Genomic DNA, 53,297 nt, shown 5'->3' with positions numbered 1-53,297 from the left:
TCCTCATTCTGCACCCATGGAAACTGAGGCCCACATAGGGAAACAATCTGTCCAAAGACGCTCACTGATTGAAGCTAATTTGTGATTTGAGCTCAGGTGTTCTCAAGCCATAGGAAGCTCAGAACTTGGGAGGGATCCAGACAGCTCAGAGCACAGAAGGCTGAATGAGGAGATGCTGCCAAATTTGGGAATGAGGATGCTGGTGCACATCCGTGGCTGGCAGGAGTGTGTGGAAGAACCAGCCTCAAAGCAAGAGCCTCTGGGGGATGTAGTCCAGAATAACACATTTAGCCTTAGCTAAATCGTGTGACTTCTCTGAACTGAAAAGACGTGAGGCATTTGCCCCATTTTCTGGATGAGGAAACCAAGTCTCAGTAAGGTGGTTTTGGGAACATCTCCTAGCTGGTCAGTGCTGGAACCAGAACCTGAGCCAGCTATTCCTGGTGTATGGGGTCATGATCCCTCACTTGGACTGCACTCAGGAGCCTTGAGAATTTCCCCACAGCAAAATACTCTTCAAAACGAAGCAAACATGGGATTCAGTGGACGCAGCACTGATCCTGGAGTCAAAGTAGATGGGTTTGGCCGGGCACGGTGGCTCATGCCTGTAATCCCAGCACTTTGGGAGGCGAAGGTGGGCTGCTCATGAGGTCAGGACATCGAGACCATCTTGGCTAATGCAGTGAAACCCCATCTCTACTGAAAATACAAAAAATTAGTCAGGTGTGGTGGCGGGCACCTGTAGTCCCAGCTACTCGGGAGGCTGAGACAGGAGAATGGTGTGAACCCGGGAGGTGGAGCTTGCAGTGAGCCGAGATCGCACCACTGCACTCCAGCCTGGGCGACAGAGCGAGACTCCATCTCAAAAAAAAAAAAAGTAAATGGGTTCAATTTCTGAAGTGTCCTCTTTGCTTTGATCACCATGGACAAGTTACCAGGAATCCCTGGATCTCAGTGTCCCCAGCTGTGGAGCAATGAATAATAACCCCTGTAATAATAACTCCTGTATTAATTAGATGCCATTTAAATGTCTGGTCCTTGAGTTTCTATGTAAGAGGTGTCAGGAGGGCTCCCCTGATGTTTGCCAACAGCTTCATCTATCCCTCTGCCAACACAACTCCAGAGGGAGGCTTACCTGCTTGCTGTGGTGCTCGTCATATCTGAGTGGCAAAGTGCTCACAATTTGAACAAAGAATGTTGTAGTGAAACTTTTTGTCAATCCTCTCCCTTGCCAAGTGAATGATCTCGTGGACAGGCCATGGTCTGCACTTGTTGTCCAAGTAGCTGTTGATCCGGTATGTGCTATTCTGGACCGCATCCCCCAGAGGCTCATATTTCACCACACCCTTTGAAGACCCACCTAAAATACAGACAGACACTCTAAGGTACTACAGTGCTCAGGGATGCAATGTTGGAAAAGGATGGGGAGAAGGAAGAACAAAAAGTTCCACTATTGACCTTTGAGTGTGACTATCTCTTCCTACTCTTCTCTTTTGTTCTTGTTAGATTTAACATGAGTGCAAATATTTGATAAGTATTTGTAATCTAAATACTTAACAGTGTGTTGAGATTATGCTCCCATTGCAACAAATGTGAAACTACTTCATGGCGACCATGGTATTCCACAAAATGGAGGCACTTTAATTTATTTGACAACTCTCTGACTGTTAAGTATTTAGATTGTTTAAACTGGTTCTCTACTACAGACAGTGGCATTATTATAAACACCTCTTATGTATCTTTGGGTATGTGTCTGACTCAGACAGGTTTTAAAGTTTTTTGAGTATCTACCAGAAAGAAGTAGGTCTCATTCAGTTTTCTTACAATTTCTTCCAGGTAAAAACACCTATCTCCATTTCACAGAACAAATCTTGTGTCAGAAAGGTTAAGTAACATACCCAAGAGCTGAAAGTTGTGGAGTAAAGTTTTGAAACAACTCCAAAAACCTGGCAATTTCTACCCTACTGTGTAGCAAGCAGGTGACTCAATGGCAAGACAGAACTTTCTGGAAACTTAGGAAAGGGTCACAATAGGCTTGTCAAAAGATGAAGTCCACATTCCACTCCTTTATGAATGAAAATTTGGGGTATTAAAATTCAAAAGGAAACAGAGCTAATAAGCACAGTAACGAATTGTGCTTTCATTCACTTTTCTCAACTCAAAGCTAGTGTTTAAACTGATCATTCGTTCTTACCTGAATTGATCAGAATGGACCACATAACCATCTCCCACATAGATGGCCCAGTGCTCATACAGAGTGTGACAAATCTCAATCAAGTCTCCAGGTTGTGGGTTTTGGCATGACTCCAACAGGAAAACCAGACAGGGTGTGGGAAAACTTCTAGGAAACATCAGAGACCTGGCTTGGGGAGCACCCAGTTCAGCTGCAGAACTGCTCACTGCCCAGCAGCATCAGATATTTACCCAGGAATGAGAGACTCTGATGACTGATGGGATCACCAGCTTTGCTGTCACTCTCAGAGGTCCCTTGTGAGGAACAGTAGGAACAGAGTTTCTTCTTGGTGTTTCTGTTCCAAAGCCTATGTGTATATTCAGGTGTACCCACATGATTGCATTTATACACATATATATAATGTGCATATATCCCTGCATGCAAGATCAGCACACTTGAATAAGCACATGGTATCACCTATGTTGGAGAACCTGGCCCAACCTGGGCAAAACTAGAAGGGTGGCTGCTGAACTTTCTTGTTAGACTGGGCCTCAGGGCCCTGAAACATTTGTGCTGCCCCATGGTGTGTATTACCATATATTTTATTTTCTACTCTGATGCTTTTGATATCTGGGGCATTGCTGACCCTGGAGAGTCAGCCCCTCCCAAAGCTAGCCAGTTCCTAGAGATGGCATGCAACTCACCCATAAACACACTCTTCAAGTGAAAACTAACTAAAACAAAGCTCACACCCCCAGCCACCTTCCCTATCCACCCTGGTAACTGAAGACAAAGGGCATATACTCTTGGGAGTTCTAGGGCCCCACCCACCACCGGTTCCTCTCCATACTACCATAGCTGATGCTCTCTGGAAAGTGCAACCTCCTGACAGGAGGCCAACCAGCACAAAAATAGTGCATTAAACCACCAAAGCTAAGAATCCTCACAGAGTACATTTCACCCTGCTGCCTCTACCAGAACGGGTGCTGGTAATCCATGGCTGAGAGACCTACAGACTGTTCACATCACAGGACTCTGTGCAGACAACCCCCAGTACTAGCTCAGACCCTGGTAGACTTGCTAGGTGGCTAGATCCAGAAGAGAGATAACAATCACTACAGTTCGGCTCTCAGGAAACCACATCCCTAGGAAAAGGGGGAGAGTAGTACATCAAGGGAACGTCCTGTGGGACAAAAGAATCTGAACAACAGCCTTCAGCCCTAGACCTTCCCTCTGACACAGCCTGCCCAAATGAGAAGGAACCAGAAAACCAACTCTGGTAATATGACAAAACAAGGTTCTTTAGCACCCCCAAAATATCACACTAGCTCACCAACAATGGATCCAAACCAAGAAGAAATTCCTGATTTATTCCTGAAAAATAATTCAGAAGATTAGTTGTTAAGCTAATCAGGGAAGCACCAGAGAAAGGTGAAGCACAATTTAAGGAGATTAAAAAAAAAAAAAAAAAAAGATACAAGAAGTGAAGGGAGAAATATTCAGTGAAATAGATAGCATAAGTAAAAAACAATCAAAACTTCAGGAAACAATGGACACACTTATACTGCTCTGAAAAGTCTCAGCAATAGAATCAAACAAACAGAAGAAAGAAATTCAGAGCTAGAAGACAAGGTTTTCAATTAACCCAGTCCAACAAAGACAAAGAAAAGAGAATAAGAAAATATGAACAAAGACTCCAAGAAGTCTAGGATTATGTTAAACAACCAAACCTAAGAATAATCAGCATTCCTGAGGAAGAAGAGAAATCTAAAATTTGGAGAACATATTTGGGGAAATAATCAAGGAAAACTTTTCCAGCCTTCCCGGAGACCTAGACATCCAAATCCAAGAAGCTCAAAGAAGAGAAATTCATCACAAAAACATCATCGCCTAGGCACATTGTCAACAGGCTATCTAAAGTTAAGACAAAGGAAAGAATCTTAAGAGCTCTGAGGCAAAAGCACCAGGTAACCTATAAGGGAAACCTATCAGATTAAAAGCAGATTTCTCAGCAGAAACTCTACAAGCTAGAAGGAATTGGGGCTCTATCTTCAGCCTCCTCAAACAAAACAATTATCAGCCAAGAATTTTGTATCCAGCAAAACTAAGCTTCATATATGAAGGGAAAATACAGTCTTTTTCAGACAAAGGCTGAGAAAATTCACCACTACCAAGCGACCACTACAAGAATAGCTAAAAGGAGCTCTAAATCTTGAAACAAATCCTGAAAACACATCGAAATGGAACCTCTTTAAAGCTTAAATCTCACAGGATGCATAAAACAAAGATACAATTTAAAAGAAAAAGAAAAAAACAAAAAACCAAGGTATACAGGTGACAAGTAGCATGGTAACTGGAACGATACCTCACATCTCAATACTAACATTGAATGTAAATGGCCTAAATGCTCCACTTAAAAGATAAAGAGTTGCAGAATGGATAAGAATTCACCAACCTGCTGCCTTCAAGGGACTCACCTAAAACATAAGGGCTCACATAAACTTAAGGTAAAGGGGGTAAAAAGACATTTCATCCAAATAGACACCAAAAGTGAGCAGGAGTAGCCGTTTTTTTGTTTTGTTTTGTTTTGAGACAGAGTCTTGCTCTGTCACCAGGCTGGAGTGCATTGGCACAATCTTGGCTCACTGCAACTCTGCCTCCCAGGTTCAGGCGATTCTTCTGCCTCAGCCTCCCAAGCAGCTGGGACTACAAGCACGTCACACTACACTCAGCTAATTTCTGTATTTTTAGGGGAGACAGGGTTTCACCATGTTGGCCAGGATGGTCTCAATCTCTTGACCTCATGATCCACCCACCTCGGCCTCCCAGAGTGCTGGGATTACAGATGTGAGCCACAGCGCCTGGCCAGAAGTGTTACAGGAAGTTAGGGACCCCGAATGGAGGGACTGGCTGAAGCCACAGCAGAAGAACATAATTTGTGAAGATTTCATTGACATTTATTAGTTCCCCAAATTAATACTTTTATAATTTCTTGTGCCTGTCTTTACTGCAATCTCTGAACATAAATTGTGAAGACTTCACGGACATTTATCACTTCCCCAATCAATACTCTTATAATTTCCTATGCGTCTTTACTTTAATCTCTTAATCCCATCATCTTCATAAACTGAGAATGTATGTCACCTCAGGACCCTGTTAACTACACAAATTGTTTGTAAAACATATGTGTTTGAATAATATGAAATCTAGGCATCCTAAAAAGGAACAGGATAACAGAGATTTTCAGAGAACAAGGGAGATAACCATAAGGTCTGACTTCCTGCTGGGCTGGGCAGAACAGAGTCATATTTCTCTTCTTGTGGAAGGCGAATAGGAGAAATATCGCTGAATTCTTTTCCCAGCAAGGAATAACCCTGGGAAAGGAATGCATTCCCACGGGGAGGTCTCTAAATGGCCACTCTGGGAGTGTCTGTCTTATGGGGTTGAAGATAAAGGACGAAATATGCCCTGGTCTCCTGCAGTGCCCTAAGGCTTGCTAGGATTAGGAAATTCCAGCCCGGCAAATTCTAGTCAGACCCGTTGTCTGCTCTTGAACCCTGTTTCCTGGTAAGATGTTTATCAATGACAATGCATGCCTAGCAGGATGTGGAACCTCATCAGTAATTCTAATTTCGCCCTGGCCTTGTGATCTTGCTCTCCTCTCTGCCCTTGTGATCTTTTCTTGCCCTTTCAAGCATGTGATCTTTGTGACTTACTCCCTGTTCATACCCCCATCCCCTTTTGAAATCTCTAATAAAAACTTGCTGGTTTTGCGGCTCAAGGGGCGTCATGGAACCTGCCAATATGTGATGTCACCCCCAGAGGCCCAGCTGTAAAGTTTCTCTCTTTGTAATCTTTCTCTTTATTTCTCAGACCGGCCGACACTTAGGGAAAAGAGAAATAACCTATGTTGAAATATTGGGGGCTGGTTCCTCTGATACAGAAGTAGCTATTCTTATATCAGATAAAACAAACTTTAAAGCAACAGCAGTTAAAAAAGACAAAGAGGGACATTATATAATGATAAAAGGCCTTATCCAACAGGAAAATATCACAATCCTAAACATGTATGCACCTAACACTGGAGCCCCCAGATTTGTAAAACAATTACTAATAGACCTAAGAAATGAGATAGACAGCAACACAATAATAGTGGGGGACTTCAATACTCCACCTACAGCACTAGACAGGTCATCAAGACAGAAAGTCAAGAAACAATGGATTTAAACTATACCCTGGAACAAATGGACTTAACAGATATATAAGAGAACATTCCACCCAACAACCACAGAATATACATTCTATTCAACAGTGCATGAAACTTTCTCCAAGATAGACCACACGAGAGGCCACAAAACAAGCCTCAAGAAATTTAAGAAAATTGAAATTATATAAAGCACTCTCTCAGACCACAGTGGAATAAAACTGGAAATCAACTCCAAGAGGAACCTTCAAAACCATGCAAATACATGGAAATTAAATAACCTGATCCTGAATGATCACTGGGTCAACAATGAAATCAAAATGAAAATTTTAAAATTCTTTGAACTGAACAACAGTAGTGACACAACCTCTTAAAACCTCTGGGATACAGCAAAGGTGATGATTAAGAGGAAAGTTTATAGCCCTAAACACTGACATCAAAAAGTCTGAAAGAACACAAACAGGCAATCTAAGGTCACACCTCAACAAACTAGAGAAACAAGAACAAACCACACCCAAACCCAGCAGAAGATAGGAAATAACCAAGATCAGAGCAGAACTAAATGAAATTGAAACAAAAAAAAATACAAAATATAAATGAAATAAAAAGCTGGTTCTTTCAAAAGATAAATAAAATTGATAGACCATTAGGAAGATTAATCAAGAAAAGAAGAGAAAAAATCCAAATAAGCTCAATTAGAAAAGAAATGGGAGATATTAAAACTGGTACCACAGAAATACAAAGATCTTTCAGGGCTACTATGAACACCTTTATGCACATAAACTAGACAACCTAGAGGAGATGGATAAATTCCTGGAAAGATACAACCTTCTTACCTTAAATCAGGAAGAACTGGATACCCTAAATAGACCAATAACAACAGTGAGACTGAAATGGTAATTTAAAAATTTAAAAATTACAAACAACAAAAAAGTCCAGGACCAATGGATTCACAGCAGAATTCTACCAGATGTTCAAAGAAGAATTGGTACCAATCCTATTGACACTATTCCACAAGATAGAGAAAGAGGGAACCCTCCCTAAATCATTCTATGAAGCCAGTATCACCCTAATACCAAAACCAGGAAAGGATGTAACTAGAAAAGAGAACTACAGACCTATATCCCTCATGAACATAGATGTTAAAATCCTTAACAAAATACTATCTAACTGAATCCAAAAACATATCATAAAGAGAATCCACCGTGATCAAGTGAGTTTGACACCAGGGATGCAGGGATGGTTTAACATACACACGTTAATAAATGTGATATACCACGTAAACAGAATTAAAAGCAAAAATCATATGATCATTTTAATAGATGCAGAAAAAGCAGTCGACAAAATCCAGCGTTCCTATATGATTAAAACTCTCAGCAAAATCGGCATACAAGGGACATATCTCAATGTAATAAAAGTCATCTACAACAAACCCACAGCCAACATAATGCTGAAAAATTGACAGCATCCGCTCTGAGAACTGGAGCAAGACAAGGATGCCCACTCTCACCACTCTTCTTCAACACAATGCTGAGAGTCCTAGCCACAGCAATCAGACAAGAGAAAGAAATAAAGGGCATCCAAATCGGTAAAGAGGAAGTCAAACTGTCACTGTTTGCTGATGATATGACTGTTTACCTAGTACATCCTAAAGACTCCTCTAGAAAGCTCCTAGAGCTGATAAAAGCATTCAGCAAAGTTTCTGGATCCAAAACTAATGGACACAAATCAGTAACTCTTCTACACACTAACAGTGACCAAGCTGAGAAGCAAATCAAGAACTCAATCCCTTTTACAATAGTTATTAAAAAAAAATAAAATAAAATACTAGGGATATACTTAACCAAGGAGGTGAAAGACCTCTACAAGGATAACTACAAAACACTGCTGGAAGAAATCACAGATGACACAAACAAATGGAAACACATCCTGTGCTCATGGATGGGTAGAATCAATATTGTCAAAATGACCATACTGCCAAAAGCAATCTACAAATTCAATGCAATTCCCATCAAAATACCATCATCATACTTCACAGAATTAGAAAAAACAATCCTAAAATTTATATGGAACCAAAAAAGAGCCTGCATAGCCAAAGCAAGACTATGCAAAAAGAACGAATCTGGGGGCATCATATTACCTGGTTTCAAACTATACTATAAGGCCATAGTCACCAAAACAGCATGGTATTGGTATAAAAATAAGCATATAGACTACCAACGAAACAGAATAGAGAATCCAGAAATAAAGTCAAATACTTTCAGCCAGCTGATCTTTGACAAAGCAAACAAAAATGTAAAGTGGGGAAAGCACACCCTTTTCAACAAATGGTGCTAGGATACTTGGCTAGCCACATGTAGGAGAATGAAACTGGATCCTCATCTCTCACCTTATACAAAAATCAACTCAACATGGATTAAGGACTTAAAGCTAAAACCTGAAACTATAAAAATTCTAGAAGATAACATTGGAAAAGCCCTTCTGGACATTGGCTTAAGCAAGGATTTCATGACCAAGAACCCAAAAGCAAATGCAATAAAAACAAAGATAAATTGCTGGGACTTAATTAAACTCAAGAGCTTTTGCATGACAAAAGGAACAGTCAGAAAAGCAGACAACACACAGAGTGGAGAAAATCTTCACAATCTATATATCTGACAAAACATTAATATACAGAATCTACAACAAACTCAAATCAACAAGGAAAAAACAATCAATCCCATCAAAAAGTGGGTTAAGGCTATGAATAGACAATTCCCAAAAGAAGATATATAAACAGCCAATAAACCTATGAAAAGAAATGCTCAATATCACTAATGATCAGGGAACTGCAAATCAAAACCACAATGTAATACCAACTTACTCCTGCAAGAATGGCCATAATTAAAAAAAAACAGTAGGTGTTGGCATGGATGCAGTGAACAGGGAACACTTGTACACTGTTGGTGGGAATGTAAACTAGTGCAACCACTATGGAAAACAGAGTGAAGATTGCTTAAAGAACTAAAAGTAGAACTAACATTTGATCCTACAATCCCTCTACTGGGTATCTACTCAGAGGAAAAAACGTCATTTTATGAAAAAGATACTTGCATGCACATGTTTATAGCATCACAATTCGCAATTGCAAAAACGTGGAACCACCCAAATGCCCATCAATCAACAAATGGATAAAGAAGCTGGCATATACATATGATGGAATACTACTCAGCCATAGAAAGGAATGAATTAATGGCATTCACAGTAATGCAGATGAGATTGGAGACTATTATTCTAAGTGAAGTAACCCAGGAATGGAAAACCAATCATCATATGTTCTTACTCATAAGTGGGAACTAAGCTATGAGGATGCAAAATCATAAGAATGGAACAATGGGCTTTGGGGACTTGGGGGAAAGGGTGGGAAGTGGGTGAGGGATAAAAGACTGCAAATAGGGTGCAGTGTATACTGCTCAGGTGATGGGTGCACCAAAATCTCACAAATCACCAGTAAAGAACTTACTCTTATAACCAAACACCACCTGTTCCCCCATAACGTATGGAAAATTTTTTTTTTTTTTTTTTTTTTTTTGAGATGGAGTCTCTCTCTGTCGCCCAGGCTGGAGTGCAGTGGCCGGATCTCGGCTCACTGCAAGCTCTGCCTCTCGGGTTCTCACCATTCTCCTGCCTCAGCCTCCCGAGTAGCTGGGACTACAGGCACCTGCCACTTCGCCCGGCTAGTTTTTTGTATTTTTTTTTTAGTAGAGATGGGGTTTCACCGTGTTAGCCAGGATGGTCTTGATCTCCTGACCTCGTGATCCACCCGTCTCGGCCTCCCAAAGTGCTGGGATTACAGGCTTGAGCCACCGTGCCCGGCGAAAATTTTTTTTTTAATTTTTCTTTTTGAGACAAAGTCTCACTGTGTCACCCAGGCTGGAATGCAGTGGCGTGCTCTTGGCCCACTGCAACCTCCGCCTCCCAGGTTCAAGCAATTGTCATGCCTCAGCCTCCCAAGTAGGTGAGATTACAGGTGGCCACCACCATGCCCGGCTAATTTTTGTATTTAAAAAAAATTATTTTTTAATTTTTTAATTTTTTTATTTTTTTTTGAGAAATAGTCTCACTCTGTCACCCAAACTGGACTACAGTGGCACAATCTTGGCTCACTGCAGCCTCTGCTTCCCGGGTTCCAGCTATTCTCCTGCCTCAGCCTCCTAAGTAGGTGAGATTACAAGCACACACCACCATGCCCAGCTAATTTTTGTATTTTTAGTAGAGACAGGGTTTCACCATGTTGGCCAGGCTGGTCTTGAACTCCTGACCTCAGATGATCCACCCTCCTCGGCCTCCCCAAAAAAATATCTTTTTTAAAGAATGCTATTAATGTTATGGTATGGATACTATAATATCAATGTGAGAAATACAGTGCAATCTCCACTGGTCATCTTTCAAAAATTTCACACATAATCTCACCCCAAGAACTCCAGAAGGAAGAGTTCACCCCAAAGGGGGCCTTACCAACTTGCAAAGGGGTTGGCCATATTTCAGATCAGTGACAAAGCCTTCACTGTTATTAAAAATAACTTTATGCATCTTCTGGTCACCAACCATCTCCTCTGCAGAACTGATGATCTCACCCACAGGCCGAGGTCTGTACCTGGGGTCCAAACAGTTGTGGACCCAGCAGAGGCAGCCCCATGCCACATGCTCCAGGGGCTCCTTTGTCACCAAGGCCTCGCCAGTCAGAAACATGAAGGCATTGGGGGAACCAATCTTGAAATACTTACCTGGGAATCACAGTGGACAAAAGGCAGGTAAGGTAAGGGCACAGAGGCAGGAGAAGAAAACAGAAGGTTGAAAAGTACCAATTACTGAGCTTTTGGTGTTACCCTTTCACCAAGAAGTTTGACAGAATCATAGACTTTGCTTTTTGTGTTTACCAAGATGTGTAATGAATATTTTACATGTCATAAATGTGATTGTCCATGGCTATACCATATGACAATGTCATCATGTTGCAATATAAGCATGTACATAATTTATCTAACCAATCCACTACTATTAGGCATTTAGGTTGTTCAAAATATTTAGCCATTATGCACAATGATGTTAGAAATACGCCTGAATATACTTGTTGATTTTAATATACTTGTGAAATTCAGAAGGGAATCAATTTTTATTACTATCTATGGTGCTTGGATGCACTACAAGGCTGTTTTTTATCCTACCCTTCAAGGAAAATATTATCATCTTCATTTTCAAGAACCAATATTGGGCCCAGAGGGACAATATCTGACTTTTCTATGCTGTGAAAAGTCCTAGAACCAAGATGTGAAACTGCTTCTCTCAAGCCTCAAAGGGCAGGCTCCTTCCATTGCACTGAGCTGACCCAGAGGGAACCCTTCGTTAGATGTCTTCCGTCCTATGACCTGGCAAAGTTCTAGGCACATATACAGATGCACAGAAGACCTATCCACCAAGGAAATTCCTTGTGGACAAAGGACAGACAGAACTCAGCCATCCCTCTGAGGCTCACATGAGACAAATACATAGTTGATTTCTTCCTCTGCCCTATTGTTTATGTAAAAATACATTGGTATATAAAAAAAAAAGAAAAGAAAAAAATACGGTGGTATGAAATTATACCAAAGTGGTTTGCTAGGGGCTCTCAGGCCTTCAGCCACAAACTGAAGGCTACACTATCGGCTTCCCTACTTTTGAGACTTTGGGACTTGGACTGAGCCACTACCGCCTTCCTTGCTCCTCGGTTTGCAGATGGACTATCGTGGGCTCCACCTTGTGACTGTGTGGTCAATTCTCCTTAATACACTCCCTTTCCTGTACACATATATCCTATTATTTCTGTCCCTCTGGAGAACCCTAACTAATACAGAGACCCTTCACTGCTAATTCACCTCAGATTACTAGAGCACCCCTTAATAGAAAGTCAACTATTAAACACTATGGTAAATACTTGGAACACATTTTTTTTTTTTTTTTTTTTTGAGACAGAGTTTCGCTCTTGTTGCCCAGGCTAGAGAGCAGGGGCGTGATCTTGGCTCACCATAATCTCCACCTCCTGGGTTCAAGCGATTCTCCTGCCTCAGCCTTCCTGAGTAGCTGGGATTACAGGCGTGCACCACCACACCCAGATAATTTTGTATTTTTAGTAGAGACAGGGTTTCTCCATGTTAGTCAGGCTGGTCTCGGACTCCCAACCTCAGATGATCCGCCTGCCTTGGCCTCTCAAAGTGCTGGCATTACAGGCGTGAGCCACTGCGCCCAACCAGGACAAATTCTTAACGTTTGCATAAGCTTGCTTCCGACAGGAGCATTGTGAACTTGGCAGAACCATGCCACTCCTTCCAGCCCAGTGATAATATATTGCTAAAGAATGGAGGGAAACAGGCTCAACTCAGCAGCCACAGGAGAAATGGAAAAGGGCCTAAGGTGTGCTCCTGACCACCAATTCGGCACTGAAACTGGTGGGCATCACGCCATGGAGCCACCACACACAGGTGAAGGCGTCCCTACCAGATGAAACATCCATGACAAAGGCCACCAAGGCCACAAGATGAGAGACAGAACCCCTAGAAGGCCTGATTTCCACTCAAAAGATGACAAGCTATTCTTTTATAATACGTTTCTAAACTTTTTTTTTTTTTTTTTTTTGAGACTGAGTCTGGCTCTGTCGCCCAGGCTGGAGTGCAGTGGCCAGATCTCAGCTCACTGCAAGCTCCGCCTCCCGGGTTTACGCCATTCTCCTGCCTCAGCCTCCCGAGTAGCTGGGACCACAGGCGCCCGCCACTTCGCCCGGCTAGTTTTTTGTATTTTTTAGTAGAGATGGGGTTTCACCGTGTTAGCCAGGATGGTCTCGATCTCCTGACCTCGTGATCCGCCCGTCTCGGCCTCCCAAAGTGCTGGGATTACAGGCTTGAGCCACCGAACATTTCTAAACTTTTTCTTTCATGGACACAAGATTATGCAGATATCTTACAGCAAGACTCTTGCTGGATCTGTGGTCTATTACTCCTCTCTAGCCCTATGTGACTGCTTTGGTGAGCCTCCCCTAAACAAGGAAAATTTGGGTTTCTTATAGAAAAATCTTAAACAATGGACAGGATTGCAAATGACCAGAATAACTTAAAAAAAAAAATTCAGTATGGCCTATTAAAAAAACTTTAAATGATGCAATGTCAGGTTCCTCCTTGAGCTGCAGTTAAAACTGAATATTGTATGTATGTTCCCAATAACTCGGGAAACATTTCTTTAGCTTTGAAGGATATGCACCAACAGACTGAGGCCATATCTAACCCTGCACTGTCCCTCAACGAAGTGATAGCCTCTTGGTTTGGTGGAGGACCTTCCTGATGGCAGAAATTCTTGTTGTCCTAACCACCCTCCTGGGCATAGGCATAACACTATGTTATGGCCTATATTGTTGTCATATGTTGTTCCAAAACATTCCTCAATCTCATAAGATTATGTTGCAACAGGCACTGCCTTTGAGTCCCCTAAGTCGGGTACATTACCAACGCCAAATAGATATCTTCCACTCCAGTGCCCCTCTCCAGCAGGAAGTAGCCAGAAAGAATACATCGCCCACTTCGTCTTAGTTCACCATATCATAGTTTGTACTCTTGTACTAACCTCTTAACAAATCAGTGCTTGGAAAAGTAACTAACATGATAGAAATCATGTACAAATTGACAGTGGGGACTGTGGCAGGCCGGGTCTCCATTAGCAACCAGCACACTCAGCCTTCACCAACACCTTGCTATAACTCTGATGAGTGTATAAGTTAAATATTAAGGAACCAGAGAAGCTAGTGCCTTAGTACAAAAGCTAGAAAGCAAAACAAGTTTATCAAGATCCCGCCTGGGCTTTCTCAGATCTTAGAGTTTAATTAAAATAATGAAAGTCCTCAGGCGGGGATCAGAAGCTGGTTGACACGTGAGAGGTTTTCTCGCCCTAGGGAGATTCCTCAAGCGGTCGCTATGTCAACAGACACAGATGTTTCTCTTTCTTCAAATGATGAAGATCAGGGATCCAAACTTATTCGAAAAGCTAAAGAGGCACTATTCGTACCCATTGGAATAGCAGGTTTTGCAGCACTTGTTACATATGGATTATACACATTGAAGAGCAGGGGAAATACTCAAATGTCCCTTCAACTGATCCACATGTGTGTGGCCGCCCAACGCTTTGTTGTAGGAGCAATGACCGTTGGTAAGGGCTGTTCCGTGTATTGGGAATTCTGGGCAAAACCTAAGTCTTAGAAGAAGAGATGCTGTCTCCATCTTGTTGGACGAGCTTGCTTTAGTTAGGCGTCTCATTATTGAAGTTATGTGTTATTGTGGAAAATAAACTATTTGAGTGGGTTTAGAAGGTAACACAGCATTTTGAATATTGGCTTCCTTTCTTGCAGGCTTGATTTGCCTGGTGACCAAATTACTAGTGACTAGTTTACTAACTAGGTCATTCAAGGAAATCAAGTTAGCATAAAAGAAACACGTCACCTAAATGCACTAGATTGTGTTGAAATGTCCACCTTCTTAAACTGTGAAGATGAACTTAGTTCTAAAGAAGATAATGGGCCAACCCTGAAGTACTCCCAGTTTGCTGCAGGATCTCACAGGTTTTGGATGTTATATAACAGTTCTATTTGCCCCAGTTAATTTAACTTTTTTCCTGCCTGTCTGGTGGACTGGCTGGCTCTTTTAGAACTCTGTCCAAAAAGTACATGACATATAAATTCTAAAGCTTTCCACAACTGATGTATCTATGTGTGTGTGTTTAAACCAAATCTAGAAAGCTTACAATAGAGCTGTATAGTACTGGTATTTATTAAAGAATCACAATTGTAAACATGAGAATAACTTGTGGATTCTAATTCTTTTGTAATTGTGAATTATATTTTTGCTGCTGTTATATTAGAATAAATTTTAAATGTCATCTTGAAATAGAAATATGTATTTTAAGCACTCATGCAAAGGTAAATGAACACTTTTTTTTTTTTTAGACAGAGTTTCGCTCTGTCACCAGGCTGGAGTGCAGTGGCGCAATCTCAGCTCACTGCAACCTCCGCCTCCTGGGTTCAAGCGATTCTCCTGCCTCCGCCTCCCGAGTAGCTGGGACTACAGATGTGTGCCACTACACCTGGCTAATTTTTTTTTTTTTTTGTATTTTCAGTAGAGATGGGGTTTTACCATGTTAACCAGGATGGTCTCAATCTTCTGACCTCGTGATCTGCCCACCTCAGCCTCCCAAAGTTCTGGGATTACAGGCATGAGCCACCGTGCCTGGCCAATGAACACTTTTTAAATGTGTGCATTGCTTATTTTTTCCATAAGAATTGTAAACACTAAACTAAACAAATTACCTATAATGGAATCAATTAATAACTTATGAGCAAGCTGGTTTGGCCACACAGTATACCCAAACTTTTATATACTACCGAATGTTGTCACACTTGTGAAATTCTCTTGTCTAATCTGAACTTACATTCCATGGTGATACTATGGTATATATATATTGTTATTAAAGTAAGTGACCCATGTCAAAAAATAAAAGTAAAAAAAAAAAATGGAGACGTTCTTGCATACCTTGTACTAGGACCCATTTTAGATTAAGTAATTTTTCCAAGACTCTAAAGTAACTGTCTAGACCCCGGATTGTAGTTAAAGATGAGATAGAGTGAAACACTGGCTTTTGGCTCGTAGGTACACTGAATGTATATAAGCACTTGGAAAAAACTTGTAAGTTGGAGTTGGTCTGGTGAGTTACTCTGACCTTCTCCCTGTAACTGGTTGCAGAGATAAATTCCCTTCTTTCCCAGCCTGTTTGCATCTCATTACTGGACCACGAAAACAAACAGCCAGACCTCGTTCTGTTTGGGAGCAATCTTACATATGCTGATTGATGTCTCACGTCTCCCTAAAATGTATAAGAGCCAGCTGTGGGCACGTGTTGTCAGGACCTCCTGAGGCTGTGTCACCGGTGCATCCTTAACCTTGGCAAAATAAACTTTCTAAATTGACTGAGACCTATCTCAGGTATTTTGGGTTAACATTTCTAAAGACAAGCTCTGCAGCTGTGCACCCAAAGCCAGGAATCCAGGCTGAAGCCGTTACAGAGGGAGCTACCCGCCTGCTGTAGAGTCAGTAATGCAAAGTTCCGGGGGATTTACTGAAGCCATCTGGAAGCCAGGGCGGAGCCTGGTGGTCTGCTGCTTGTGGATCAGCTTTCCCACAGACGTGGATAATTTTACTTTCAAAAACAGAAGGAAATGCTGACACTGCTCAGAATGACCACTGTTCAAAAAAGGAAACATTTCTCTAAGCAGAAAGTGTAATGATTTCCTGTAAAAGGACAGAATAATAATTACTCTCCTCAATAGCTGGAATCATTAGCGCAGAAAGTCACTTTGGAAACACCCAGGGTAGGAAGGCAGCCCTGAATTTCTGTCCCTGCTTGAAAAGGCAAGGTCTCTCCCAGTGAGAATCCTGGGCAACTCTTTCTGTACCAAGAAGAAGCAGCATTAGAGGCAGGGAGGTGTCAACCTTCAATACGGCCCTATATTATCTGGGCCAGGCTCGGTGGCTCACTCCAGTAATCCCAACACTTTGGGAGGCCAAGGTGGGCAGATCACGAGGTCAAGAGATCAAGACCATCCTGGCTAACATGGTGAAACCCCGTCTCTACTAAACATACAAAAATTAGCTGAGCACGGTGGCGCACGCCTGTAGTCCCAGCTACTCGTGAGGCTGAGGCAGGAGAATAGCTTGAACCCAGGAGGCAGAGACTGCAGCGAGCCGAGATCACACTACTGTACTCCAGCCTGGCGACAGAGCAAGACACCATGTCAAAAAAAAAAAAAAAAAATCTAATAACAACTTCCAGAAAATACTGGGATTACAGGTGTAAGCACCATGCCAGCCTTACTACTTTTTTATGCTTTTTTTGTACCAGTTTCTTTCTCCTCTCCTTCTGGAGATCCAGTCACACATACATTGGACCACTTGACATTGTCTCACAAATCACTGAGACTGTTCTCTCCTTTTTCTTCATTTAATCTGTCTATGCTTCAGTTTTTAGATTTGTATTGTCTTCTCTTTAAGATCACTTAACTTTTCCTCTGGAGTGTTTAATCTACTTTTAATATTATCCAGTAAACTTTTCATTTAAGATTTGTATTTTTCAGTTTTAAATTTTCCACTTGCTTCTCTTTTTTGGTTTCTATTTTTCAAATGAAATACACTATTTGTTCCCTAATCATGGTCCCTAATCATAGTCAAGAAACTCAGAAGGTGGAAAAAGCATATGAAAACCAAAACAAGCAAAGAAAGAAAATGTAATAAAGATAAAAGAACTAATAAATAAAGTAGAAAAAGAAAAAATCAATCAATCTAAAGCTGATTCTTTGAGAAGATCAATAAAATTGATAAACCTGTAGCCCAGGGGGTCAGCAGAGACCCAAGTAATAAATATGTTAGGCCTCACCTGCCAGGAGACCACACAATCTGCCACTGTGGCACAAAAGCAGCCACAGACAATACAAAAATAAATGAGAATAGCTGTATTCATGGGTCTTGTAAGACAGGCAGTGGGCCAATTTGGACTGATTTGGATCCGTGTCCCACGCCAAATCTGTGTCCCATGTTTGGGTCCCAAATTGGGGCTTAGCCCACAAAAGAATTCAAGGGTGAGCCTGTGGTGAGAGAAGGCAACTTTTTTGAACCAGTACTGCTTCTTGTAGAGCAGGACTTACCTATAGGCAGTGGGCTGAGTTGGCAGCATATGGGCTGTTGGCAGCTGTATTTATACCCACTTTTAATTACATGCTAATTAAGAGACAGGTTATTCAGAACTTTGTGGAAAAGGGTGGAGAGTTTCCAGAACCATCTAAGGTAACTTCCAGGCCATTACCATGGCTTGTTGCAATGGCATTTGTAAACTGTCATGGCACTGGTGGGAGTGTCTTATGCTAATGAGCAGTGAGGGCAAATAGAGGTCACTTCTATCACCATCTGCTAGTTTTGGCTGGCTTCTTCACTGCCTACTGTTCTGACCACATCCTGCTCCTATCAACAGGATCAACAGGGCTGCAAACAGAAAGCAAGCCTTGCCAGCCTCCTACCTCACTACTATAGTAAGTTAGTGGAGGAGGAACGTTTTCTTGTCTCAAATTCCAGCCAGAGTCTTTCCCAACATCTAAATACTGAATGCTGCCATGGCTTCACATAAATTTGCAATGGAAAAAATATATTTCTTTTTTTTTTTTTTGAGACGGAGTCTCGCTCTGTGCCCCAAGCTGGAGTGCAGTGGCACAATTTCAGCTCACTGAAAGCTCCGCCTCCCAGGTTCACGCCATTCTCCTGCCTCAGCCTCCTGAGTAGCTGGGACTACAGGCGCCCGCCACCGCGCCTGGCTAATTTTTTGTATTTTTAGTAGAGACGGGGTTTCACCGTGTTAGCCAGGATGGTCTCGATCTCCTGACCTTGTGATCCGCCCGCCTCGGCCTCCCAAAGTGCTGGGATTACAGGCGTGAGCCACCGCGCCCAGCCAAAAAAATATATTTCTAAATGGCTTTGTATTTTGCTGCAGGGAAGGAAAACAAAATCTCGGAACCCAAACTCACTAAGCCAAAGGGAAAATTCAAGCTAGGAACTGGGTCACCCAAACCTACCTCCCATTTTGTTCCTAAATAGATCACTACAAATATTAAAAGCTATATAACTCCCTCACAATTTGCTCACAAGAGAATTCTTTGTGAGCCCCAAGATCTTTACCCTAAAACGGTTCTGCTGAATGACACTCCGATGATGTAAATTGACAGCTTGTCATCACAGGTATGGGACAAAGGACAGAACTATAAGTCATCACTCGTTCACCTGAGACAAAGGCATATTTGACTGCTTATATAAAAATGCAGATTCACTAAGCACGAAATGAATGCATAATTAACTATTCCTCTACCCCCTCCTTTCACATGTAAAATGCAGATTCAGTGAATGCTGATCAAAGACTCAAAGGAATGCAACCACTTGCCTCTTTTATCTACCCTCCCTTTTTCTCCCTTTTCTCTTTCCCCTAATGCCCACACTTTTCCCTTTAAATAATGATGTCCCCAGACGCACTTTGGAAAAAGCACGAACCACAGATGTTTCCTATGGTTTTCTGTTCCTTTTTTCCTGGATGTGTCCTTAACCTTAGCTAAATAAATCTCTAAATTTTTTATTGAGCGCTGTTTCAAATATTTTCTTGGTTACAGCAGCTATTGCATCTAGATATACAATATAAATTAATGTAAAATATCATATTCTTGTAATATCATAAATGCTAGAGGGATCATCCCAATCGGGGAAAGCTACAAGAAGACAGTGTTGATGGTGAGGCACAACTTCCTAGATTTTTGCTGTCAGTGGGCTGGTTGGAATTTAAATTCTTTGAGTATTAAAAACCAATCAGTCTTCATAACTGATTATTTCTGCTATTATTGTTACCTATTGGAGCCTCTAGGAAAAAAAGAGGCAATAGAGAAAGAGAGGCAGTCTCCAGATAGAGATATGCTTCTGGAATTTTTCAAAGAAGGTTTTAGGTGGCTAATGAGCTCTAGTGGGACCAGATGTCTGATCCTTAGGAGCAGATCATCCAACCTGATGTGGGTCAGTTTGGACTCCAAGTCTGACACAGCAGAACAGGCTTCAGAAAGCCTTGCTTGTCACTCGGAATACAGCCGTCACTCCTGCCGCATCTAAGCTTTGGTGCTGCTGAAGAAAGGCCACTGGCTGTTTTGGAATCCTGAATTCACAGACCCCAACTGCCTGGAACTGACTCTAAGCTAAAACCTGACACTATCTACCACAAGCTGTTTCAACCTCAGCACAAGCTGTGATGAACTGGAAGTGTAAGCAGACAGGAAGGGTTGCCAGGGATTATAGGAATGTAATCAACGGAGCAATCAGCCTTTTACAGCCTACCGTCCTGCAGCCTGTTTCTTCCTAAAACTTGCATGGAATGCAGTCATGTGGTTGGTTAAAACCAGCTCCTAAGGGATCCCAGCAACTTACAGATGAACCTGAGTGAACTTTCCTCATTACCATGCTAAAGTCTCCACCCCGAGGAGCTACAACTTCATTACCATAACATGCAACCTATGTGTTGGCATGATGACTCACTGCATCTATGCAATGCGACTCCCTCCTCTGTATGTGCTGATGAACCCTCTCCCCTCTCCATCACCCATAAAACCCTCTAAGGGAGGAGACCACCCCTCATATTGTCTTATGCCCAATTTCTGCCTCCAAAGAAAGAAGAAATAAAAACTAAAAGGCAGAAATGAAATCCACAGGCAGACGGCCCAGCACTGCACCCTGGGCCTGGTAGTTAAAGATCGACCCCTGATCTAATCGGTTCTGTTATCTATAGATTACAGACATTGTATAGAAATGCACTGTGAAAATCCCTATCTTGTTTTGTTCCGGTCTAATTATCGATGCGTGCAGCCCCCAGTCACATACCCCCTGCTTGCTCAATCAATCACGACCCTCTCACATGCACCCCCTTAGAGTTGTGAGCCCTTGAAAGGGACAGGAATTGCTCACTTGGGGAGCTCGGCTCTTGAGACAGAAGTCTTGCCGATGCTCCTGGCCGAATAAACCCCTTCCTTCTTTATTTTGGTGTCTGAGGAGTTTTGTCTGTGACTCGTCCTGCGACACCTCTTATCACTTTTCCTAGGGAAGAATGCTTTGGAGAATCCTCCCAGTGTCCTCCTTACTTGTGCCAAGTAATAAAACTCCTATTGATCAATACCTGTGTTCTCATGAAAAGTTGTTTGTTACCAGATGAATGATCCCCAGTTTTTTTCAAGTAACAGAAGCAGGCATGTATAGTTTCTTCTGATAGCAACCAAATACATGTCATTTGTCCACATCAATCAGTCCTGCAATTCTCCAACATTGACTGCGTGTTCAACAATCCAACTCAATTCCGATGCTAACTATCCAGAGTTAGGCTCAGCCTCCACAGGTACAGGCTCCAGGCTCAGCAACAAATGGAGTTCCTTGGCTACTCACATTTCTACGTGGCTGACTACAAATGGTGGAGACCCCCTGAAGCAACTTTAAATTTGATAATTCCCTAGAACAACTTCCAAAATTTAGAAAACTGCTTTACTTATGATTGTCAGTTTATTATAAAGGATACAACTCAGGAATGGCAACATGGAAGAAACTAATAAGAAACTAAAATGGGGGGCAATGATTGTGCAGGGCTTCCATTGTTAAAGAAAAAATTATCTAATGATACAATCTTGATACCCACTGCACTGGGATTTTGCAGCAGGAGAGAGATGAGGCTTAAACTTGAACACAGCATGGGCAAGTGGGAATTTATAGGCAAGGAGAAGCATACAGGTCAGTGGATGGAAAATTATGAAGAGGAAACCTCGGGGCCACGAGGGATTCTGGTTAAACCACACTAACGGGATTCTTGCTGAAGACAGGCTAGGGTGATCAGACATCACCTGGAGAATAGTGAGGATGACCCCGGTCAGATACCGAAGGTGGGAAGTTCCTGCTAAACTGACTTGACAGGGTCCTTTGCTAAAATTAGATTTTACAAGGAAGTACAGATGTGCCTAGGAAGAGGTTTGGGAACCTGACTAAAATGTGGTCATGCAGAGAATCTTTGCCCCCATGACCTCTCCAGCCAGGCCAGTCTCCCACCACATCTGTGTTCACCTGCCCCAAAGCTTTCCCAACCCCATCATGTAGGGGTTTCTAGGGAGAATTCATGATGTAGACATTATTGATTAAATAATGGTGATCAGTCCCCATCCTGAAGTTATCCAGCTCCCCCTCCTTAACAAAGAGCCCCCTCTTTAGCATAAACTCAGGTTTATTTGACAGAGACTCCTTTTGAATAACAAGACATCCTATCACTCCGGAAATTCCAAGGGTCTTAGGACCTCTGTGTCTGGAACTGGAGTCAAAGACCAAAAATATATATTTTTATTATGCCACATAAGTCATAAATAAACTTTTCTTATGCTACAAGGCATAAATTCATTTAAAAATAAAATTTTTTATTATGCCACAAGGCAAAAGCCTAGACTCTGGGATTGTTGAATCCAGACTCTTGTTGGGCGCCCCCCCCCACCTTAAAGAGTTTTGTGATCCTAAATATTTCAAAATGGAGTCACTTATGACAAGTGACTCAGCCTACAGTGAAACTGCTGAACCCTCAAAATGATAAACACAGGTATGATGGACTGAGGTAATAAGATAACATCTGTGTGGCCAGACACCCCCAAGACGTGACAAGAGACTGAAACCAAAAGGTGGCTGACAAATGACCATGGACACTCCTGCAGAGGGCCACAAAACAGCAAAGAAACTGACCATGGCAAGGCACCTGCAGAAGCTCTGCCCAAGAAAGCTCTGAGGCCTCCTCAGGATATCCACAGTGGTCCCTGGAGGCTCTGCTCAAGAACAGCAACTTCGCTCAGCAGTGTTTTGAGGGAAATCCAGAGGCGTGCTAACCTAAACAACAGAAATGGGGTTTTTCTGTTCTGTTTTGCTTTGAGACAGGGTCACACTCCAGTTGCCCAGGTTAGACTGCATTACAGCAATCTCAGCTCACTGCAGCCCTACTTCCCGGGCTCAGGCGATCCTCTCATCTCAGCCTCCCAAGTAGCTGAGAGTACAGGCACGTGCCACCATGCCCGACTGATTTTTTTTTTTCTATATTTTTAGTAGAGACAGGTCTTGCCATATTGGCCAGGCTGGTCTTGAACTCCCGGGCTCAAGTGATCCACCTATCTAGGCCTCTGGTTGGGTGTGAAAATATGGCCCAGTTCTGGCCAGTGGAGAAGGGAACGGGTCATCTGGGGGACTACTCCCTGAAAAAAAGACTAATGATGAGAATCACCTTTCCCTCCATCTTTTGGGCATAGCCAGGTGAAAATGGGTCACTCAAGGCTGCTACAGCCATGGGAGTCCCTGCAGGACAACAGTGCAGACCCAGGACCAGTGCAATGGAGACAGCCTGTGGAGTCCTTGGTGACCGTGGTGAGTCACTAGACCCAACCTGAGGCACCCTCTTCCTGCCTTTCTGTTACCGAGACAATGGGTGTCCAGGCTGTTGAAGCCCCTTTGAGTTTAGTTCTGCTTCTTGCACCCAAATGCATTTTAATGGGGCTATGAGCTCCTGGGCTCCACATGGTCTAAGGTAGCCCTCACCTCCAGGGCATCCCCATGGCATGAAGCACCCCCTCTGGCCTTTCCCCAAGACTTCTCCCAAGACTTCTGGTCCAATATTTTCTGGGTGTCATTACAAGACAACATCCTATAGGGTGCACTGGGGATTGACATCTCCCTGCCTCCAAATGCCTCCCCTTCCTGGAGTAGGAAGAGCTGCCCAGGATTCTTGTTAGAAGAGACCTTTATTTTGGCTCACACCTCTAATCTCAGCACTTTGGGAGACCGATGGGGGCCAGATCACAAGGTCAAGAGATTGAGACCATCCTGGCCAACATGGTGAAACCCCGTCCCTACTAAAAATGGAAAATTTAGCTGGGGATGGTGGCGGGTGCCTTTAATCCCAGCTACCCAGGAAGCTGAGGCAGGAGAATCACTTGAAACCAGGAGGCAGAGGTTGCAATGAGCCGAGATCGCACCATTGCACTCCAGCCTGGGCGACAAGAGCAAAACTCTGTCTCAGAAAAATAAAAAAATAAAAAAAACAAAGAAGAGACCTTTATTTCTCAAGGAGGGGCAGAAATTCAGGGCTCCCCTTCGACTCTGGCTGCTCCCAAGGTGGCTTTAAAGCACCAATGAGTCCGTGACTTGTGTAAGAAATGATTAGTCCTTTCATCTAGAGAAATAGCTCCCTTTTCAACAGTTGTCTCTCTTCAACAGTATTTAGTATTTGAGTGAGGTTGAAACAGTGTCAAAAGGAAAGTAAAAGTGAAATTCTGTCTTTCAGCATAAAAGCTGATCCACAAACAGCGGAGCACCAGACCTCACCTTGGCTTGGAGATGGCTTCGGTAAGTTTCTCGGGACTTTGCATTACTGACTCTATAGCAGTTGGGCAGCTCCGCCCAGGAAAGGCCCCAGTCCGGGCTCCTGGCCTTGGGCACACAGCTCCAGAGCTCGTCTTTAGAAGGCTGTCATGGAAAACTGTATTTGTCTTTTAAAAGTGCATCTGCCTGGCTGGACAGGGAGTCCTCTGGGCAGAATCCACCTCCTCTGTGTACCTGGCACAGTGCGGGGAGCCCAGGACTCACATGTATTAGAGGGTTGTGGGGTGCCGGATGTCAAGTCTACCTCAGCCCGAGGAGAAGCCAGAGTGTGGGCAGGTGGGGGACTCTGGGTTGTGGGAAGCAAACAAATCCCAACATCATCTGCTTCTGCCGCGACGGGGGCTTAGTCCCTTCTCAACCCCAAACAATGCTTTCTCTCTCCTCGTTCCTCTGTGGCATCATCTGGCCTTATAAGGTGCATTCTAATCTCAGCAGCGTTCTGAATACTGAAATTTCTCCTCCTATCAGCCCAGATGTACCGACTGGCAGAAGCTCTAGGGAGAGCAGGCTGAGCTCAGTGGTGTGCAACTGAAAAGGAACAGCAGGGCTCAGGCTATTACTAGAAACAAAACCATTCCAAGAAAGAGTCCTGCAAATTCTAGAAGGCAGCCCACCCACCAGCACCACGTGATTCTGGGGAAGGCCTTTATTGCGCCACAACACAAACCGGCTTTTCACAGGGAGCCCTTTCCTTATTTAGGCCAAAGCTCATGTTTCACGGCCACCAGCTGAGACTGTGGTTTTAGACATTCAGCAGTACCATTAAAAGCCCACATGGAGACCATCTCTGGGTCCTGCGGTGCCCTGAGGCACAGAGGAGGAACTGGGCAGGAGTCCTGGCCCTGCTCCTTTCCCCTCCCTCTTCCTTGTCTATTTCCTTTGTCCCATTCTATGCCAGGCCCTTCACTGGATCCTGGAGGTGCAAGGGAGGGAGGGAGGGAGAGAGGGAGGAGCACACAGGATCCTGCCTGCCTGGAGCTCACAGCCCAGAGGGGCACAGGCAGGCACAGGGAGTTGCAGCTCGACCTGACCACTGCAGGGAGCAGCAGAGGCCCCCAGGGACCCAGGGCCTGGGAGTGGGGTGGCGGGTCAGCTGAGCCAGGCTGGGACCATCAGGGCAGCCTCTCAGGTGAGGGAGGGGAAGAGGAAGAGTGGCTGCAGGGAAGTGACGGAGGCAGGGAGACCCAGATGTGCAGAGTAGCAGAGGCTAAAGCCAGGGCTGTAGTGAAGGGCTGGAATGTCACTCAGTGGGCCTACGGGTGCAGAGCCCAGGGAGGGAGAGGAGGGTGAGGAAGGGCCAGTCAGGAAGGGCCTGGGAGCTGCCCACAGGGTGTGTCCTGGGCCCTGAGGTCAGAGGAAGGTCATGGCCAGATGTGCCCTTGGGAAGGCCGCCATGGGTTCTGAGGGGTTGGATACGGAGTGGCAGGGACAGGTGGCGGGGGCTGGTCAGGGGGCTGTGGGGGTCACAGAGGCAGACATGGGGCTGTGGATGGGATATTGACAAGGACACCAACCAGGAGAAGCTTCTGGAGTCCACACTGATTGGTTTTAGTGACTGGATATTGGCGTGAGGAAGAGGGCAAAGGAGAGCAGACCCCAGGTCTAGGATGGGACATCCTGGGATGAGGGAGACGGAGGCTGTCACCCACTGAGGACAGGCATAGAGAGGGCAAAAATGGAAAAATCCTTCAATGATGAGGCTGCTATGCCCTGGGGCAGGACATGGAGAAGTGGGAAAGAGGTGAGGAAGGGGAAGAAGGTGGGCGAGACAGGAACCAGCATGAGGGGTGTGCAGGGAAGACCCAGCTTGGCCTCCTTCCAGCTGAGTGTTCTCAGGCAAGCCTCTCCACCTCTCTGATCCTCAGTTTCCCCACCTGTGTCATGGGATGATCATGCCTTCCCCTGGGGCTGTGGAGAGGGTGCAGTTATTGTAGGACAAGTTCCCACAGAGGCCTGTTCTGTGAGTGCAGAGCCCCCTCGCTGCTGGGAGCTGGGGGGCCCATAAGACCCCACTCAGGCCCCAGCAGGATGCTGTGAGCTCCTGTCTCCCAGAACATCATCTCCAAGAGACAGGTGTGCTAAGGCTGGATGGGGTAAGGTCTGAGGAGGAGGTGGCTCTTGGGGCCATGGAGAGGCACAGGGAAGGAGGAGTGATGAGGAACTGAGGGTCAGTCTGCAGAGGGTGGAGAGCTCAAGACTCACCTTCCCAGCCTTGCTCCTGGCCTCAGTGAAGGTGCTGGTCCATGCAGGCTCTTGGGTCAGGCTGCTGAGGGGCGCATGTACAATGCACCTATGCACATACATCTGCATCCTCAGCATGCACACACACAGCACACACGCGCCACACACACGCCCAGACGGTCCTTCTCTCTCCCATCCCACAAGATAATTCTCCAGACTTCCAGCCCCCGGTGCCCCCACTGAGGAGAGCCTCTAAAAGTGACAGCAGGGCTGGGGATCTCATGGGGGCTAGAAGCTGATGAACATCAGCAAGGCGTCTCCAGGATGAGCTGCAGCTCCCCAAGCCAGGGTCTCTGTTCTTGCCTAGAAGGCCGTATACTCCATCTCTGGCTTTTCTGTTGCAGCCACAGCAGGAGCCCAAACCGGGAGACCTGATTGAGATTTTCCGCCTTGGCTATGAGCACTGGGCCCTGTATATAGGAGATGGCTACGTGATCCATCTGGCTCCTCCAGGTAAGGACTGATGAATATATAATTTTCAAACTATTTGTTAAAAGGATGACGAGAGGGCCGGGTGCGGTGGCTCATGCCTGTAATCCCAGCACTTTGGGAGGTTGAAGCGGGTTGATCGCCTGAGGTCAGGAGTTCGAGACCAGCCTGACCAACATGAAGAAACCCCATCTCTACTAAAAATACAAAATTAGCCAGGTGTGGTGGCACATGCCTCTAATCCCAGCTACTCAGAAGGCTGAGGCAGGAGAATCACTTGATCCTGGGAGGTGGAGGTTGCAGTGAGCTGAGATTGTGCCATTGCACTCTAGCCTGGGCAACAAGAGCAAAACTCCATCTCAAAAAATTAAAATAATAATAACAACAAGATAATGAGAGCCACTGAAAGACAGTTAAGAAAGGGAAACTTGCCAGGCACGGTGGCTCATGCCTGTAATCCCAGCACTTTGGGAGGCTGAGGCGGGTGGATCACAAGGTCAGGAGATCGAGACCATCCTGGCTAACACGGTGAAACCCTGTCTCTACTAAAAATACAAAAAATTAGCTGGGCGCGGAGGCAGGCGCCTGTGGTCCCAGCCACTCGGGAGGCTGAGGCAGAAGAATGGCGTCGGCCCGGGAGGTGGAGCTTGCAGTGAGCTGAGATTGCACCACTGCACTCCAGCCTGGGCGACAGAGCGAGACTCCATCTCAAAAAAAAAAAAAAAAAAAAAAAAAGGGAAACTGGGGTTAGGAGACACATTCTTCTTCAAGGATGCCTGATGAGATTGTACACACATATGTCCCAGGGAGTAGACACAGTGCATTCCATAGGTTCTGGCAGAATAGAAGAGACAATTGCCTCCCCCAGCAAAGCTGGGCTGCTTCAGCATTGGGATCTCTCTAGCTCAAAGTCAGTTAACTTAGCATGCAGAATCTCATACGACTTAAACCAGCCAGGTTTCTTAGGTCTTAAAGAAGAAAGTTTCTCAAAAGGAACAATGTTTCTCCGTGCTAGATCCTTTGCTTCATATGTTTTCACAGAACCAGGTGTCTTGATATTACGTACTTAATTGCTCCTTAATGGGCGCAATTCTCACAGGTTTATACATTTTTTTAAAATTCTCATACAAATGCACAGTAAGCAATACCAATGATTTATTTAACTCATTAATAACAGAAGCAGCAAGATGACATAGCCAGTTAAAAGCAGAATGAAGGAAACATATGTATGGATAGTCAATGAAAGGGGAAAAAATGAATGCAGAGGACAGGCACAGTGGCTCACTCCTATAATCCCAGCACTTTGGGAGGCCAAGGTGGGCGGATCACTTGAGGTCAGGAGTTCAAGACCAGCCTGGCCAACATGGTGAAATCCCATCTCTACTAAAAATACAAAAATTAGCTGGGGGTAGTGGCGGGCATCTGTAATCCCAGCTACTCAGGAGGCTGAGGCAGGAGAATTGCTTGAACCCAGGAGATGGAGGTTGCAGTGAGCCGAGATCCTGAAACGGTGCCACTGCACTCCAGCCTAGGTGACAGAGCAAGACATTGTCTCAAAAAACAATAACAAAAATGCAGAAATGAGACAATGAGACTGCCAAATTAGGTAGGTGCAGGTAAGTTCATATTCTCTAAGGCAATGCCACTACATAACTCTTGATGTTCTCTTTTCACTAAGCATTTACACTGTCACTGGACAAAAACCATTCCCATCACTATCAGAGCAAGACATTTGCATCTTATCAGTTTTCTCCAACCCATCATCTCCCAGGCAGGGTTGTAAAAATGTCTGAATTGAGGAAAATAGTAAATCAAGCCCACTTAATCCAGATGACCTTCAGGGACCTTGTAAGACAAAGCATGGCAATGAAGACACATGGTCCTTTTTGTGCCTAACCTGCAGGATGTAAAGAGGCTTTTTTTTTTTTTTTTTTTTTTGAGGCAGTCTTGCTCTGTCACCAGGATGGAGTGCAGTGGCACAATCTCAGCTCACTGCAACCTCCACCTCCCAGGTTCAAGTGATTCCCCTGCCTCAGCCTCCCGAATAGCTGGGACTACAGGCACACACCACCACACCCAGTTAATTTTTTGTATTTTAGTAGAGATGGGTTTCACCACGTTGGCCAGGATAGTCTCGATCTCCTGACCTCGTGATCCGCCTGCCTCGGCCTTCCACAGTGCTGGGATTACAAGCATGAGCTAACACACTCAGCCGTAAACAGGCTTTTTAAAGACAATTTTTCTTTCTTTCTTTCTTTTTTTTTTTTCCCTCTGAGACAGGGTCTTACTCTGTCTCCCAGGCTGGTGTGCAGTGATGTGATTATGGCTCACTGCAGCCTTGACCTCCCCGAGCTCAGGCCAGGTGATCCTCCCACATCAGCCTTCTGAATAGCTGAGACGACAGGCATGCGCCACCCTGCGCAGCTAATTTTTGTGTTTTTTGTAGGGAAAACACAACAGGTCTCACCATGTTGTCCAGGCTGGTCTCGAACTCCTGAGCTCAAGTGGTCCACCCGTGTAGGCCTCCCAAAGTGCTGGGATTACAGGCATGAACCACTGTGCCCAGCCAACAGGATTTTCTTATTTGGGTTCTAAGTGCAAACATCAGCCTTGAGATTAGAAACGGGGCAAGAGAGGTAACACACCTAATTATTGTGCGCATTAGGTACTATCCATTTTAATAAAAATAACACCTGGAGTCACTATATAATGCAATTGGGGTTCCATTGGTTGACAGCTCTTCTGTGTACCTCTCTATGTGCCTAGAACTGTGCCAGATTGTAGGACAGAAGACACTTTACAAAGGATTCCCTCAACATCAGCTCAGTGCGGTGGAAGGAACCTGCCCTTTGGGGCTTAAGAGAAGCAGTTTCACATCCTGATTCTAGGACTTCTCACAGCACGGAAAAGTCTCATGATATCTCTCTCAGCCCGATACTGGTTTTTAAATTGAGATGATAGTATTTTCCTTGAAAGTTAAAAAGGAAATTAAATTAGGAAGTATGTGTAACAGCACAGCATGGTAACTGAAACAGTGGGTACTAAACGAAGTGGATCTTTTTCCAAAACACGAGTGTACAAAGCTGAACAGGTAATAAATATGCTTTACCATCATTGCTTATAATGATGAAAATTTTTCCAATGCCTAAATGACTGATAACAGGGGATTGGCCACAGAAGTGATGCACATGCATAGCATGGAATATGGTAGCAGCCACTGGCAATCATGACATTCACTGACTTGAACAAACATTCACACCTTATTTGATTAAAAAAGAGAGAGCAAAATCTATTAGCTGGGCGTGGTGGCCGGCGCCTGTAGTCCCACTACTCGGGAGGCTGAGGCAGGAGAATGGCGTGAACCCGGGAGGCGGAGCTTGCAGTGAGCTGAGACTGCGCCACTGCACTCCAGCCTGGGCGACAGAGCGAGACTCCGTCCAAAAAAAAAAAAAAAAAAAGCCAAATCTGTGAACCCTCCAGTCACATTTGTGAAAGGATAAACAGCAGTAGTTCCCTAGTGGAGATTTCAAGCCCTTCTCTCCCTACTTCACCTTCCCCTGCCAGTGAGAATGCCTCTGATTGCAGATGGGTACCCTGCGGCTAGCTCCTCCAGTGCCTTCTCAGTCCCGGGCGGCATTGCAGTGGTGAAACAGGAGCTCCTGAAAGATGTGCTGGAAGGCTGTAACTATCGGGTCAACAACAGCTTGGACCGTAGGTTCAAACCACTGCCCGTGGGGGTGATCATCAGTTCTGCCAAGGAGTTGGTTGGTCAGAAGATGAAGTACAGTATTGTGAGCAGGAACTGTGAACACTTTGTCACCAAGCTGAGATATGGCAGGTCCCACTGTCAACAGGTAAGGATCTCTCTGGATAATCCATCTCCCCTGGGGAGGTCTGCTTGGGGCTGGACTCACTGGGCTATGCAACCAGGCGATCACCGTGAATGATGCAAACGCAGCCTCTTGGAGACCCACTGACTGAGAGTCAGGACCTCTGAGCTCCAATGCCAGATCTGCTTCTAATCCACAGAGGGTCTTTGGACAGGTCCCTTCCCCTCCAGGCCTCTCCATGTGCAGAGTGGGTGGATGGAGGACCTCTGAGGATCCTTCCCCTCTAAACCCTATCCTGAAAATGACTCCTGAAGTTCTAGGGGTCATCAGGAGAATCTGGGCCAACCCAGGACCGTGACAGGTCCCACAACCCCCCAAAGAGCACTTAGGCAAGGGACGCTCAGGGTCCATGGACCTGTGTAAGAGCTCAAGGACATTTGTGTGTAAGATCTGCAGCCTCCATCCCTTGCCTCTTCATAGTCTTTCACATTTGTTGCCCCAAAACACACAACTAATAAGTGGCAGAACCAGGATTGAAACCCCGGCTGTCCTTTCTAGAGTCTGTGCCTGTGATGCCTGCCGTGTAGCAGCTCAGGGCCCCTGGCCTGCGGGACTGAATGGATGCGCGTCCTTGATGAGATGGGGATGATGGCAGGAGGAGAGGCTTTGGGGAGGGAAATCGAGAGTTTGGCGTGGCATGTGATGTCTGAGGTGCCCATTAGAGGCCCAGGTGGAGATAAGGCATGGAGTTGGAGTTTAGGCTGAAGTAGAGCTGGAGATGGAAGTTTCCAGGCTGCAGTTGGGAATAGTACACAGTGACCCCAGGGCACGCATATGGCCATGGCCTCCCTAAGTCTCCCCTCAGCTTCTGCCACAGCCCTCCCTGTGCAACGGTGTAGCTCAAGGAGGACTCAGACTGCAAAACAGTCCCCAGTCTGGCCTCTGGAGTTCTGGCCCTAGGAAGTGAGGCACAAACCTTCTTCCTCGCCGCAAATCCGAACAAATGTCCTCACCTGGAAGCTCTCTCAAAAGGATCTCATGGGCACATTCTAAGGACAAGCCCAGATAAACCCAACACCAAGAAGTGGTCACAGCCCAGAAAATGGAGTCCCTGGGGATACAGCCAACGGCTTCTCTGGGAGAGGATTCTGAGCCAGTCAGCTGGGAGAGAAAAGAGGAGATGCCAGGCCGTAGGGGAGGCAGGAGAGAGGGGAGACGGGGAGGAGTTCCAGGCCCTTGGGAGGGAGAAAGTGCCAGCCTGGCTTGCTGCGAACGCTCAACAAAAGCTGCTTGCTTTGCAGGTGGAAAATGCCGCGGCTGAAGTCGGTGCGTTCGCGATGATTGGAGCGGCTGTTGCTGGATGCTCTTTTGCGATTATGAAATACCAAAAGTGACAGCCTGAAGCAGCCACAAAATCCTGTATTAGAAGCAGATGTGGGGGTCCCAGTGGAGATGTGGGGGTCCCAGGCCTCCCCCACACCTCCAGCAGCCTGACCCTCGTGCTCTGTCTCAGGCTCTCTCTAGATCCTTTCCTCTGTTTCCTTCTCTCGCTGGTGAAAGTATGATCTAATTGAAATAAGATTGAAGGATCAATAAACAGCCATCTGTCCCTTCAGAAAGGAATTCTACCATGTTTTTATAGACTTCTGAATCACAAAGGAGGAAAGCAACATTGAGTGAACACCCACTGGATAGTTCCAGCAATTTCCAGCTGGGTGACTTTGGAGAAGGCTGTTGATTCTCTGAAACTCATTTCTTCCATGTCAGGTGATGTCAGGAGGATCACCTAAGATAATGCATACACGGCACCCAGCCCCATGTCTGGTACGTAACAGATGTTCAGTGAATTATCTTTATCATTCTACACAGACATAACATTGATGTAATTGCATGTCATTAATTTTACTCTCAGGGAGGTAAAAAAAAAAACTTAATTACCTCCCGGTATAGTCTCATGTGGTGCTTAAATCCACTCACAACACCTACGCATCTACCAGCATCTTCCCCGTTCCCTTCCTCAACTGGCCCTCTTTTTAGAAAGTTTTTTGTTTTTTTTTTTTTTAGCTCAAAGGTCTGAGTTCTCACCCACCTGTGACTACTAGATGGAGTAATATTCTTTCCAAGCCCAAATTGCCATGGCTCAAGCTGGTCCTGTGTGGAATGCTGAGAATTAGCTACCTCTAAATCTCCCTCCACTACTTCCAGCATGCCCTGGGTGTGGCTCCGGAAGTGCCCAGCTCCCCATGTTTCTGTGCTTCCTCACTCCAGCCTCTACCACCAGTGACCCTACTCAGTGGCCGCTTCCATGGTGGTCACTGCAGCCACCACCACTCTGCCTTCAGGACTGAGGGCATCACCCTCCCCTGGGTTGTACTTTTTCATGCGTGAGCGAGCTGGTTGATCCCTTAATTCACCAACACAGTGGAGACCAGGCTATAATGATTAACGAGACTCCCCTGGAAGCTCAGGGCTATTGGAAGGTTGAAGAACAAAGAGAATAATTTATCATTGCTACAATTAGAGGGGGATCTGCTTAGATTCCTGGCTGAAATACCAGGCTCCATTTGGGGATTGCAGAAGCATCCATGCCTGCCTTGCTCCAGGGCTACCTCCACATCAGAGGGCCCAGCTGCTCTACCCAGAGTCCAGGTCTAAAAACCAGAAGGCACAGCAAGAGAAGAAGGCTTTCTCACTTCTTGTGATCTAAGGCTCACCTCCCCAGATTTCATTGCCTGTCCAGGATCAATTGTTCCAGTGTGCTGGACAATGGGAACATCCAGGCCCTTCCAAGGTGTGCTTGACCTCCATGACTAGGTCAGATCCCCGTTAGGAGTCTCAGATGTCCATGTGTCTGCACTTCATGTGATTCTCACAGTTGCAGTGAACACTGATCCATGTGGTTATTTTACGAATGTGCCTTTCCCTGCCAGTATTTTTGGAACAGTCCAAGTTTGGTACCACTGGGACCCCAGCATCAAGTACAATGCTTAACTTTCTATAACCACTTGATAGATGATGGATGACAAGCCAAGCACAGTAGCATGCACCTGTAATCCCAGCTACTTGGGAGGCTGTGGCAGGATTACTTGAGCCCAGGAGTTCGAGATCAGCTTGGGCAACATAGTGAAACTCCATCTCTCAAAAAGGAAAAAAAGATAGTGGTTTATTTAATTAACAAATTTATTAACTAATATGTAGGAAAACAGGGCCGGGCACAGGGGCACACACCTGTAATCCCAGTACTTTGGGAGACCAAAGGAGGATCTCTTGAGCCCAGGAGTTCAAGACCAGCCTAGGCAACATAGTAAGACCCTGTCTCTACAAAAAAATAAAAATTAAAAATAAAAAAAGATTAGCCAGGTGTGGTGGTGCATGACAGAGAAGGACCATCGCCATCTTGGACAAACATCAACATTCTATGTTCCCGTTAATTGAAAAACTGCCTAAATCCAGCCCCAGAACATCATCTCCAGGACATCAGGACATTTCCCTATGCTGGGAAACCAACTCCCAGGATAACCAGGAACATTCCAACCCTAAGATAAAACCCTTTCCAACCAGAAACATGCCAACCCCAAGATAGGCTCCCCTCTGACCAGAGACATTCTAACCCTACAGTAAACTTTCCCTCACATAGAAACATTCCAAACCTACAATGATCTTCCCACTTCCTAAACTCTTAAATATCCTTAGTCCGTTAGAACACTCATGACCAAAATCAACCAGAAGCTCCTCTCAGGTTTATTCTCTAAATAAACCTGTCTTTGACGGTTGAACCCCTTTTTGTGTTTCTTTCCTCTTTCTTTAACACTTATAGTGTGTGCCTATAGTCCCAGCTACTCAGGAGGCTGAGGCGGGAGGATCATTTGAGCCCAGGAGTTCAAGTCTGCAGTGAGCTATGATCAAAAAAAGTACAAGTAAAAAATAAAAATATAAAACATGACCACTCTTCTCAAAAAAATAAAAATAAAAAACATGACCACTCTTCTCAAAAAAATGTTGTGGCCACCAAAGGTTAATATACACCAGGATTCTGTTGCTGTGAAGTTGAGAAATACACTGAACCAGTTCCAGACCTCTCTGGACTGACTTCCATGAACTAGATTTCACTAAATGTGGAATATATATATATATATATATACACACACACACACACACTCATATATAATACATATTTTATATATATTATACATATATATGTAACAAAAGCATACTTCATTTTTTTCATAAGTTCATTAAATGGTTGTACCACCTCTGGACAGTCCTTGGTCTCAGCAAATCTTTTTGCTAAGATTAAAAGTAGCTGAAGGCCAGGTGCGGTGGCTCACACTTGTAATATCAGCACTTTGGGAGGCCAAGGCGGGTGGATCACCTGAGGTCAGGAGTTCGAGACCACCCTGACCAACATGGCAAAACCCCATCTCTACTAAAAACACAAAAATTAGCCAGGCATGGTGGCAGGTGCCTGTAGTCCCAGCTACTCAGGAGGTTGAGATGCAAGAATTACTTGTACCCAGTGACGGAGGTTGCAGTGAGCCAAGATCGCACCACGGCACTCCAGCCTGGACAACAGAGAGAGACCCTGTCTCAAAAAATAAATAAATAAATAAAAGTGGCTGAAGAGAGCATGCATATATTCCTTCCACAAGCTGTTTTTCAGCTCAAGAAATTTTTAAGAAACTGATTGGTGCTGGAGAAACAGGAATCCTGGGCTGTGTGTGGTAGGACTGGATTATCCTTTGTTGTTTGTGTCACTCTCGAAGACAGCATCCCTCTCCCCAGCCAGGAGTGACGGGACAGCTGGCAGGACACAGAGAGGCCCTAGTGCTGCCCTCCTGCCTCATGGACAATGAAATGTTTTGCTTATGTGCATCCACCAGAAAGTGCTCTGAAGGTGGTTGGGATCTGAGACAACCAGGACATAGGAGGAGCAGGAGGAGCAGGGGAGCTCCCGGTGCTGCCTGCCCTATTATCCTCTTTCCTGGGTGGCTTAAAGTCTCATTTTGGGGTAAGAGAAACTAATTTAAGACATGAGTAGGGAGGGTCTTAGTTCCTGCAAAGATCTCCTCAAACCATCAGGAAGTCCCATGGTTGGACCTGGCCCCTCCTGCAGAGCCCTGACCCTTGGCACTCAAGACATAGGAGAAGAAGGAAGCCGTCATGAAAGTGCAATGTGGAAGGACAAGGACCAGGGATAGGGCCCTGGGCTCTGGCTCCAGCTCATCAAAGAAAGGGATATTAAACACAGCTTCTCCTGCCATCTCTGTTTTGGCCAACGTGCCCAAATTGACCACAACAGCTGTTCTGTGTTTACACACTCTGAAGTCAAAATCACTAGCCACGTCCTCAGGCTACGTGCTCTCCATAGTTCCCGGGAGGTGAGCAGTTTTAATACTGTGTGGACAGAAAGGGAAACTAGACTCAGAGTCTAAGCCAGTGACCCAAGGTCACACAGTCACTAAGCGAAGGTTCTGGATTCCCTTCAAGTCAATTTGACCCAAAAGTCAGTTATTTGGGTCAGGCCACTGGAATGTTCTCTGATGAGACTTGCATGGGCAGTCTCACCCGCTGCCTTGCTTGATGTCCCAGGATAGCTCCTGTCTGCCCACTGCAGATTTCGCAGGCTCAGGCCTTGGAGCAGCATCACTCAGTGCAAGCTTGAAGCTGTGGGCAGAAAGGTCAGGAGCTGCTCAGCCCCCCATTCTCTCACTTTCTGTGAAGAAATTGGTGAAACCAAAGATGGCGGATGCACCCCAGAAGCATCCTCCAGGGGGAGACCTGTGCTTCCCTGGGGCGGTGGAGGGAGGGAGGGAGTAAGTGTTCAGGGCAGCCACTTGTCAGGGTGACAGTTATGCTGAGAGCACCTGGAGAATCTTCCTGGCTTGCAGTCACCTTCTCACTAGGTCCTCACGTGGTGGAGAGAGTGTGAGCTCTGGTCTCTTCCTTTTCTTTTTTTTTTTTTTTTTCTGAGATAGAGTCTCATTCTGTCACCCAGGCTGGAGTACAATGGCATGATCCTGGCTCACTGCAACCTCTGCCTCCCGGGTTAAAGCAATTCTCATACCTTAGCCTCCCAAGTAGCTGGGATTACTGGCACCTGCCTCCACACCTGGCTAATTTTTGTATTTTTAGTAGAGATGGGGTTTCACTATGTTGCCCAGGCTGGTCTTGAACTCCTGACCTCAGGTGATCCTCCCGCCTTGGCCTCCCAAAGTTCTGGGATTACAGGCATGAGCCACTGTGCCTGGTCTGGACTCTTCCTTTTCACATAAGAACACTAATTCCATCCTAGAGGCTCTACCCTCACAACCTAATTACCTCCCAGTGACCCCACCTCCAATACCCTCCCACAGGTGGGTTAGAGTTCAACATATGAATTTGGGGTGTGAGAGGAACACAAGCATTCAGTCCATAGCAGAGCCCAATGATGTCTTTAATAGAATTCATACTAAGCTGCATTTCCAAATAAATTTTCCTATGCTTTTAACTCCATTAAAATAAAGATTCATGAACACAAAACAGTAAAATCAGTAAGCCAAACTCCACTCCTGCTGGCTAGATAATATTCCTCCATAAGAATTGGTTGTTGTTGGGACAATTTCTTGGATTTATTGCCTTTCCCGCTTGCTTCTGGCCAGCAGCAACCCCACAAGGCCTGCAGCAGCCAGCACGCCTGCTGCCACACTTGCTGTCGTGACTACATCAGTGACCTGCAGCGGAAGAGAAGGCAGAGCACACTCAGCATCAGGGCAGGACCACGATACATACACCAGGAAACTACGGCTCAGGAAAGACTCATCTGGCCCAGTCCTCTTCATATGAATCACAGAGGGAACAAATATTGGCTGGGAGAGGGGATGCCAAGAGGTCAGGCCACCCAGGAAAGAGGAGTGGAGATGTCTGGTGGGCACAGAATGAATGGAAGAACAAAGCCATAGGTGTGATATACACAGAGTCAAAGAAGGAAAACCAGATACACCCTGTGGGTATTAAAAGCATAATAGGCCGGGCGCCATGGCTCACACCTGCAATCCAAACACCTTGGAAGGCCGAGATGGGCCGATCGCTTGAGCCCAGGAGTTCCAGACCAGCCTAGGCAACATGGTGAGACCCCATCTCTACAAAAAATACAAAAAAAAAAAAAAAGCTGAGAGTGGTGGTGTACACCTGTAGTCCCAGTTACTCAGGAGGCTGAGGCAGGAAGATCACTTGAACCCAGGAGGCAGAGGTTGCAGTGAACCAAGATTACACCACTGCATTCCAGCTTGGGTGACAGAGTGAGTCCCTGTCTTAAAAAATAATAAAAATAATTTAAATAATAATTTAAATAATTTAAATAATTTTAATTTAATTTTTATTTAAAAATTTTGAAATAATTTTAATTTTAAATGATTTAATAATTTAAATAATAATTTATTATTTAATTTAAATAATATTTAATTATTTAATTTAATTTAAATAATAATAATTTATTATGCAAAAAGCATAATAAACCCCCAGAGTGTGGCTGTGGCAAGGACAGAGGGGCAGTGCCCAGATGTTCTAGGTCAGGGCTGGCCGACTGGGGCCCTTAAGGCAGATGTAAAATTGGGAAATCACCCCTGGGAACTCTCACTACCCAAGGTTTGAGGGCAGGGACCTCGCCTGGATTGGTCTCAATGTCCCAGGTGCTGATCCCACTGCCAGGCACAGAGTCGACACTCATAATTCATCTGCTGAATGAATGCTGGACCGTGAGGAGCACGGAGGGTGTGCTTTAATAAGTAAGATTGCCTCACTTATGTGCTGACAGGAAATGGTTCTGCAGAAGGAAGAGGATACGCTGAAAAAACCGTAGAGATGTGAGGCTGACCCCTGAGGGTCGGTGTGCTTGGCACAGCTTTTGGGAGCTAGCCAAGACAGCCTGCTGCGATCCTGTGGGTCCGCCCCTGCCTGCGCCACTGTCTCTGAGAGACCAGCGCTGGAGTGACTGGGGGAAACAACATGGGGTGGGGGGTAGAGGTGAAGACTGTGAGAATGGCTGCTTTCTAGATATCAGCACTGTGCTGGGAACTCTCCAGGCCCAGTACTTTTTTTTTTTTTTTTTTTTTTTTGAGACGGAGTCTCGCTCTGTCGCCCAGGCTGGAGTGCAGTGGCGCGATCTCAGCTCACTGCAAGCTCCGCCTCCCGGGTTCACGCCATTCTCCTGCCTCAGCCTCCCGAGTAGCTGGGACTACAGGCGCTGCCACCACGCCCGGCTAGTTTTTTGTATTTTTAGTAGAGACGGGGTTTCACCGTGTTAGCCAGGATGGTCTCGATCTCCTGACCTCGTGATCCGCCCACCTCGGCCTCCCAAAGTGCTGGGATTACAGGCGTGAGCCACCGCGCCCGGCCCAGGCCCAGTATTTTTTTAATCTGCCTGACAACCCTAGGAGGTAGTGATTCTAATTCCCACTTTCCAGAGGAGACTGAGGATGGACAGAGTAAAGAACTCACGTGGCCGGGCGCGGTAGCTCAAGCCTGTAATCCCAGCACTTTGGGAGGCCGAGACGGGTGGATCACGAGGTCAGGAGATCGAGACCATCCTGGCTAGCACGGTGAAACCCCATCTCTACTAAAAAATACAAAAAACTAGCCGGGCGAGGTGGCGGGCGCCTGTAGTCCCAGCTACTCGGGAGGCTAAGGCAGGAGAATGGCGTAAACCCGGGAGGCGGAGCTTGCAGTGAGCTGAGATCCGGCCACTGCACTCCAGCCTGGGCGACAGAGCGAGACTCCGTCTCAAAAAAAAAAAAAAAAAATTTTTTAAAGAACAATAAAAAATAATACACATTTTAAAAATACAGTATAGCTATTTACATAGCATTTAGCACTGAGTATTATGAGTAATTATGAGTGGCTCATGCCTGTAATCCTAAGCAGTTTGAGAGGCCAAGGCAGGTGGATCACTTGAGCCCAGGAGTTTGAGACCAGTCTGGGCAATGTGGTGAAACCCCATTGCTACGAAAAAGAAATACAAAAATTAGCCGGGTGTGGTGGCGTGTGCCTGTAGTCCCATCTACTCAGGAGGCTGAGGTGGGAGGATCCCCTGAGCCCAGGAAGGTCGAGGCTGCAATAGGCTGAGGTCACATTTCAGTGGAGCACCTCTGCACTCCAGCCTGGGTGACAGAGTGAGATGCTGTCTCTAAAATAAAATAAGTACATGAGAGGATGTGCACAGGTTATATGCAAATATCACACCATTTTATACAAGGGACTTGAGCATGCATGGATTTTGGTGTCCTCAGGGGATCCTGGAATCAATCCCTCCCCCACCCATGGATACCAAGAGATGACTGTATCTATGTTTCAAAGGGACAGAGGAAGGATTCATAATTACAAGTCCTTTTTAATAAACACTCTAAGAAAGGGCCAGCGTCTCTGTCCGGTGTTGGTTAGAACAAACGGTAAATTCTCCTGGCAGCAGACGGCTTTCTTAGGCAGGCATTTATCGTGGGGCTGGGGCCATCCTACGGGCACAGCCTTATTTTGCTAGAAGCAGTGCTAGAGCTCGGTCATCTATTAGAGCAGGGGCTGCATGGCGTTGTGTGCCAAGAGTCCTGCAGTTCTCACAAGTCCACTTTCTTACAGAGCGAGAGCTAGAGACAGACAGAGGAGGGTCCTTCCAGACACGCAGAGTCAGATGAGGAGGAAGGAGGGAGAGGAAGAAAGAAAGGCAAGTTAATGGGTGACCTGCAGCAGATGAAGTTCAACAAGAGAGGCTCAAGGACAAGGGACAAACTAAATCAGAGAAAACTGCCTCCCCTGAGTCTTCCCCATCCGCTTGAGTTCTGACCCCTCAGAAGCACAGCAGAGGGCCAACCACTTCCTAAAACTGGAGTCTTCCAGATTGATTTCGTGGCTTCCGCACGGCCTATAGAAGAGCTTTTAGATGCATGATAAGGCAGCCCATCCCCAATCCCTTTCCGACACCCCTCCCATCCAAAGATAGGTCCACCCTCCTCAGCTCAACCGAGGGGAGACCCTGTCAGCAGGGTTCCCACTGAGTTCCAGAGCATGTCCCACCATGCCCCCATGCCCAGCATGGCCTGGCACGCTCTCAGTTAATAGCCTGGCCTCTCTCCTGGGGCACTTGTTTCCAGAAGTTGTGGATTTTCCTTGCCCATCTCCCCTTTTTATCACCTCTCCTTCTCCTAAGAGCTAAATCCTTCCGTGCCCTGAATCTATGGTGCACAGGCTAAGGTGTAGACACTCCTAGACACCAGTAAGGGAGGATTCAAGAATGCATTGCTCCTAAACAGGGAGGGCTTCAGAAAGGAATGTGCAACCACGTCGAGGCTCCTGCCTCATCTGTCTGCTACTTTAGAATGAGAATTCTAAAGTGAGATGGTTGTCATGGAACTGTGCATTAATACATTCATTTGAATTGAAAAATTGTCAGTTTTTTTCTGAATGTCAAAATAAGCCTGATTAGGCTGATTGGTTTGAAAATAACACCTGGCTTGACTGTTTACACGGAAGACATTTTTTCCTAACTGAATGAGCTAAATGTGCAACTCCAAGATTGTGAAGAAAATACGTACACAAATATGTAATATGCAATATACCCAAATCCATCCTTTCCTTTACAAATGTTTTACATTTATGATTTTTTTAAGTGTTTGATGTCATCTAAGAATGTATGAAAGGATATGTGCTTTTTTAAGTTGTCTTGGACTGGGTGTGGTGGCTCACTCATGTAATCCCAAGGGAGGCCGAGTCAAGCGGATTGCTTGAGCCCAGGAGTTCGAGACCAGCCTGGATGACATGGCAAAACCTCATCTCTACAGAAAAATACAAAAATTAGCCAGGCATGGTGGCACATTCCTGTCGTCCCAGCCACTCAGGAGACTGAGGTGGGAGGATTGCTTGAGCCCGGGAGGTCGAGGCTGCAGTGAGCCGTGATCGAACTCTACGTGATGTACTGCAGCTTGGGTGACAGAGTGAGACCCTGTATTTAAAAAAAAAAAGTTTGTGAGACCCTGTATCCAAACGTTGGCCAACTATGGCCCCTGGGTCAAATCCAACCTGTGAACTCTTTTTGTAAAAAATAAATAATACACTTATTGGAAGACAGCCTTGCCTGTTCGTTTATATGTTGTCTGTGGCTGCTTTTGTGCTGCAAAGCTACGGCAGCAGGGTAATAAGACAGACACCACCTGGCCCACAAAATCTAAGATATTTACTATCTGGCCCTTTACAGAAAAAAATTGCCCAATATGACCTGGGCTTTTCCCCTTCCTGGCTCACGCTGTTCCCTCTGCCTATAGCCCTTATTGCTCCCATTCCCTGGTAATCTCCAGCTCATTTTCTTTCAGATTAATCAACATAATTAAATCAGGCTGGGCTCGGCTGTTACCTCTTCTACAAAGCCTTCCTTGATCTGGGCCCTTGGAGAGAACACATGTAGTTTTAACTCCCCCTCTTCACCATGGCTGACATGGACTAGAGACTCAATAACTAGGAGTTCAATGAATTTGGACAAGTTACTTAAGCATGGTGAGCCTCAGTTTCCCCATCTGTAAAGTGGGAATCATAAAGCCTGCCTCTAGGGCTGTGGAGGGCTGTTTCAGGCTGTGACTCCCTTTGTGGCCACCCCCCCAACCCACTGCACTGGTCTACATTGCCAACTTGCATATCCCCCCACCCTTGTCCCCACCCCAAATGTGACACCCTCAAGGGCAGGGGTTTCATATCTGCTATTTTGTCTTGCTCATGTCTATTTCCATCCCGCCCTGGCCCCAGCAGGGACCCAGCCTCTGGCAGCTGAGGGAGTGGCCTGGCTCCTGGGAAGGGGACACAGTCTGAAGATGCACCTGGTCACTGCGGGAGACCCCATAGCGCAGATGGTTCACGAAGTGCTCGCAGTTGTCACTGGTCAGCGAATAAGGCAACTCCTGCCCCACCAACTCCTCTGCCCGCTTGACGATTTTGTTGCAAGGCAGTGGCCTGTATTTGTCATCGTGTTTGTTATTGACCCTGTAGTTATCTCTCCCAGCCACGTCAGACAGCAGTTCCTTCTTCACTATGGCTTTGTTGGTCAGGGCAGACAGGACACTGGCCGCACCAGCTCCAGCAATTTCACCTGTGCAAAAAGTGAGTTCAGTCCTGGGCAGGGCCTGGGGCGCTCAGGGCTGGCTCCAACTTCGGTGGAGCCAGCAGTGCTCCGAGCCAGCTCAGTGCCCCGAGCACCATCGAGAAGGAGGAGCTGTGGAAGGACCTGTCCATCCTGCCTGGCCTTAAACTTGAAAACAGGGAAGACCCAAGCCTGGGTGACTTGGGAGAAGTCACCATGGGTCCCTAGGCTCTGGTTTCCTCATTTCTAAAGTAAATAACCTGAGCTCTAAAGGACCATGTGAGTTTAGATATACCTGAAAGAGTCAACAGTCAAGGCAGAGTGGTACAGGGCAAACAGAGGAGGCAAAAGAGCCCCAGGCCATAGTCCCAACTGCCTCTCACTAGCTTGTGGCTTAGAAAAAGTCACTCCAGGCCGGGTGCCTGTAATCTCAGTGCTTTGGAAGGCCAAGGCCGGAGGAACACTTGAGGCCAGGAGTTGGAGACCAGCCTGCACCATGTACTAAAACTCCTGTCTCTAAAAATAAAAATTAAAAAATGAGCTGGTCGTGGCAGCACATACCTGTAATTCTAGCTACTCCAGAGGCGAGGCTGGAGGATTGCTTTAGCGCAGAAATTACAGGCTGCAGTGAGCTGTGATTGTGCCACTACGCTGCAGCCTGGGCAGCAGAGTGACATCTTGTCTCCAAAAAGGCAGAGAAAAGAAAATGTCACTCCATTGCCCCGAGACGGTGCTGTGGGAGCTCCAGTAGGTGAGGGTGGCATTTTGAAACAATAGGAAAGGAAACAGCTGAACAAGACGGAAGCCTGTCCCGGGAATCCAGGGCCCCCAGGTTCTGGCCCTGGCTCTCTTACTGTGTGTCTTCAGAAAAAGCCCTTCTCATCTTGGGACCCTGGTGTCATCATTTTCAAATTAGAGGAACTAGGCCAGGGGATGTCCATGCCCTCCAGCTTTAAACTCTCCAATTGGCCTCTACAGGGGACCCCAGCCTCCTGGGAAGCTGAAATGAAACAGAGGCAAAGTGACAGCACCCAGAACCCTCAGGGAGGGCCCGATGGACCCAGGGGCCTACAATGGACCCTGCTAGAAGCAGCCCAGCTTAAAGAAAGCCTGTTGTAATGTCAGTTTCTGAACAGCCAGTTTATCTAACGACTAGTTTCTAAACTTAGGTGTGTATTCACACTTTCCTTTACTGATTTTTCTTTTCTTTTCAAAATGACATTTAAACAAATGTCTTGGTCCCAGCTCACTCCAGCTACAGGAGCAGGAATGGGGGCCAGAAAGACCCTCTGCCAAGGAGAGAAACAGACGAGTCAGACCCAGTCTTGCCTGGACGGACTGCAGATCCTAAAAAGAAGGGGAGCTGGAGGAAACAAGATTAATACAGGTATAAAAATATGTCACCAATAATTTATTCATTTTCATGAGAAAAATACACTGTCTCCTCCATCTCTACCCCTTTATCTCCCCTAACCCAATGTCTTGCCTTCTTGGCTTCTAAGATTCTGTTTTCTGCCCCATAGTTTTCCTATCTCTGCCCCTAGTCTTCCAACATCTCACCCCCTATTTCCACCTGTCAGTCTCCCCCATGCCCCTCTCTTCCCCCTCTTCCTCTCACTCTCCTATTCCTGCCCCTCAGTCTCTCAGTTCTGGGATGCGGTTCTTCCTTCTCCCCAATAGATAGCACCCTTTCCTGTATTGCTGGTGAGGTACTTTGGACAACAGTTTGCCAGTTTCTTATTAAACTAAATATTCACTTACCATATGACCCTACAATCCCACTCCTAGGTATATATCCAGAAGAAATAAAAATCTGTGTTCACACTTACAAAAAAAAAACATGCATGGGAACATTTATAGTGGCTCTAATGATTATTGTCAAAAACTGAAAATCACCCAAATGTCATTCAGCTGGTGAATGAATAAATAAATGGTGGTATATCCATACAATGGAGTACTATTCAGCAAGAAAAAGGAACAAAGTACTAACACATGCTACAACATACATCAATCTTAAATGCATTAAGTTAAAGTAACTGGACACAAAAGGCTACATTCTGTATGGTTTCAGTTATATGACATTCTGGAAAAAGCAAAACCACAGGGACAGAGAAAAGATCATAGCTTGCCAGCAACTGGAGGTGTGAGCATATATATGGGGGTTGACAACAAAGGGGCATGGGAGAATTTTCACGGGATGAGGTGTAGTGTTCCCCAGTTTTCCCCCACTTTCTTTCTTTGTCCTGACTAACACAGAATGCCTTGACACTCTGTGACCCGACTAGCTGCGTGTTGCCCTCTGCAGGCTTGAACCCAAGCTGGAGCCTTTAACATTCATTCCCTGGCACGGATAAAGTTGTTTAGGTTGTTGCATGAAACACTGAAAGAGCAAATGTGTTGCTAAGCACGTAGAAACTAGCCCCAGCTTTGAACCAAATTCTTTAAACCCTCATGTGAACCTCATAACCCAACCCCCTTGTTCTGGACATTCCTGGGAAGAACATCTGCTGTCTTGCTGTCCAATTAGAGGACCCTTCAGCCCTCTGCATATAAGTTCGCCTAATAAATGCTTTGGACTGATCAGCCTGGCATTTAGTGCTTCTTTCTTTGGAATCCAAACTGGCCCCATCTCAGGATTTTTGGGGGCAGTCCCCTGAAGAAACTCCCCTGACACCACTTTTGGGGCCACTCCAACCATGGGTTCAGCTGAACAGAGAAAATTAGGGAATTATTTTATAACTAGATTATGGTGATGGTTACATAGTCATATGCATTTGTCAAAACTCATAGAATTGCATACTAAAAAGGATAAATTTTACTATTTGTAAATTATTCTTAAATAAGTCTGATTTTTTAAAAACTAAACACATGCACACACTTAAAGAGAAACTAAAATGGAGGCCAAAGTTTGAATAGTCCTAGACCACTCATTACCATGTAACGAAAAACTTAAAATTCTTCTGATTTTCCCAAAATGCTAGCTGTAACCATAAATAAAACTTAAGCTATCCTCATGTCAACATTGTGGACTTATGCTCTGCTTTCTTTAGCAGCCCAATAGACAGAGAAAGTCAATATTTTTTTAATTTTACTTGGAGAAGTCAACAGTATACTTGGATAGTATTATTGAGGCTCCCTTATACTTTTCACAAGTTTTACATAAAAATTTAAAACCCCTGAAATTTCCCAGAAATGCAGTATGTTTCCCAGAAATGCAGTATGTTTCCCAGAAATGCAGATTTGTTTCTGTGTTCCTCATCTAAAGAGGACTCAGAAATTTACTCAACATAACTCTTATAACAACTAGCTTATAAGGGGTATAAGACCTCTCAAGATAAGCTTCAACTTTCATAAGAGATGGTTCATTATCTAGGTCATAATTTATCTAAAAAAGGAATATTTCTGTGCCCAGAAAGAATAAATAATATCCAAATTTTCCTTGACCTGTAACTGAAAGACAACTCAGAGGATTCCTCAGGCTTGCAGGATATTGCAAGTCCTAGAACCCAAATTATTCTTTAGTGGCCTCTCCACTCTTTTTTTTGTGTATGCCAGAAGGCTTGTGGAGAGTATTAACAGTAGACTGTTCAGTATAGTGACACACTGGGAACATGCCTGATATAGTTTGGCTGTGTCCCTATCCAAAATCTCATCTTGAATTGTAATCCCCACATGTCAAGGGCGGGACCAGGTAGAGGTAATGGGATCATGGGGGCGGTTTCCCTCATGCTGTTCTAATGATAGTAAGTGAATCTCATGAGATCTGATGGCTTGTTTTGTTTTGTTTTGTTTTGTTTGAGACAAGAGTCTCGTTCTGTCACCCAGACTGGAGTGCAATGGTGCAATCTTGGCTTCCTGAAACCTCTGCCTCCCGGGTTCAAGTGATTCTCATGACTCAGCCTCCCAAGTAGCTGGGACTACAGGCATGTACCACCACACCCAGCTAAATTTTGAATTTTCTTTTAGTAGCGATGGGGTTTTGCCATGTTGGCCAGGCTGGTCCTGAACTCCTGACCTCAAGTGATTCACCCACCTCGGTCTCCCAAAGTGCTGAGATTATAGGCGTGAACCACTGTGCCCAGCCATTTCCACTCTATTAACTAACCAAAAATAGCACTGAGGAACTTCTTCCGTGGTAAATAGAACATGAGAAAACCTTTACTGAACTTAAACAGGCTTTACAGAATCCTTTCACACTAGGACTACCCAACTATTCTAAGCCCTCTACATGTTTGTCTGTGAATGCAACAATCAGGCTTTTCTCACCCAAAAACGTGGAGGAAAAAGTAGACCTATAGCCTATTATAGCCTGTAATTGGACCTAGTAACTAGGGCATATCCAAATTGTTTAAAGTCACATGTCAACGTGACCTCACAGTTTCACCACTCAGATACAGATAAGTAAGTTTATGCAGCACTGCTCCCTTAAAAGGATGTGAGTCTCTAGTCAATTACAACAGAAAACAATGTACTTCTTCATTTACATAACTTTGTAAACCGAGCTATAATTGCTGTGAGCCAAGCTTCTTGTCATTTTAGCTCAAAGTCTCTGGATTCAAGAACTGTTCTTTTGTATGTGCAACAAGCCTTTTAAACTTCTCTAGCTTGATTTGATTTCATTAATATACACATCTATATATAGATATAGATGTGCATATATACATATATAAGTATCAATATTTCTACAACTCTTGAAAAGAGTTGCATATATACCTACATATATAGATGTTCTGAGTTTCACTTCCCTGGTGACCCAGTCCAAGTCTGTATGCATACATATACATATCTTCCTATTAGTCATATTGATAATACGTGTTATGCACTGTATTCTCTCAAGAGTCTTAAATATTTGTCAGCAGTCACTGACTCATCATGACAATCTCTATAAGAATTAAGTCTGGGCCGGGCGTGGTGGTTCACGCCTGTAATGCCAACACTTTGGGAGGTTGAGGTGGGTGGATCATGAAGTCAAGAGATTGAGACTATCCTAGCCAAAATGGTGAAACCCCGTCTCTACTAAAAATACAAAAAATTAGCTAGGCATGGTGGCGGGCACCTGTAGCCACAGCTACTCGGGAGGCTGAGGCAGGAGAATCACTTGAACTCGGGAGGCAGAGGTTGCAGTGAGCTGAGATTGCGCCACTGCACTCTAGCCTGGTGACAGAGCGAGACTCCGTCTCAAAAAAAAAAAAAGAGTTAAATCTGTATGTGTACATATACACATAGAAAGTTGGGCTGGGTCACAGGGAAAGTGAAACTCAGAGCATCTGTATATGTAAATATATATACATCTATGTGTGTATATATAGATGCGTATAAAGTGTATATATACACCTGCTGTACAACTATTTTAATGGCTGCATAGCATTCCATTATACGCAGGTATATCTATTTTACTTGACCAATCCCCTGATGTCTTGCACTTGAGTAGTTTCCAGTATTTTGGAATTTTCTTTGATGCCACAATGCTTCAGATGGAAAGGGAGGTTGCTTTAGCCCCTGGCCAGGCCCTGCACCAGTGCTTTCCTGTACCTTCCTTCATTTCATCCCTCCATGAGGTGAGACATAGGGATTCTCATCCCTGCTCTATAGAAGGTGCAGCTGAACTTAGGGATGTGAAGCCGCATGCTCAAGGCACACAGTCTGTAAGCAGAGGAGTCACAATTCCAAACTGGTTCTGTTGAGCTGGGAGGCCTACGCGCTCCTTCCATTGTACGATGCGCTCAGTTGTAAGCTATGTGAAGGAAGTAACTGCTTCTTACCCTGGCTTGTACCTCCAGAACAACAAATGCATAGGAGATCCCATGGAGGGATGCTCACCAAGCACAATGAGTTGGTCAGACTGAACCCCACTCTATAATGGAATAAAGGTCAATAGTCTCTCCACCAACTTACTGGGAAAGAAGAATAGCAGTTGTTACATCTAGCAGGAAAAGCACAATTCATTCAGCATTACGTATTGAGTGCCTACTCTGCTAGACCCTGAAGTGAGGACAAGCACATAATTGTGCATCTCTTCACATTCTTGATCTCAACCCTTGTGCTTAAAAAGAGAACCCATCCTTACTGGGAGGAGCCAGATGGACCACATAGCCATGTCCCACGTAGATGGCCCAGTGCTCATAGCCAAAGCGAGAAATCTCAATCAGGTCTCCAGGTCTCAGTGTTCGTCTTCGTCTAGCCTGCAACAGAAAAACCAGAAACAGGCAGAGGTAAGTCATCTGCAGGAAACATTCTAGGACCTGACCTGCAAGGAGCCCCAGCCCAGCCTGCAGATTCCCTCTGCTCATCACTTGCGGGAAACAGGAGAGAAGGAGCACTGCTCACATGTGTAGGAAGCACCTTCATTTACTGGGGTTGCAGGACTGAAAAGGCGCTCTTCAGGGGACAAGGAGGAGATGAAGAGAGTATCTTTAAGGGAGATTTTCATGAATGTGCAGCACAGGAGTGTGATGGAGTGATGTGCCCAGGCTGAATGTGAGTGCATTTTATGCACAGAGTATGTTTTTGTCAGCAAGTGACTGCATGATTCCCAAGGAAGCCTAAAATGCCTCTTTAAGGGCCACCTGCCATGAGCCTGAGCCCAGGTGATTCCTACGAGTTCTAGAGCTCTGACTTGCAACGCCCAGCATGTCAGAGGCAGGCAGACACTTGACCCACATTACACACTGCTCCTTGGGTGAAAACTATCATTACCCCCACTTGACAATGAGCACATGGAGTCTCAGGAAGGTTAGGCAACTTGCCTAGTAAGTAGAAGAGCAGGAATGAAGGGTAGGGCTGAAAGTTTCCAACATTAATGCCTTTAACCATCCCAGAATGTCCTAGGCAAGCCCAGGGCAGCTGAAGTCTGAGCTCAGGCTAAAATTAAAGCAAGGGATGGCAGGGTGTGGTTGGAGTTGGTGGTAGGGCGGTGCCCCTCTGGAGGGTGCATGGGTGGGAGGAATGTTGCCCTGGCCACACCCAGAATGGCAGATGGCAGACAGCCCTTGCCACAAGAGTTCTGTTTCCGGTATGCTATGGTGCCAGCCAGCACCCCTCCTCCCCCTAACTCAGTTGAGCCAGGCCACAAAGGAATTGAACTGCTGCTGAGGGCGGCGAGAGTGCCAGTCAACTCAGAATCTGGTGGGGAGCTATAGTTAAAAGTAAAGCCTTTCATTTGAAGCAACTTGGATGGAATTGGAACTCAGGAATGGAAAACCAAACATCGTATGTTCTCACTCATGAGTGGGAGCTAAGCTATGAGGACGCAAAGGCATAATAATCATACAAGAGACTTTGGGGACTCAGGGGAAAGGGTGGGAGTGGGTGAGGAATAAAAGACTACACACTGGGGCTGGGCGCGGTGGCTCACGCCTGTAATCCCAGCACTTTGAGAGGCCAAAGTGGGCAGATTGCCTGAGGTCAGAAGTTTGAGACCAGCCTGGCCAATATGGTGAAACCCCATCTCTACTAAAAATACTAAAATTAGATGGGTATAGTGGCAGGCACCTGTAGTCCCACCTACTTGGGAGGCTGAGGCACGAGAATTGCTTGAACCCAGAGATCATGCCACTGCACTCCAGCCTGAGCGACAGAGTGAGACTCCATCTCAAAAACAAACAAACAAACAAAGACTACACATTGGATACAGAGTACACTGGTCAGATAATGGGTACACCAAAATCTCAGAAATCACCACTAAAGTACTCATTTATGTAACCAAATACCACATATTCCCCCCCAAAAATCTTGAAATTAAAAAACAAAAGTAAAGCCTTTGTCTAGAGGGGTCAAGAGTCAACTTGACCAAATAAGGGACAATTTGAGCATCAAAAAAATAATAATAATAATAACTGTACACAGACTGAAACACATCAAATACGTTAAAACCCATGTGTTCATAAGGATATTTTTTAAAAACAGTAGGCATCTTTGGAGGACAGAAAAGAATCACCATATTATTCCAATAGCTGGTAAATAAAGGAAAAGATTCAAGCATTTCCTAACTGAAATGTCCTCAGGGAATGCAATTCAAAACTACAACAAACCCCAAAGCTACAAACCAATATTTGTAAGGTAGCCATATATGTATGCAAAAACATAGAAAAATATTTGAAAGAATACACACCAGGCTATACCGAGGGGAAAGGCTGTACAGATGGGAAAGATGGTCAAAGGGGACAATAGCTTTTATACTAATCATTTTCGGTTTTGGCTTTTGCCTTTTTTTGACACGTGATCTCACTTTGTCACCCAGGCTAGAATGCAGCGGCACCATCACAGCTCACTGCAGGAAGCCTCAACCTTCCCAGCTCAAGCGATCCTCCCACCTCAGCCTCCCAAGTAGCTAGGACTATAAGCATGTACCATTATCCCTGGCTAATTTTAATATTTTCTGTAGAAATGGGATCTCACTATGCTGCCCAGGCTAGAGTTTTGGTTTTTCAAATAAGGTGAATGTGTTCACATATTCCTCCTGAAATTAAATATGTTCTTTCTTTTTTAAGTTGAAGCTTTAGAGTCAGACCCTCCTAAGTTCAAATTCCCTCTCTGCCTTTTGGGCAGCCCCCTCTCTAATACTTACCAGAATATCATTCCCCCCATCTGTGAAGTTGGCAGTATTATGCCTACTTCATAGGATTGCTTATTAACTACCTGGTGTGGATTAAGTAAGTGTTTAGCATGGTATCTGGACCCTGAGCACTCAGGAAATGTGGCTGCTATTGGGCCTGAAGGAAGAAGGAACCTAAGAAGGGATTGGAGGGAAGGAGGTAACGTAGAGGAACTGGCCCTGCCTGGAGGCAAGGGAGACAGAGGCCTTTCTGACAGCCCCCATCACCACCCACACAGATGGAGCCCTTTCCCTGGACCCTCCCTCCCCAGCTCATCCCACCCACTGAGGATGGTGTGACGGAGGAGGTGGCCTGTGTGGTGAACCAAGGGCTGCTCTCCCTGAGCCCACCATTCCTGCCTTCAGGAGGCTTAGCGGAGCCACTGGGAGTGTGGCCAGAGGAGGGCTTGGAAAAGCATAAACCCAAACTTTGGCCTCAGTAGAACCAGACCCCATGCAGCAGCTGAGGCTGGGGACCCTCTGGGCTCATAACCCAGTGCCATGGTTCCTTCCCACGGTGTCTGAGAGAGCCAGACCCCCAGACCTCAGCGTGTGCCCATGTGCCCTCCATGCCAGAGCTGTAGACCAACAAGGAGAACACACATAGTCACCACTAACAGGGTGGTTGTTCCTCAGATCAAAGCTTTAAAACCCTTTCTGGGGACTTACCAAAGCCATCCTTCCTTCAAGATGATGTCTTGTGTGTTGCTGACTCTGTGTCCAGCCTTAAATTAGCTCTGAGTTTCGTTTTCCCCGTGACCCAGCCCATATACAACTATTTTAGAACATAGATCAAGGTTCATGTGAAATTTTCCGTCTTCAAACAGGGGCAGAGCACATATCAAGTAGGCAAGGGAGCATGAAAATCAGAGAGAAGAGGAATCAGAGCTCAGGATCTAGATTGAGAAGGACTTAGTGGCAGTGTGGTCAGGGGCACAGCTGACAATCACCAGGTTTCAGGTGGAACAAGCAAGATCCAGTGGTTGTGGGGGCAAGGCAGGATGTAGAGACAGAGTCCATGGGGGAAATTTTCAAAAAGGAGAGAGGAGCCCCAGAGAGACTGAGACTCATGCCTCCAAATTCGGAATGATTGTTGCTAGGAGAGGCGGACATTTCCACCAACCTCAAACCCCATGGCCCTAGACAAATCATGTCATTGGAGACCCATTCCTCTACCCTGGAAACAGAGTGACGCTGCTAGGACCGCAGTTTGAAAACCACTCCCTTTCTGCCTCTCACCCACAGTTCAGAAACACTCAGTCCCCACCAAATGGAAACAAAACCCATGACTGGGTATGTAGAGGTTGCTTCTTTGAGGCACCTGCATGCTTATGCTACCCAAGCTCCAAATAAGCATCTCTTCTGACATCTGCATATAGTTGTCCGGTCCTGAGCAAACTGGACAGGAAGGGGTGGGTGGGGCTGGGTGGAGCTGAGCATCCTCACTGCGGGGCATGGGGGCAAGGTTCATTAAATTACTTTCTTCGGGCTATAAACAAACAAAGAGCTTTACTGTGGGGATGCAGATGGACTGGAGCCAGAACTGGAAAACTCTTTGACAGCCACAGCAGCTCTGCACGACCAGCTACTCCCTCAGCCCACGCGGTCTTGCTCCCGTGGAGACGGCCTCTCTCAGCACCTCCACTCCATTCTCCTCTGGGTTGCAGTGGG

At 45.4% G+C, this 53,297-nt stretch overlaps 2 protein-coding genes and 1 pseudogene across 3 annotated transcripts; 2 read left to right on the top strand and 1 right to left on the bottom strand.

Moving 5' to 3' along the window:
• Window positions 1–14,353: 14,353 nt before the first annotated feature.
• LOC105469480 (HIG1 domain family member 1A, mitochondrial pseudogene) lies at window positions 14,354–14,685 on the top strand (annotated as a pseudogene).
• A 9,499-nt stretch (window positions 14,686–24,184) lies between these two features.
• On the top strand, window positions 24,185–34,778 carry PLAAT4 (phospholipase A and acyltransferase 4). Of its 2 annotated transcripts, XM_011720524.3 has the most exons (5): window positions 24,185–24,209; window positions 24,345–24,406; window positions 27,028–27,136; window positions 30,677–30,966; window positions 32,244–34,778. In XM_011720524.3, the coding sequence occupies exons 2-5, from the start codon at window positions 24,398–24,400 to the stop codon at window positions 32,334–32,336; spliced, it is 501 nt and encodes a 166-aa protein (XP_011718826.1). In that variant the 5' UTR covers window positions 24,185–24,209; window positions 24,345–24,397; the 3' UTR covers window positions 32,337–34,778. The 2 variants fall into 2 exon arrangements, with proteins under 2 accessions (XP_011718826.1, XP_011718827.1); XM_011720525.3 differs by lacking the exon at window positions 24,185–24,209 and having other exon boundaries at window positions 24,306–24,406; window positions 30,698–30,966; window positions 32,244–34,713.
• Window positions 34,779–37,260: 2,482 nt separating this feature from the next.
• Window positions 37,261–52,402, bottom strand: PLAAT2 (phospholipase A and acyltransferase 2). The gene is made up of 4 exons (XM_011720526.2): window positions 52,296–52,402; window positions 49,101–49,215; window positions 42,774–43,042; window positions 37,261–37,652 (listed from the first exon to the last, which is right to left on the bottom strand). Exons 1-4 carry the CDS (start codon window positions 52,302–52,304, stop codon window positions 37,551–37,553), a joined length of 495 nt encoding a protein of 164 aa, XP_011718828.2. The 5' UTR covers window positions 52,305–52,402; the 3' UTR covers window positions 37,261–37,550.
• Between the last annotated feature and the right edge of the window lie 895 nt (window positions 52,403–53,297).

This window comes from Macaca nemestrina, chromosome 12 (genome assembly GCF_043159975.1).
Source record: "Macaca nemestrina isolate mMacNem1 chromosome 12, mMacNem.hap1, whole genome shotgun sequence".
NCBI classification, from domain to species: Eukaryota; Metazoa; Chordata; class Mammalia; order Primates; family Cercopithecidae; genus Macaca; species Macaca nemestrina.
Note: the sequence above shows the minus strand (reverse complement) of the source record. Positions and strands in the feature narration are given on the sequence as shown.

Bases quoted from the DNA above. Each gene is read 5' to 3' on its own strand.
- PLAAT4 (XM_011720524.3), top strand. The intron at 27,137-30,676 runs GTAAGGACTGAT...TTCCCCTGCCAG, and splicing joins GATCCATCTGGCTCCTCCAG to TGAGAATGCCTCTGATTGCA. The intron at 30,967-32,243 runs GTAAGGATCTCT...CTTGCTTTGCAG, and splicing joins GCAGGTCCCACTGTCAACAG to GTGGAAAATGCCGCGGCTGA.
- PLAAT2 (XM_011720526.2), bottom strand. The intron at 43,043-49,100 runs GTAAGGATGGGT...CTTTTTGCACAG, and splicing joins GGTCCATCTGGCTCCTCCCA to GTGAAATTGCTGGAGCTGGT. The intron at 37,653-42,773 runs GTGCATCTTCAG...CTTCCGCTGCAG, and splicing joins GGGTCTCCCGCAGTGACCAG to GTCACTGATGTAGTCACGAC.